At 33.4% G+C, this 72,089-nt stretch overlaps 2 protein-coding genes across 2 annotated transcripts in view; one reads left to right on the top strand and one right to left on the bottom strand.

Moving 5' to 3' along the window:
- The window catches only part of LOC127857449 (sushi, von Willebrand factor type A, EGF and pentraxin domain-containing protein 1-like), a 25,249-nt gene extending 15,952 nt beyond the window's left edge, over positions 1 to 9,297 (top strand). Inside the window, exons 12-26 of the mRNA XM_052393844.1 lie at positions 132 to 305; positions 658 to 813; positions 905 to 909; positions 1,050 to 1,282; positions 1,545 to 1,714; positions 1,975 to 2,145; positions 2,399 to 2,629; positions 3,058 to 3,228; positions 3,868 to 4,071; positions 4,513 to 4,770; positions 5,029 to 5,211; positions 5,767 to 5,922; positions 6,242 to 6,274; positions 6,419 to 6,488; positions 7,377 to 9,297. Of these exons, the coding sequence (XP_052249804.1) occupies positions 132 to 305; positions 658 to 813; positions 905 to 909; positions 1,050 to 1,282; positions 1,545 to 1,714; positions 1,975 to 2,145; positions 2,399 to 2,629; positions 3,058 to 3,228; positions 3,868 to 4,071; positions 4,513 to 4,770; positions 5,029 to 5,211; positions 5,767 to 5,922; positions 6,242 to 6,274; positions 6,419 to 6,488; positions 7,377 to 7,605 (2,444 nt within the window). The 3' untranslated portion in view covers positions 7,606 to 9,297. The remainder of the gene's footprint in view (positions 1 to 131; positions 306 to 657; positions 814 to 904; positions 910 to 1,049; positions 1,283 to 1,544; positions 1,715 to 1,974; positions 2,146 to 2,398; positions 2,630 to 3,057; positions 3,229 to 3,867; positions 4,072 to 4,512; positions 4,771 to 5,028; positions 5,212 to 5,766; positions 5,923 to 6,241; positions 6,275 to 6,418; positions 6,489 to 7,376) is intronic.
- Positions 9,298 to 48,139: 38,842 nt separating this feature from the next.
- Positions 48,140 to 51,150, bottom strand: LOC127857448 (uncharacterized). The gene is made up of 4 exons (XM_052393843.1): positions 51,025 to 51,150; positions 50,738 to 50,977; positions 50,466 to 50,545; positions 48,140 to 49,020 (listed from the first exon to the last, which is right to left on the bottom strand). Exons 1-4 carry the CDS (start codon positions 51,148 to 51,150, stop codon positions 48,645 to 48,647), a joined length of 822 nt encoding a protein of 273 aa, XP_052249803.1. The 3' UTR covers positions 48,140 to 48,644.
- Between the last annotated feature and the right edge of the window lie 20,939 nt (positions 51,151 to 72,089).

Below are 72,089 nucleotides of genomic sequence, written 5' to 3'. Positions count from 1 at the left end.
TACGCTTACGCATATGTTGCTTAAAAGCGCTTAGCTTTTTTGAAAACCATATACTGTATACTACTTATTATGCGCATTTACACCATTCTTGTATCAGTAATACGGAATTGTAACTATGTCGTATTTTGCAGTCAGTTGCCCTTCGGGAACATATTATGACAGTGGCACGCTGAACCGTAAACCGGATTGTGTTCTGTGTGGAAAAAGTTTCTTTCAAGATGAAACCGGCCAATCCACGTGCAAACGATGTCCTGAAGGAACAACAACTGTATATTTAGGGGCTGAATACCTATTTGAATGTGAAGGTAATATTTTAAAATCATTTTAAAATACACATTCAAAAGTCCTGCTAAAATATGCAACAATATGACAATGAGTTTTTATAATTAATTGAGTTTTCCTTATGAGAATGATCTATAAATAGTTTGATTTATAACTTGATTCTATACTGATCATAATGTATGAAAATGGAATTAACATTTGACGTTACATTTATTGCTTCATACTTCAATACCATAAGGATTATATGAGTTACCATCAATTAGTGTTTCTCCTCTTAAATCGTCTTATAATTATGTGATTGTAACTTGTGTCTTAATTGCCGTTCGTTTTCCTAGTGTTTTGCTTGTACAATATTAACAAACGTTTACCTACCAGTTGCATGTGGACCGGGTTTGTATTCCTTTAACGGCATCCCTCCCTGCTCGCCCTGTGAGGTGGGATTTTATCAACCATCATTTGGACAGACGTTTTGTATGCGATGTCCGCATGCAAAAACAACGCACACGTTTGGGCAGACAAGTGTTTCAACTTGCCAAGATATGATGAAATAATATTAACCGAATTCAAAATATTCCTTTTTATTAATATTTTGCAATGCTGGTCGTAACAATTTATCGCATAGCGTGGGTATAGATAGTTATATGATTGTAGATTATATTGCATGATAATGCATGTCTTTATCAACACAAACTGTTTTAGTAAACCAGAAATTCATTTTGAGTATATGTTTATTATTTTACTCAGGAAATAAGTCTCCAGAAAGTTAGTGTATAACATGCGATGTGTTATTGTTGTATGATTCAGAATTTGATATAAGATTCACAGAAGGCAATGAAACAAGCATCGTTCTGACATTGAATGAAAACACAATCGTAGAAGACTTGACATTAAGCTTTTGGCTGACAAGTTCTTGTACAGAAAATGATTTATTAACGATACAACTTGCAAATGAAGATGATATTGAACACTTTTCCCTCAATATGTGTGGCGAGTTTAACAGGTAAATAAACGGTTAGGAAAACAACTTCCGGACTACACTAATACTGTTTTTGAAAAATGTAGTGCAACAAGTTTTACATATTATAAGACTGTTTGATTTCTTTCCAACCAGCTTGTGTTTTTTTTCTAACTTATTGTTTACCGGTATGTGTGCATAACTACATAACACAATATTTTTATTTGTATTTGTGTCTTGAAAAAAAAATATTGCAACCCACATTTTATTTTAGTTTAAATCATTTTTGACTTCTGATTTGTTACAGTACAACGAATTGTAACGACGAACTTTTCCTTGACGAAAAATGGCACTTCGTCGTGTTTCAAGTAGAGAACTGTTCAGCTGTTACATTCGTGGACGGTATAAACATAACGACAACAATTAATTCCGGACCATGCCGACAATGGAACATAACACATATGCGTGTTTCCAAACGTATGCACTTAGAATACCAATTTCTCGTCACATTAAAAAGCGCTTTAAAAAGTTGCGACGGATGTTATATCATTATTATTTTGAGATATCTGAGTACAATGTTTAGATAAATCTTGATACTTGATTCGCAAATAAACGGTTTTCTTATCGATTTCGTTTTCTTCTAATAGCGTTGTCCCTGTCTTTACTTTGTAATAATTTATACATAAAAAGGATACAAACTATTAAAGCATTAACATTTAATTGACACGTATTTAAAGAATGTCGTGGCGAAATATCGTTGTCTCAATTACACGTTTGGAGAGGAATCAAAGATAAATCACAGAGTCGCCGTTGCTTCGGCTCGGAACAAGGAGATCTCGTAGGATGGCAAGAGTTCGATGATTCTGTACTTAATAGAGCATTCCTTGAAATCCCAAGCCAATGTGATGGTATGTAATAACAACAATCCCTCGTCAAGCTTTATCCTACTTTTTATGACCCCGCCTCATATATGTTCTTTTGAGCATCGATACAATAGGCAAATGTTGTTCATGTTTCGATAAACTAAACAATTGGATTTTAAGATTACTCTAAACAAAACGATACATGTAACATCACAATAGGAAAGACTGTCAGTATTTGCATTTAATATTAAAAGCTCAACAGGATCTCAAATTATTATAATCGTTATATATTTTATAGATTATGATGAATGTTTGTCAAGGCCATGTTTGCACGGCCGCTGCAATGATAAACTCGACGGCTTTTCGTGTACATGTGATAAAGGCTTCAAAGGTCAGCAATGTGATGTCAACATTGACGACTGTATGAAACATGTTTGCGTAAATGGTGCAACTTGTGTAGATGGTATTGGTGATTATACCTGCACGTGTGTTAATAATTTCACTGGTCGATTATGCGAAATACAAATGGGTAGGTAAACAGCTAATATGTTCTGACTATTTCAACTGATATATATTTAACGTTCCTTTGTGGTAACATATACTATGATGCTGATTTATGTTTCAAATCCTCCATTTGTTTCGCACATTCACTGCTACAAAAACGAATCTGGCCATTACGACTGTTTGTTTGCAAAACCCTGTAATATAACATATTTAAGAATCTCGCTGAAAATATAACACTTATCCACCTTATAATGTGTTCATTACGTACGCTCTTAAATGGAATCATTGAACTACATGTTTACACACTATTATCAACGTTTAAGTACGACATTAAAGCAACAAGCAAAATATTATGTTATTTATAGCATTATTCTAGCACACAGCCTCACACATTTTAAGGGAAATACAGGATAACAAAATCATAATACGGTTCATATTTATTTAACTAAACAGTTAATGGCAAATGGACCGAATGGGGTAATTGGTCGGAATGCTCTACAAGTTGCGGAGAAGGCCAGGTGATAAGAACACGCCTCTGTAATAATCCAACCCCTGATAACGGAGGAAAATATTGCATTGGATCGGACATTGATACACGACCTTGCCATTTAAGCGTCTGCGCAGGTACTTTTAAATGAACAATTTAAATTAAAAACTTTTTATGTTTTATTAGAAACACGGAGAGTTGATTGCAATATACTTCTTGTGTGTTGATATAATTACTTATTTACAAAATTATGTTATTGTTAATATGTATATACGAATGCAAAACATAACGCGCATTGAGGTTATTGTTGGCTCGGGTACTACTTACATGTACACCGGGTACTCTTAAGTAAACTTACATGTACCCTGGGTACTGTAAATATACTTATTCGTACCCGGTCGATATAAGACTGTACCCCAGTTGTATTCCCGCCAAAAATCGTATGTCGTAAAACTCCAATAATATAGAGGCCATTTTACAGAAAATTATAGGTGAATATAATTAATTAAAAAAATAGCCGACAACGACCGATTTAGCGTTGAATTTCCCGGGTACGTTTTAGTATATTAACCGTACACGGGGTACATGTAAGTATACTTAAGAGTACCCGGGGTACATGTAAGTAGTACCCGAGCCGACAATGACTAATCGAGCGTTATTGGCGTATAACGGATTCGGCGTGTTTATGGACTTGTGATCAACAGGCTTACCCGTTATAGCAAAAGAAATGCAACTATACAATGTATGTGTTGTACGTAATACTTGTGTTATAATAGTGTGTCCCAAGTTTGTTGCTCCAACGAACGCGTCTGCTGACTGCATTAATAAGTCTGACGAAATCAACTGCACTATCTTCTGTGACAAAGGATTCGAGTTTGATATTGAGTCGTTGCCAGAATACTTTTGTGGACCTGACACAGGTCATGTGTGGAACTTTGAGACTGACGCTAATCCAAACAGAAGGCTGCCAAAATGCAAAGGTATTTGTGAAATATGCGGTTTCGTTGATGATGTATCGGAATAGTGGAACTCGAGCAACACTATCACGAACAACGCCTTGTTAGAACTCTTGTTTTTTATGTATGGAAAGTGGTTAATCGACCAATGAAAGGAAGCAAATATAACAAGGGCATTACAACAAAAATGAGTTAAGCTTGGCGTCTCGGGAGGGTCATTCAAAGCATTGAATAATGATCTTGGTGTAAAGGTTCATTTATTATGTTCACTGTACAAATTAAAATGGAACACTCATCGTAGTAATATAAGCTTTGAATATAAAGAGTCTAAAAGTTAAGTTCATGATCGTACAAACAATTCATGAAAAACAATATGCTTGCGAGTTTCGTTACAAAACCATGAACTGTTGATACACATTTGCATTTCTAACTTCTTGTATAAAGAATTATATCAATTTGTTACAGAAATTTTGCCACCAAAGGAAATACAAATATCCTATTCGGCAAACTACGTAGATTTAACATGTTCATCTGACTTGTATGTATCTGTCTTGCGCAAAATAATCCTTGACCGAATTGCGTCGGTTCTTGAACGCATTCCATGCATGTCGACTCTTGTCTGTACTGCGTTTGATAGCAGTACCACGTCTTGCCCAAACAGAAGCACGCGTTCAATAGACAATGTAGGTATTCAGATGACATTTGGAAGCATTATTAAAAACGGTAAGTTATGTTGAGTACATATACATTTCCATATTCAATACGATGTTAATGATGTAAAGTTAATGACGTTCGGTCCTAAAATATTAATTGTGGCAACATGACTAGTAGAGATAAAATATGTATCTTAAGTTTATACACTATAAATATTTCATTTTATTATTAACGCTTTATTTGTTGTTGTTTGTTATATGTAATACACGGTTTACTTAAACAATGATTCTATCAAACTTATGATACTCGTGATGTTATGTCTTTTAGTCAGCCTGCAACGCACTGTTTTGGACATTGATGAAGGTTATGAACTAATAAAGAAATCATTGGAATCAGGGGAGTTTACAATCAATATGCACAAACACTCGTACGTGATTGACTTGAATACAACCAGTCTCAGCGGTGTGATTGTTTGTCCAGTTGGACACACGCGTGTTGGGTTGAATTGTGGTAAATTGTACTATATAGTATTATAACTTTGCGGTAAATGATAATTTTATAATTTCAAACGTTATAGAAATAGCATCTCCGTTATGTTTCGTATATTTTTTTTAAATTGACCACATTTAAATGCTGTGTTGACGTAATAACCAGAAAACAACATCACGATTTACATCGCAGTAGGCATTTATTCATTGTAATTGCGCCGATGACAATGTCAAATCCATATAATGGTCACTCGAACAGTTAAGATCCTTTATAATCGACCGTTTCCACATCACGTTTAACATGTTGATTCTGGAATATGACAAACGTGATAACGACCACCATCTAGTAAATGATTTTGAATGTGTAAAAAGCATGTATTTCTGAAATATTTCACATTATATTAGGAACAAAAATAACTGCCATCCTGCCTGCGTCGAACGCAAAAGTGCGTTCAATGGTCCAAAACATTTATGAATCTGACTATTTGAGTGTAAATAGCGTGTTCTTTGAAATAGTCTAAATATGTTCATGTAGATTGTGTGCACAATTGCCTGTTTTGATGCTCTATGTTTTAAGTCCCTTGTGGAAGTGGCTCTTATCTGAATGTCGATTACTGCGAGCGATGTCCTGTCGGGCAGTACCAGGACCAGGATGGTCAGTTGACATGCGTCCAGTGTCCGGATAGGACATCGACGTTAGGTGAAGGGTCAGATACCCCATCGGACTGCTCTGGTAAACGTTTATTTTGATAGAGTACCAATATGTTGGGTTCATTTTCTGTGTTAAATTATTTGCACAAGCGTATGATTGCATTTTTTAATGGATGTTACAACGCCATCTATTCATTTTATTTGTGCAGACATATATGAAAATCGATTCACCCTTTGATTAATATTTCGTAATCAACGAACTTTTGCTAATATTGTTAATGACTCACTTTTGACGACACATCTAAGCTATTCATATTTAAATTAGTTTTTAATGTAAATTTATATGTTATGTTGTAATGCAAAATATTTTATCATCTTGTCCGTTTTTATCTTTATTCCAGTCCTCTTGCTGAAACCAGCTTCAAACGTCACTGGTATGTGCACGTATCCACGTGCCTGTTGTAGTCTGACATAAATAAAAAGTTGATACGGACTGATATTGACTACTATCTGATACTTACTTTTTAATTTAAATATAGCTGTCAGTGTATTGTTATGTGCGCGTTTTGATATTTCAGCTGCAGGACTTGCAGTTGGCATAGGAGCTTCTGTCGTGTTTGTTTTTGTGTTTCTATTCGTGCGATACAGGTAAGTTATAGTAATGCAATATACGGCATACTGTAACCCAAAAACAATGTGTTAACGTTCTATAAATACCATACATTAAAAAGTAGTGATTATTATATTTGATGGCAAGTCAGCCCCCTGGAAATATATATTATTTAACACAAGTATTGGATCATGAAACAGAACTCACATGCAATAAAAAAATAAATATATACAACTCTCGAAGCATCAGCAGGATAGAAAAGCTTTTAACCACCCCGTCTTAAGCCGCAAAGCACTTACCGTAAATACTCTAAGTTTTCGGACACTTAACAATATTTTTTTTCGTGTCCGAAAATTTAAATACGAAAAATATGCAAAATTTACGAGTGTCCGAAAATTTAGAGACACACATGTTATGGTTGTTTGTCAATTATTATAATGTAATAAAACCAATTATAAATTTGCGATAATTTTATTGTGTTGTACTCTCCTTTCCCAGCGTTAAATAAAGTGCAATGCAATCTCTAACCTGAAATGGTATATAAAAACGTCATAAAAAACAACCATATTGCTTCCTGAATACGATATCATTTCAAATGCTTTTGGGTTAAACCATTGTTTATTTTACAGGTATACATGGAAATCTACCCAATAACGCAATTGTAATGGCCAGGTTTTATTACGTTAATCCGGTTGTCAAACTTCATGATCGAAGGGTCCCAGTTGAGCGAAAACAGGGCAGAAATCTAGTAAACTAGCGCTGTAAAATATACTGTCCGAAAATTTGAAGTCATTAATTATGGACGAAAATCCGTATGTCCGAAAATATAGAGTCACGAAAAATAATTATTTTGGCAAAAAAGAGGGTGTCCGAAAACTTAGAGTATTTACGGTTGTGCGAAGTAAAGCTGTTGTCTGTTTTTGCAGGAATAGGCGTCAACACACCCGGTTCAATCCATGGAAAGGCAAAGCTAGATCGGAGATCGTAATGAACGAAGTAGCCGGATCTTCTGGGTATTCGGCGGAGATCAGCAGTTGCCACGTGGCAACAGGAGGTTCCCTTAGGACGTTCAAGGGAATTGTTGCTCTACCCGGGACTTGTAGTGTTACGCCGTGCGATGGTTCATTGGAAGTGTTCAAAATCACTTATCAGTGAAGAACTGTTTTTACTATGTTTGTCTTTTTGGTATTTCTTGTAGATTATTTTTATTAAAAGTTTGTAACTGTATTTAATCTAAACGCTTATTAGTAATGATTGTTTAAAACTGTGTTGTATTCATAATTTGTTTTTCGTATACACATACTCATACGAATTTAGGTTATTGTGGCATATATGTATGCATTTCTAATTCGGGAATTGTATGTTCTCCATTTGTAGATAATTTGTCATAAATTAATTTGTAAAATAAATATTACCACCGAAATGCGAAAACCGCTATTGAGATGCGTGTTGCAGCTGCAATTCCCAGCGGGGGTACGCTTTTCTGTTATATGTTTTCCAATTTCTTTTTTTAGTTGTTATTCTTCAGACTTTATGTTCGCAATAAGGTTTAATATGTATTATTTCGATTGAGTTAACATTTTTAGCAATGAATGTATCCGAAAGGAAAATATATACACAGCCTGAGGGATACGCGAATGAATGTAATTGAGCTTAATACATATTTGCGTGTTACCTTTCGAAACTGAATACACAGTGATTATATTTTAAGGTTATTATAGTTGTCATAAATGCAAAGTTTGAATATGTTTATTGCTGATTTTTAAATAAGTTTGGTCAACATAGTCCTCCTTGTTATAAAGTGTGATACGTGCACTTGGTTTGACTGACCTAAAGTTAATGGCGACGACCTCAAGTATGTATGTGTGTACATCTCTTACGTTCCCATGGCAGTTTTTAAAGTTATTTCTATGTTTATTTTTTCTTGTGAAAACGTGTAACATAAACAAACACAAGTTAGAGTAGTTTGTGTTGAATAACCTTGATGCGCTTCATTAAAGGAATCTTTTCACGCTTTGGTAAATTAACAAAATTTTAAAAAGTTGTTTCAGATTCGCAAATTTTCGTTTTAGTTATGATATTTGTGAGGAAACAGTAATACTGAACATTTACCATGGTCTAATATAGCCATTATATGCATCTTTTGACGATTTTAAAACCTAAAAATTATAAAGCGTTGCAACGCGAAACGATTGAATAATTTGGAGCGTTCTGTTTTTGTCGTTAAATTTTGTGAAACTACGAAGATTGCTTATATAAGGTATAAAATACGTTCAGTACGTGAACACGGCGGAATAGCTCAGTAGGATAAAGCGTTTTTACTTCAGGACTCTGGCAGGACTCCAGGGGTCACTGGTTCGAAACCTGGTCCGGGCAATGTTCTTTTCCTTTTTTTAATTTCATTCTTGATTTTTTACTGGAGCTTTTACGATCCAATGTTTACATTTATCGATATAAATCATTTAATGAATAAGTTAAAAATGCCAAAATCTGTGAAAAGGCCCCTTTAAGATATATTACCAAGCATGGAAGCTAAAAACACAAATTGCATTCAGCCTTAGTTATAATAATAATGTTCACAGTTTTACCAAGACAGGCCACTACATCGAATACCGGGACATAAAATACGAACATCTTAAATGCTTTATAGTAAATGTATACTTGAAATCTAAATTCATATAATTGTGATATTTATTTTTCGTTTTTGACGAAAAGAAAGATAATAAAGTATGTATTGCTTTTCAACCAATAAATGATCAAGTCATAGTACTGTCGTTTTCCCATTTGTTTATATGTGATATTATAATAATTATGAATATCAAAAGCTCTAATAAATCGTTCGTTATTCCCATGTTTTCTCATGTTCTTAGATATTCCATTCCAAAAAGCAATACGACGTTTCGAATGCTTAAAAATTGGATAAAATTACACGATGAATTTTAATGAGGAAAACTCTGAATAACAAATACTTTGTATCTACAGGCTTCACTGATTAATCATATACATTAATACATTGAGTCGTGTTCTAAGAAAACTGGGCATAATGCATGTGCGTAAAGTGTCGACCCAGATTAGACTGTGCAGTCCGCACGGGCTAATCAGGGACGACACTTTCCACTTTTATGACATTTTTCGGTAAATTTGTAGTCTCTTCTTAGCAAAAATCCAATTAGGGCGGAAAGTGTCGTCCCTGATTAGCCTGTGCGGACTGCACAGGCTAATCTGGGGCGAACTTTACGCACATGCATTATGCCCAGTTTTCTCAGAACGCGACTTAATTAAAGTGTTTATGTAGCGCTTTGTTGATTTTTATGAGATCGATGCTTTCATTTTACAAATAGGCGCGACAAGAAAAACAGGTTAATAGCGTACAAAGAAAAAAAACCAGTGCATTTTCTTGAGATATATGTCACTTTGAATGTTCACTGATATATAAAATCATACTTGATCACAACAGTCTATTTAGTTTTACATTGTTTAATACGCTTGGGATATTTTTTTTTATTTGAGCCGGAGTCAAAAACTATAAAGTTTATCAATGAGAAAACAATAACACACTTTAACATAATTTGTTAAAAAATAAATCGGTCTTAAAATAGCATCGTAAGGCTTCATGGGTAATCTATACGCAATGCAGAAGGGAGTTTCAGGGTTTGATCACAACTCGGCGAACGTTTCCAGAATTTTCCAAACACACCCAGTACTGGTTCTTCCCTTGAACTCGACTCGCGATTGTCTCTTTATAAACCTAAGACATTCCATGTACTCGCACAAAGTAAATAAGTTTTTAACTTAGAAAACACATGTATTACATTGATACCCGTGGTACTCTTACAGTGGCAATCGTCTGTAAATTCAATAGTATGTAGATAATAATACTCTCAGGAGATCGTTACACTAGACATCACACATACACAAGTTGCTCTTTTCACGACTCAAAGTACATTCTCAAAGTCTCCGTACCCGCGTACGATGTTCAATGAGGAACTATCAATATGATCATAACCAATAACCAATATTTCATAACCAAGAGATATATTACCCAAAGTTTAATATGGCTTTGTTAAAAACTCAGAAAATCTCAGACAATTTTTTAATATCTCGAACTAATAACATTTGAAATTTATGTGACGAAATGATAAAGTACGTTAGCATTGATTTTTATCTTGATAACTACATTCACCCAAAACAAGATGTTCAAACATGTACAAAATATGTTAAAGCATCGGCATACGGTTTCTAACGGCATAATAAAAATATTTAACATGTTATAAAATCGATGAGTATTCAAGTATATACTTACTACAAATCTAAAACCGTCAAGCACAATGCTCATCCTCCCATGTTTATTAGTAACCAAATTAACGTGAAGTTGCGAATCGACCATGTTTTCTGATCAGGTTTTTTAAAGTAAGTTAGGCTGGTTTGTTACGGCAATCGAGTGTGGGTTATAAACTATCAGCTGTTAACTAATTTATAACGCATTGATGTAGATTAACGAATGTGTGTGATGTTTGAACGTTAAGATTAAATTTAATTATATAAAATGAATTTCTTTCTTAAGATTTTTTAATCAATATTTTATTTGTGCGACAAACAAATGGATGGAGCTTAATTATTGACAAAAACAAAACTGATAATTATCGCTTTATACTTTGATCGTATTAAATAAAAATAGTTCCGAGTAAAGATATGTTTGATACATGAATTATGTTTATAACGCATGCGAGTTTGTCCAATACTAGTGAAGAGTGATTCGTGAACCGACCTATAACTGTACCCTTCTTTCCTTCACACCTACATGAATGATATTGGATTTCTGAACAAGATTTCTGGGACAAGAGGGACGACACCTTGTTTATATACAGTATCAAGAAGAAATTCTAAACAGCGTCACGTGCGTCCAACAACGAAGTCACAGGCTAAAGTCTTAGAGAAACCTTGTAATATGTATTAATAAATTTAATGCTATTTTCAAATGAAGAAGAGTAACTATTTCTAATTCAATGCTTTAAAATCAAGTAAGATCTGTGTCCCTTGTTTTCTTGTGTTCCTTTCGTTTAGTATCATGTAAGACCCGGTATGTGGTTGTTGCATTTTTGTCATGGTAAAGTTTTGGAAAGTATTGTAAATTTCTTGCAATATTTTCAGTTTAGAAATCAGGTACGGGTTTGTTTTACACTAAGTGTTATTGTTAATTTATTGATTTTACTAGTATGTTACTTTCAGCACGTGTTATGTCACCGGTAAGGTAACGTATAGAAGTCTGTCCATCTGTCCATCTGTACGTCCGGCATTCCGCTTAAGGAAGTTTTTTACGCAACGCTTTCAGATATTGAGCTGATTGTTGGTAAGTGAGTGAATCTACATGACTTACAGATAAAGTGTCAATTTCGTCTCGGTCCAACGATTTTTGGCAAAAATATGGACACATAATTTTTAGTTTAACCGTTTTCCGGAGGTTTTTACGCAATGCTTTCAGATATTGAGCTGATTTTTGGTATGTGAGTCTACCTACATGACATATGAAGCGTGAGTATGTTCCGGTCCATTGATTTTGGATCGGATATACAGTCAGTCGGGACAATACCACTTTTGCTAAAACTATAAAAATGCTTTAAACTGTATAACTTGAGTTTTAAGGAATTCTCTTCAAAACAATTAAGTCTTGGCGAAAAGGGTCGGCCCTGATTAGCCAGTGCGGATTGCACAGGATATTGTGATACAATACATGCTTTTTTATTTACATATCTTGTACAGTCGTTATTACATTCAATTGAAAAGTAAACGTATTGACGACCCCTATTTGAATTTCATCCTTTATTAGCTTATATTAGGCTGTTATACGCATGAACATTATCCATGTCTTTGGTAAGACGTTTGTTCGTCAGAATTGAGGGTTTAATAAACGGACAGAGTGTCTCTTTCTCGTTAATCTATGAGTTTTGACGTTAACTGCTACAAAGACAAACATTTGTCAGAATTAATCCATTTTAAGCACAGAAGCACACATCGTCTCCATGCCGTGATTTAAACATTTCCGGAGTTATTTCGGTCATTTAATTATTTCATATAGCAGAACTTGTCTGTGCGAATTCTCCATAATTCTCTAACCGACTTTGGAAGACCAAGCAATGGCAAGTGCCATATAAAGAAGTTAAACTCCAGCTGCTGGAGCAGTATTGCATTCTCATTATATACAATAAGTTGGTCCTTTATTTAAGGCAAGTGACCATTTGCCAAAACAGTACGAAACAGCACTATACGAAAAAACATACACATATAAAAGAATAAAGCTGGAGTCACCGCCTTGCAACGGTCAATTTAAAGCATTGGGGGTTTTAACTCGTTTTAGAGCGCTCACCCTCAAACTTGGCCCAGCAATATTCATGATACAAATAAGTGTTAATAACATTTAACCTCAAAGCATTGCAACTCAAATTAAAAAATACGTAAAAGGAAATAAAACGCATTCAATTGAATTGCCATTTAATAACTTCATGGTAGGAAGGAGATTAAGTCAACAGAGTTACAACTATTTGAGGAACGATTAAATAAAACTACGAACAGGTGAAACTACATCCCTTGTTTTTAGAAAACGAGTTAAGAATATAGCATCGTTTAGTTAATAGTTCAGATCATCATCGTGCGAATACAGGAAGGAGCAACAATAATGGGTGAAAAAGATCCATAATACACAGCTTGGCTGTTATGTGACTGCTAAAAAAATAAATAAAACAAGAAATGCCCATCAGAGAGAAAATCTTGTGCATATCCATGTTATCAGCGGCATGGTCGAACATAAAGGCACATGGGACTTTTTCTTATAAAACAAAAAAATTATATTTAATACGCTATCAGTTATACGTATGGCTTTGCAGAGCGTTTGTCTCAATGACCGCTTGGCGGAGTTGGCGACTGTTTTGTTTGTGGGGAAAAAAACTATGTCATTTGAATATAGTTGACATTTTCTGCGTTTTCTTGTATTTGATTGAACGGGGGTTTTGCGTAGATCGGCTTAACGGGTATCGTGCGGTGGAACTCAGCATTGACTGTACATAGTAGACGTCATAGAAGAGATTTCCTGTTAAGGTATTTACGGTGTGAGAAAATGTTTCGAAAGTGGTTTAGTAACACTCATTGCGCAAACCAAGTTGGAATGTTTTTGAACGTGATTGAATTCTCTGGTTGCCCTGTGTCCTCAAAAACGTTTGCGAATGGCGACTGTTGCGTATTTCGCAAGACGATGTTTAGTTTACACACGTTTCGCATAGGAATATTGTGTTTGAGACGCAATATCACAATCTATATTTGATGTCAGTGACTCTTTCAGAATTGGGTATCACACTTGGAAGAAGTACTCCACAATTAGTTTGGTTACTCAAAGGACTGTTTAGGAAAGCACTTGTGCATTTTCGGGTTCATGCCCTGACATACCCTCATTGCATTTTAGCCAAAGCTGTTTTGTGGCATCACTTTTTTGAGATTGCATCTTAGGATGCTGAAGCAATCCTACGTGCGCTGTTTGTCGGATCATCGAATGTGTCTGTATGACACGGCATGATGCGCATAAGTCGCTGTTGAGACCGTATGTTGTTTGAGTGAGTACATGTGCGTGTTCATTCTGTAAGCGGACAGTCCTTGTAAATACTGACAGGCTTCTATCTTTAGTGTTTTAATATTTGAGCAATATTGCACGCTCATGAGGTATTTTCTGAGCAGCTCAGTTGTTATCTATACTGAACTCTATATTGTTTACACGGTACCTATATAAAACCGTATTTTTTATCCAATCGTATATAGTGTCAGTGTTATTTTCCAACAGTTGGCTATTGTCCGGGATGTGCGCTTGTCGTATAGGGGAGCCTAACCGTTCAACATCTCGATACTCTGTTGAGGTTAACAGTGAACCTGTGCTATTATAATTCGTTCATGGTATGGCTGTATACTGTTATATATGTTAGAAATGACCTAATATATACAATGAGCAGACAGTAGTTTTTTGTGAAATGTTTTCTTCCTGTTGCACCATATCATGTTAGTTACATTCAACTCAGATTGTACCAATATGTACATAAGAATTTTACTTATATTGGTCTACATGTAATATACTTTACCCTTGTTATGCGTTTACTTATATCGCTATCGGTGTATGATAACAATGGGTAAATTAATTAACCTTTAAACAGTACTACAAATGTTCATCAGACCGCACCGCTCTAGCGCATGTTCTGACATAGAAAACTTGGCGATCAGTCCCACTTTGTTGCCTAATGTCATTCCGTTCTCAATATAGAATGCTAAGGCTTCTTTATTATGTTTTGAATTCGATACAGCTACGAAACTAAACGGAATAACACGTTTATAAAATGTAATGATATCAGTTTATAGAATGTAATATATTAAAATACATTAAATCATATTTTACATATTGTATAATAATATATAACATTATATATTATATTTAATTCAATATTATGCAATATTATATTACATTTATATGATATTACAATAGCTTATATCATGATATAATGTATTTTATAATATTGTGTAATATGATGTAATATAATATACTATTATAGTATATTATATACAATTATATAAATTATATAGATCTACAATTATGTTATTAACAATTAAATCATATAACATTATATCATTTTTTATTATATCATATTATTGTATATCATATTATAAAACTTTTTCTTGTAGGAGGAAACTAGATATATGTGAAAAATATATAACTGTGTATTATTTATTGCATTACCTTACGACTATATTGCATTATATGTTGTACATTAAGCGCGGTTATATTCCATTAAACATCATTTAGCAACGTCTATTGAACATATTAAGAACTAAGGTATGTAAGCTTTTCCGAAAAATAAAGCACGTACTTTTAACCCAATTCAACGAAGTTCCCATATCTGTTTTTTCCGACCATTTGTCGTTGTAGCTTGATACTATCCTATTGACTATGAGACACAGAAAGAACTTATTTGTTTAACAAATGAAAGAGAAGCCCGATCCATGTTTTATACGTTACCAATTGTTTATTCAGTTACTTTACTGTGTCTGAGTTTGACTGTATATGTATAGTTAACAAGATAAGTATTGATGCAAAGCATCAAAGGGCGTCGGGAATTTCAGTGTAAAAGGCACTCAATGAAGTTACATGGCTACTGTTAATATAAATATATTGGCTGATTGTTTTAAACAAAATAGAAAAAGATACTGGTATAACCATTATCTATAATTTTGTGTTATAACCCCCAAATAACCATTATCTATGATGTTGTGTTATAACCCCCAAATAACCATTATTTATGACGTTGTGTTATAAACCCCAAATAACCATTATCTATGATGTTGTGTTGTAAACCCCAAATATTTCATAGTTCATTTTATTTGCATTGGTTTCCTTTTTTTACTGGCATCCGTGTGCAGTTTTCATTAATGGAACAGAACTGTGTAGGTTTTAAAAAACCTGCTTCATCTTGTAAGCGTAATTTCATATTTTTCTCAACTTCAAGGGGAGATGATTCTGAACTTATTCTTACGTTGCTCTTACGTTACGATAGGGGTTGAGTACTCATTGATATGAAAACACTGTAAAAGTTTGAAAAAAATGAATGAAAACTGTAAATTGCATAAAGAAGCTGCATTTCACAATACTTTGATATTCAGTAAACGATCATAACAGATTTATTGCTCCGATATTCATCATTTTCAATAGGGTTCGAGTAATACTGATATAAAAACACTTATTTTATAACAAGTTTGGAAAGAATCAGACGAAGGTTGTGAAATCGTTTAAACGAGTGGAAATTGTTTATTTTTTCAAATTTAATAGAAAAAAATTCTGTACTTATTGTCCCGATGTTTCTCATTTTAAATGAGGTAAAAATGCTCATTGATATGAAGACACTGTAAGTTTGGACAGAATCTGATGAAAAAAGTTGACATAATCACCTAATCAAGCAGTTTTTCACTTTTATTTTTTAATTCAAAGAGACATAATTCTGGACTTATGGTCCGATATTGCTCATATAGAGTTTAGGCTGGGTCCTCATTAATACAAAAAACCTGTGCAAATTTGGGAACAATCGGATGAAAATTTTGGACTTCGAACAACGATTTCCAAATTTCTCAAATTCTAAGGAAGATAGCTATGGACGTAATGGTCGGATAATTCTAAAGGGCCCATACCACCTGGATAGTAATACGTGTCGCGCTTTGCGCTCTATATGTGGTTCTTAAAAAAAAACTCCTAGGAGTGCTTGACTCTTGGGAAACGAGTTGCTGGGGCACAGCTCCTCCTTGATGAGCAGCTGCTTCCTTTATCGCAACTCATTGTTACAATCAATAATACGTGTCGCGCTTTACGCTCTATATGTGGTAGGGATAGTACTTAGGGCCTATGACAGACAACCATAAAAATACATGGATAATAGACGTTTTGTTTGCATTTATTTGTCAATATAAAACAAGTGTATTTTTTATAAGATATTTAAGTGATGTAAGAAATTTTATTTAACGTTGTCACCACGCGGCATCCATTAATTTTAATAAAAATGTCCAATTGTAGTAAAATGGATTTTAAAATGTCTACATAAAATAAAGCTTTATTATATTTATTAACCTAATTGAAAAAAATGTCAGCCGCCGAACTGTTCCGTTCGTGCCGGAACCCGGGATTGAACCGGGGGCCTTTAGATGATTGTTGCGTAAACAACTTCAGTCTAACGCTCTCGCAACTAAGCTATTCCGGCTGACATTCACTTATGTACTGCTATTTGGTGAAGTTGTGTATAGCGATCGTTATTATATGTCTATTAATAAACTTATACATTGTACGTTTTCGTAACACTACGCCTTCCAATAAACTTTCTTGCGCGATAGGTCGTCAAATATCGTACTACATTGATTCTCCACTAAATAAGCAAATTTGAAAAAACACAAAATATATATATTTTGATTATGTTTTGTTTTTATACATAACCAGAAAGATTCGCGTATTTTCACGCTTAATTATTCGATTCACAATTATAAAGGAAATGTAATGTTTATTTACACATATGTTGACATTTAATGTAATATTAAAATATTGGTTTTATTGTTTTAATACTTAATAACAAACGTTTGAACTTGATAGCTTTGATATTTTATTTAACACTATATCCGGGTTTGATTTAACACGTTAATGTTCACAGAACAGTTAAAACAATTAAAAATATTGTCATTAACCAATGCCGGCGGAAGATAAAACGGAACTCCACACCTTTGGAAAGCCCCGTCGTATCATTAATTACCGTCAATGATAACCTCTTGAATGTGCCAATAGAAGTTTTATTTAAATAATAATTGATACGGTTTGTTACATTGATTTTGAAAGTTTTTTTTTTAAATCGGTCAACTTCTTTTCTACTCCCGCATAATTATTTTTCCTAAACACAATATATCTTGATACTGTTGTTATGCATCTCTTGATCGTTAGTATGTTGTATCCGTACATGTTCCCGTCCTAGGCAGCGTGTAAGACTTTCACATTTTTTAACGTTTTTTTCCTCGTGGCTTTAGCGTTTATTGTTATCGGAATCGCAATAGAACGACACCGGAGAAATTACTCCTTCCAAGATTAAACGCATGTGGCTTCAGGTCTTGGATGCATTGTTGCTTTACCCGCCATATTTGTTTTCGGAGACGCATCGGTTGACACAGGTGTTCGTGGAATGAATGGAACTGAGTGCTTTATTGACGCAAAAATGAAAGATTCTACATTTCCACAAGGTTATTCATGTTCCAATTAGATCTTAGTGTAATCTCAATGGTAATTATGGGAATATTCTACGTCCGGATAGCGATAGCCTTACGAAAGCATTATAAGTTTGTACGTGAACATTCATTCAGAATTCGCAACCATCCCGGACGAGAACTACACACAAATACGATTACATGCATGATGTTTCTTGTAATATTTGTGTTCGTGTTAAGCTTCTCCCCACATCTGGTTCTTATGGTAACGATATCCAAAAAGTCCGACTTTTTAAAAGAGATGACTCCGGCTGGTGTGGCGGTGAACAACATCTTTCTCCGATCCTTTGTGATCAACAACATGGTCAATCCAATCATCTACGCATTCTGTAACCAAAAAAAATCCGGACAGAATGCGCAACTGTGGCATGCAACGTCGTTTCCAGTGGAAGGAAAAATTAAACGCTGTATAAATTAACCGCGGCGGGCGATCATGGGTAACATGCTATATTTGCGCAGTCTGGTCAAGAGCTACCCTGTACACTAATGAGACCACACCATGCTTGACTTTACAGTGGACAGCGTAGCTCTTGACTAGACTTATTGCACAAGCACTAGGAATCATTTTACATGACACGGGCCATTTGGTATTTAATTTTCTCCAAATATAAATATAAGAAAAATAAAATTAAGTTCCATCGGTAGAGGAAATTTCATCTTGTGTGTTCAATGTCATTTTTAAAATAAAAATCGGCAATAATCTATAAAATGGTGGTAATACTTACAAGATGTAGTTTACATAAATATGTTACATATGTTGTAAGTAAATCAATTTGATTCTATGGCGTCGTTCTCTATTTTACGGCCCAAACGGCCATTTAAATACGTACGACATTCTAAACATATAAGAATAATGAATAAGTGAGGGTGAACGCCATTGTGTTTGCAAAAAATAAACATAAATACTTAAATATCAGCATGTATGATTCGGTTTGAAATAGACAATTATGTTTTATTTTCAATTTTAAATCAAAGTGGGATTCGATTATTTCGAGTCTGAATATCATATAAAAAATGTTTGGCAAAGTATTGGTGCACGATTTAGTTGAAGAGGTATGTACACTTTAGTTTGTTATTGAAATGATTCTTAATGTAAACATAGTTTTCATAAGTTATTTAAATCTTACACAATTGAATAATTGCGTAAACCTTTTATTTCTAAGTTAAAATTGATACTCTTATAAACATGTCTGAGAATCCATCACAAATAATTTAATCGCACAAAAAATTAAGTTCATCATTAAACCAATTATTATTGCAGTTTCCCACGTTGTGGATCCAGGCTTCTTGAAAATTCAATGAAATTCCAGGAAAGGTAGACAATAACTGCTTCGAATCTTGGTCTTTGTTTCATTTCTGCGTTAAATAAGACCGGGTTTGTGAACATCGCTGCAAAATTGATGAAGTAATGGCTGTTCAAAGCGATGCACCCTGTTTTAGGGTGATTTCGAGTTGAATGCCTTGTTAAATATATATTTGATAGTGAAAATATTTTTTTTCAGAAAAGTTGATTTTTCGTTAAAATATGATTATTTGTTATTCAAAACGATGTTTTGACTAATTAATATCATAGCCACACGCTAATCACCTGTGCTTCCATGTCAAATTTGAATAAGCGGCTGGAGGAGGATACATGCTCTTCTTGGATTTTACTATCTATCTGACACAACTCATCGATTTATTAAAACATTTAAATCAATGCCCGATTAAAATTGCATTTGTTTGCAGTGTATGAATGATTCACACAAGTTGATTGAATGTTTAACAATATATTGAATAATATAAACAATACTTGTAAACGTGTAATACTAGTCAAATGCAATTACACCGCGTCCATTTATATAGTCAACAATTATGTATAGGGTTTTGTTATGGCATCGAACCAAATTATAAATGCCTATTCGATACCTCATTAATGTACACACTGTTGAATCGGAATATCACGTCTTTCTTACTTTCTCCATGTATAAAGATCTACGAACAAAATATTATATTCGATCTAACTGGCCAAACTTAGTCAAATTTAAAAATATACACTCTTGTCAAAATACTACAGAAATAAACAATGCTGTCAGATTCATTACTGGGGCAATGAAACTCCGTGATGCAAAAAATTAGAAGTATTTGCTGCTTATTAAATTAATATTGTATGAAATCGTTAATATATTGTTTATTTACTACTTGTTTCTTCTTACATAATTGTCCATACATTTACTTTTGTAAATGATGTTTCAACTCTTCGCATTTACATACATACAGTTATTTATGTGTATAATTATGTATGTTTTTATATTGTACTGATGTACTTCGACAATAATTTGTTAACTTGAATATGTAAATGGCCAAAGGCATTTGTCGATGTTCCAATAAAAACTTGAAAGTTGAATTAAAAATAGCCCTACATGTTCTCTTAATTCTATGAATACCAGCTTAAAAATGTAGTAATGCCCTTGGCGTGTGTCGTGAAACATATAATGAAATATATATTAATTATGACATGTATCATTGTCATGACAAAACAAACTTCACATAACAATCAATATAAAACACAGTTTGTATTATTTATTTGAAATTGAGTTTTGATTTGTAATGTTCTGAGATAATTTGAAATCACTATTCTTTGTATACTGAGCTACGTGTATGTACGTCAGTTTTTAGCCTGTTTTGCAAGTGTATAATAGCTTGAAACAAACAGCCAATTTACGTATTATCACATATTAACCATACTAAAACATTTAGCACTTTTATAAAACATGAAAAGACAAAGACTGTGTAGCACATTTAACCTTTAAGCAGCCTATTAAGACTATTTATGTTGTAAATCAGATTAATTAAAAAAGATTATATGTAAAACTCTCATAAAGGATATACAGTAGCCTATCTAACTTATTTATATATTTTTAAAGTTTATACAATAGGATGACATATACAGCCTAATTAGCGAAAAAATACTATTAAGCAGGGTTGTGTACTTCCGTGACAAGGACGTTGCTACCAGTGAAATTGGTAGGCATCTTTAATGGTCACTTCTGACAAACACGGATTCCCTTACCTTAGGTTACGACCTAATGCACTATGTTTTAATTTGTGTTGGAGTCATGAGGATATATGTTTCTATAAATCTCCCAATCAACAACGCCAGAAGATTGAAAAGAAACACTTCCTAAAAATTTCTTGGAATAGTTCCAGTCATTTGTGAGATATGTTTTATATCAGTCATATTTATAATAAATACATATTCTTGTGGGTGAGAATTACTTAATTTTTGGCCTATATTGGCATTCAGATATAAGGAGCGGCGGTGGGGTGCTTTACTCCAATAACGTTGCTGAAGCTGCACAATACAATAAATGTTCTGATTGTTTTTAGCATCAATAATGCATTCCCCGGAATGGTTAAATACACTGTGAAGCCTTTTTCCGGAACTGATTGGAGTACTACGAAAGTTTTGTTAGTTTTAAACATTACATCTTAATACATCTTATATTGTAACGATTGAAACGCAATATAACTGTATTTGTTTTTAAATACATTTCAAAGCTGATTTTATTCATCGATTTAGCTCAACAGCAACATTGCATAAAACTTTTTCACATTTGATATATTTCACTTTTGGATTGCAAAGCATTAAGAATTCCAAACTCAACAATACATTTGTTCAGTAAAATCATTTAAACTTCATAATGTTAAGTTGTATCAATGTTTCTTTCTGTTCTTTTTGCGATTTTCATATTTTTGTTTCGTTTGAAATGGCTTATGATTGTGTTTTAAAGGATTTTGCTCAGTTTATATGCCAGTTTAAGATGCCACGCTTTTCCTGAAGATTGATGTTGACAACTCCAGGCATAATTCCCAACGTTTTTACTATCTAGACCCACGTGAGATATGCTATCTCGGACACGTTCAGAGCTATATTGTGATACATTCCTGGTTACAGTGGCAGTGGAGATGGCAGATAACCGATTCGGAGCTGGCAGCCTTCGTTTCCTTGCCTGTAACCGTTTTGTTTCTTAACATTAATGACAATACAGTTATATGCTCCAGAATTACGTTCATGTCGGAAAAGTTAACGTCATATATTCACACACGCACATACACATTCCCAAGACATTACTGTTATATGCGAAACAGGAGAACGTTTTTCAGCTTATTGATAAACTTTTGAGATAAACATACTCATTTATTAATTTGAAGAATGTCACATTATGACTACTACTTGTAGCGTTCAGATTACATAGACCATACCCGGGACAGCTGCAAATAAAATATGACGATATCAATTCGTTCAGACATTTTATTGACTGGCTAAGGAAAAGATTTGATTAGAGATTATAAGAAGGAAAAAACCTTTAAATGCTTTCATTAAATAGAAATGCACACCACGCATTAAAATTGTTTTGATAAAGCAACTAGTGAAGATTTCTGGACGCAAATTTATAAGGAAAATATCTTGTAAGATTATAAGGTTCATTACCCTCATACATGAAAAATGTTTGTTGATTAAATTTGTCTAACTTCTTTCTATAGACTTATGGCCGTATTAACCAGTGTGCATATTCATTTACGAGTGACCGAACTCGTTTGCATTTTTTGCTGACATCAAGAAAAAGGACAGCAACTGAAGCGTTTTGTTTTACTGACATGCAATTGATCGTCTTAAATTTCAACTGGACTCGTTCCCGGTTTCAACATTCGAAATGTTTAATGCTAAGTTATAAATCATGCTTATCTACAGTTTTTTAAATAATTTTTGAAATCTCTAACGATGAGTTAATGCAATATATTCAAATAACATTTAACTACCGCAAATGAAGACCAAAGCAAGTAAAAGTCCACTACATGACATGAATACAAAATGTATGATGTTAGGAATACTAATGTTATTTAAGCGCAATAACTAGACATTCATATGAAATATATAGTCATTTAAATGCAATTAATAGTAATTTAAATTCTAAAACATTCCTAATAGGCGCATAATGTGTGTTTGAGCTCCAAATTTAGCTCACTGACGTTTACTTCGTTACCACATGCAAGCATACAATAAATACCTACTATATTTAAACCGTGTTAATTTATGCTGATGATCTTGTTAAACAAATGATTCTCAAAAATCAACATTTTGTTCTTCCCATTCCATGTCTCAGCATGTATGTTCATGTAAGTCGATAACAAGAGTATTATCAGGCAAATGAACGTAACATTTCAATTTTATTCCGAGTCTTTCCGCTCAGATTCGCGCACATAGGCGCCTTTCCTACCCTCACGAAAGCCTCATGTCGTATTCTAACGCCACGTGAATTAATCAACAGTTTATCTGGCATCTTTGTTATGGCATATATGTTAATGGTTTATCATTTTCATTTATCGTACATTATAAAGATGATTGAGAGAATCTTCCAAGAAATGCCAGTATTTAACAATTACTCAACTATTTTTTCAAGGTAAGACCGAAATATGTATAGAGGGCCAGAAAAGTCATATGTTGAGATATACATGGCTTTTTTATTTGTTGGAAGACTGCATTTGAGCACGTGTGCGTATGTGTGTACCAAATAACAAGGCCTTTTTACAGTAGACACCCGGTTTTGAAAGCATTAAGTTTTCAAAACAAGCGGCCAGAAACATAAGTTACTACCAGTTTTCTCCCTTGATAATTTCCTGTTCATGAGGGTCATATTGGCCGTGTAACCCTTACAGTTTTAACTCTTGATAAACTGAAACATGCTGATGGCAAATTGATGTAGATAATGTTTCTTAATTCGAATACGATCGTTTAGATTCCGATGAACCGTTTGCAATAACGCTATGTAATCTAATATATGCAAAGAAGTAAAACCAACCATAAATAATATGACAAATGTGTTCTTACATTGTATTTACTTATCTTGGAGTAATCATAATTATCACGAATATGTATGTTTTGTAGGACCAACATTATTTCTAATTACAGATTTTTTATAATATCCGTATTGGTATCATTATATTTCCCGTGTTCAAATAATTATTATCAGGAATAACATACGTTGTAATTGCATTCTTTTTTCCCCTCGTGGGATTGTGCAAACATAACCCATTCCTCAAGTCAGAAGCGGCATGTCTACTTTTAGAGCTGAAATACCTTGATAAAGGTCGGTCTACTTCGCAAAACAACAGCTTAAACGCTTAATATATATCACCACCGATTATCAGTACTTTCTTAAAATGTTTTGGAAAATCAAATTGGACATCGCCAGGCTTTTATCAATTACTCCTGGCTTTCATCCAGGTAGGTAAAGGTGGGAACCTCAATGAAGCACTAAGACCAGTAGACATAAGTCTGATGTTAAGTTCAATACGAAATCTCATTTGATCGGCGCTCAAGCTTGTTGAAAATCCAAATAAACGTCTTAAAAAAGATTTTCAAAAAAATATTTATTCCCAATCACACTGTACGTATTTTCAACATCTGTTACTTGTTTACATAAAAAAAACTTAAAAACTCTGATTTAACCGATGAGGCTTCTAGCTAAAATATATATACAAGTACTGACATACATCAAAATCAACTGCTTCCATTTGTACAGTAACCTATCCTTGCGTTGAGTACAACTGCAATTTCTATTACGTCTATTTAAACCTCCTCTAACTGCAGCACACACTTGTTTAAATCTATAACGATGAGTTAAATCATTATAAGCAAATTAAAGTCAACTACATGATTTCCATATAAAAGGTATGTAAATCGAATTAAAAATGCAATCCATTCGCAATAATTAGACATTAATACGCAATACATAGTCGTTATCATGAATTTTATAATAACTTTTATTATCTACTTTACTTTTGATATTTTGCTTTTCGTTTAATTTCCTTTAGAATGCGGTACCAATAAAGGCAGAACTTTTGTTTGAGAGCAATGCATAACAAGCTTTATAACTACTTACATTTATTTCATTAATACATAAAAGCAAACGAAAACTCCTTATTGCATAATTTTCTTATTAACAATTGCGCTCGCTCACAGTGTTGTAATTTTGATTATGATAAATAAAAATGTCGATAATCCCTACGCTCAATTATCCATCATTTGTTTATATTTATATGCTGTACGCGATTATTATCAGATAATTGAACTCAACAGTACACTTTTATTCCGATTTGTCCGAGAGGTCCATCGATCCGTTAAAAAAGCGATATACCTATTTTTTTATCCACAGGAATTAATCAACAGTTTGAATGGCTTATTTCTAATGGCGTCTGTTTTGAAAATATATTTTAATCATTAATTGTACATAACTGAGATTTGACATTTTTCTTGGTACAGCGAGTCTTTAGCAATTTCTCATAGCTTCCTGTCAGGTAACGGCTTAATAAGTCTGCAGAGCCAGAACATTCGTATTTTGTCAGATATAATTCTGAATGCATTACTTGTTGAAATAAGGAGTTCAAATAAGTTTGGGTGTCTTTGTGCACTGGTTCTATTTTAAATTAAACGCTAAATTTTTCAATAAGTAATTATTAAAAACTAGCATATGGACACACGATTTTTCTCTCCTGATAATATAATAATATGTCTATAGTTTCATTTTTCCTATATTTGTCGCATTACCTTAAGCATAGTTTTCACTCTTGATAAACTCAAACATCTTGTTGGCCACATTATGCGGATGCAGCTTCAAAACCAGAATATGATTGTTAGATTAATATGAAACATTTAAATTACTACTTTTTGACTGATGTGTACCGAACAATTAACCCGACCATACATGAAAATACTTTTTTAAATAACGGTTTAGGAGTAATGCTTATTCTTGTGAATCTCTATTGTGATTAAAACACTTAAGCTTGATAAAAAACGCATTTACATCATAATCCCCGTGTTGTTATCATCAGGTAAATCGTGTTCACAAGTACTATTCAGTACTTACCTAAATCTTAATGCAATTCTGAGAATTCCCCGCCAGGATATGTGCACACAGAAAAAGACTCAAGGGACATGCCTATTACATTCGCTGCATGATCAATCTGATGCACTAGCATGAACGCTGATAATATATCACCTAAATCATTATGCGATTTCGAAGTTTCTCCGCCAGGATCTGTGGGCACAGAAACCCACTCAAGAGAATGCTTTTTTCTTACGCTGAAGGAACCATCAGATGCAACAGCGTACATGATGATAATATATTGCCATCTTTCATCGGTAATTCATAAACATGTTTTGGAAAATCAATCTGGGTTTTATCAATTCCTCAAAGATTTCACTCACGTAGGTAAAGGTTTAAACAAGCGTTGTAGTGAATCTTCATAATTAAGCCTGATGGTTGCTCGGAGAAGCTGAACAGATATCAATATATAATTACAATAGAGTTCAACACTCTTAAATAGCCAATCACACTCTACTCGGATATTTTGTGTTATGAATTTTGCATTTTAATTTCACAGTTACCGAAATAGAAATACTTGGAGACAATCAAGAGTTTCTTGAGCAGTCAAACTTCATTAGTATACGGTTCTAAAAGAAGAAACGCTCTATATTGTTTGAAATACACGTTTCTCGACCGTCTTTAATTTATATTTCATATGATTTATGGTTAAAATGTCAAACGTAAGTTCACTGATTGCTATGGTATCAACACTTGTTTGTAGATTTTTATCATTTAATCCGTGTACTTTGATCGGCCTTAAAGATGCTCACAACTTTCACACTTGTTTTATTAACAAGCAAATGTTCATCAAGAGTTGGAATATATCCCTCAGGACAATTTCGTAAACGATTAACACATTAATATGATAAAGAAACTAGTTAAGGTTTCTGGGCGCAAATTTATAAGGAACATGTCTTGTATGATTATAAAGAATATCATGTAAGATTATAATGCTCATAACCAGCATACATAGAAAAAATTGTTGATTAATGTTGTCTTAATTCTTACTACAGACTTATTGCCGTATCAACCATTGTGCATATTCATTTACGCGTGACCGTTCTCGTTTCCATATAATGCTGGCATCTAGATAACGGACAGCAACCGAAGCGTTCCATTGTACTAACATGCAATTGATCGTCTAGATTTTCAACTGGGCTCGTTCCCGATTCCAACATTCGTAATGTTTAATGATTAGTTAGACATGCTGATCGACAATTTGTTCCAAGACGTTTTGAAATCTATAACGATGAAGTAATGAAATATAAGCAATAACATTTAAATACATCAAATGAAGACCGAAGGAAATAAAATGCAACTATATGACATGAATACAAAATGTATGTTATGATCAAAACTAATCTTATATAACGGCAATAACTATAGTGTTATTCGAATTATTTAGTCATTTACAAGAATTTAATAATAATTTAAATTCCCTACCATTCTTTTGAGCCCGGTATCGTTACCATTAGTTTCATATTATGTAGAATTTGCAACCAATGAAGGTATCATTTTTGTTAAAGCATATTAATATTCAAATTAAGGTTACTGACAATTACTTGATTATCACATGAAAGCATACAATAGCTTCCTACTTTATTAAAATCTTACTAATTATGCTCATGATCTTGTTGTACTTACGATTCTCATAAATCCATATTTTGTTTGGCCCATTCCATGAATCGACATGTATGTTCATGTAAGTCTATGCAAAGAGTACTATCAGGAAATTGAAGTTAACATTTTAATTTAATTCCGAATATTCCCGCTTTTTCGAGCACATATGCGCCTTTCCGTCCCTAACAAACGACGCATGTCCGATTCTTACTCCGCCACATGAATTAATCAACAGTTTATCTGGTGTCTTTGTTATGGCTTATATGGTTATGGTGTATCATTTTCATTTAAGGTACATCACTAAGATGTTTGAAAGAATCTTTCTAGAAAATCCAATATTGAACCAATACTCATATATTTTTTCAGGTAAAGACCGAAATATGTCTGAAGGGCCAGAATAGTAATATGTTGAGATATATTATTCTGGCTACTTCATTTGTTCGAATACTGCATTTAAGCAATTGTGCGTTTTGTGCTCCAAAAAACAATATATAAAGAAGTGAAACTCCAGCTGCTGGAGCAGTATTGAATTCTCATTATACACAATTAGTTGGTCCTTTATTTAAGCTCTTTTACATTAGACACCCGATTTCGAAAGCAGAAAGTTTTCAAAACTAGCGGCCAGTAACATTCGTTTCTAGCAGTTTTCTCCCTTTATAATTTTCATGTTCATGAGTTTTAAATTCTAATAGTGGCCGTTTAAACTTAACAAATTTAACTCATGATAAAATAAAACATGCTGGTGGCAATTTGATGTAGATAATTCATCTAAATTCGAATACGCTCATTTAGATTCCGATGAACCGTTAGCAAAAATACTATGCTTAGTGATATATGCAGTGAAGTTAAACCCACCATAAATAATATGACACATTTTATATTCTTATCTTAGAGTAATCATAACTCTGAAGAATCGTTTTTTTTTTCTTAGTCCACTGTCATGCTTGATAACATAAAAACATTTTTATTACAATGTCAACGTTGGTATTATTATATTTATCCCGTTCAAATAATTATTATCAGGATTAGCATACCTTATTATGGCATTTAAATGTTTCCCCTCGTGTGATTGTGCATGCATAACGTTTTCATCCCAAGTCAGAAGCAGCATGCCTATTGCTAGAGCTGCAATACGGGTCGGTCTACGTCGCTATAGCAGCAGCTTTCACGCTGACTGTATATCACCACAAATAATCACTTCTTTCTTAAAATGTTTTTGAAAATCAAATTGAACATTATTGATATCAATTACTCATAGCTTTCATCCAGGTAGGTAAAAGTTTGAACCTAAAACCTGAAACACGAAGACCAGCAGGTATCAGTCTGATGTTAAGTTCAATAGGCTTAAACGAAATCTCAATAGATCGGCGCTCAAACTTTTTGAATATCCAGATAAACGTTTATCTGAGTGTTATTTATATTGGTTTTGTGTGTTATCTACGCAGAAACAGAAGTAGCAATATATACAGACAATTAAAATGTTATTGAGCTGTGAAACGGCATTAGTATAAGGTGCTAAACAGAAAAAACGCTAATGCATGTGTTTAATTCTACATGCACACTGCTTGGCTGCAGTATAATCAAATGTCATGTAATGTATCAATCAAATGCAAAACATATTATAATTCATCGCAATGGTATCGACAATGTGCACATTTAATCCGTTTACATTATAGGGGCTTGAGGATGCACTATATTTTATGCAAGTTTGAAAATCATATATTACACGTTATTCATGGAAAACGATAATCACGCAGACGTCTATTAAGAGTTTACATAATCTTGCTCGATAAACTTTCTTAAACGATCTTCACACAAATATGTATTTCCAAACACACTGTTCATATATGTTCTTTTACTTGTTTACATTAACACAAATCATTAAAAACTGCGATATTACCGTTTAGGCTTCTAACTAAAATATATGCACAAGTTCTGATATACATCAATATCTACTGCTTCAATTTGTACAATAACATATCCTTGCTTTGAGTACACCTGAAATTACTATTACGACTATTTATACCTCATAGAATTTAACTACAGTACTCACTTGTTTGAATCTATAGCGATGAGTTAACGCATTATAAGCAAATTAAAGTGTACTACATGACTTGGATACAAACTGTATGTAAATACGATTACAAATCAATGCGCAATAATTAGACATTTATACGCAAAAATAGTCGTTAACGTCAATTAAATAATTACTTTTATTATCTACCTTACATTTGATCTTTTACAACTTTATAACTACTAACATTTATTTCATTGATACATGAACGCAAACGAAAAGTCCGTATTGCATAATAGTCTTATAAATAATTGCTCGCTCATCGCATTGTAATTATGATTCTCATAAATAAAAATTCTGATTAGCCCGCCCAATTATCCATCATTTGTTTAAATGCAAATCTTGTACGCGATTATTATTAGGTAAGTGCACTCAATAGTACAATGCTATTCCGATTAGTTGCAGCCCAGCTTAGAGCACAAAGAGGTCCACCCATCCGTTAAGAAAGCGATATGCCTTTTTTTATCTACGTGAATTAATCAGCAGTCTGAATGGCTTGTTTGTAAAGGCTTCTGTTTTGAAAATATATTGTTATCATTAATTTTACATCACTGTTTCTTGGAACAGCAAGTCTTTAGCAATTTCTCATAGCTTTCTGTCAGGTAACAACTTAATATGTCTGCAGAGCCAAAACATTCGCATAGTGTCAAATATAATTCTGACTGTATTACTTATTGTAATAAGTAGTTCAAATAAGTTTGGGTGTCTTTGTGCATTAAGGCTATTTTACCTTACTCGCTAGATTTTAAAATAAGTAATTATTAAAAACTAGCATATGGAAACACGATTTTTCTCTCAGCTTAAAACAGCACAACACAAAACAACAATATTAGGCAATATTAACATCAATACTATTGATCAATATTTTTCTGATTAGTCAAGTCAAGTCAAGTAATATTTCTTTATAAAGTCGGGTATATAAACATATAAACACAAGCTCTGAAGAGCTTTTAAAACCGACTTATAAACTCAACATTTACATGATAACACAATAGCACATATAGTATACAACTACCTAACGTACGACATATTATTAAAAAAAGTTAAAACTGTTTAACATGACAAAATGAGCAATACATGGCAGCACAACATTGGGTAACGAAATCGATTATTTATCAAACCAGTCAGTCAATTAATTATTTAGATAATTAGACAAACAAAACAATCAACCGAGAAAACTGCTAAAATTAAACCTACTCAAGCACAGATGTCTGTAGATACAGATTTTGAAACAGCATAGTTATTTTATAGCATTAAAATATAATAAAATAATCTGACTAGAATCATTAATCATGAATATTTACATAGGTTTAGTACACTAAGGTTAAAATAACGAATTTCAGTGTGTATTCTATATCATGAATATATAGCATTTGGACACGTAGTATTTTATCATCATCTGGAGAAGGTGGAGGCTAAAGTATATCAAGTTACATACATGCATATCACATTATAGCATAAGTTTGAAAGAACTTGCTAAGAAATAAATTAAAATAAATAAAACAGAATGTAGAACTAAACTTAAAACTTGTGGGTTATCTGCTGATCTTGACCATGAAAGCCTAAAAGGTGGTTAGATAAGACGCTGAGGATTAAAACAACCACACAGTGTGGTCAGTAAAGAGATTTTAAAACATTTATCACCCCATTATGTACCATGATGAAGCCTATTGAGTAATGCAAATTTTTAACTGTGCAGACCCAGTATGGACGCATAAGTATCTTTCTTGATGTAATTTATGTTGCGCCTATCGTTTTCGACGTAAACTATTAAAATTAATGTTTGGTTGCTTATATAGAGCCATATTAGCTGTACTTGATGCGTTCTGAAATTACTTAATATAATGTGTGTTAATACTTTTTTTTATTGATTGAAGCTTTGATAAAAAAGTGGATTGATGTTTAGATCTAAATAAAGTTTAAAAAAACGTTGTTCGACAATATAAATACATTCTCTGGCTCGAAATGTGCGTTTTTAAATACATATGTTGTCCGTTAATCAATTTGATTCTATGGCGTTGTACTTTATCTTACGGCAAAAACCATTGTATAGCTCTCAAAACAGCATGTGTACAACAGTTAAATTCTTGCGTGGTAAGACCTTCGACATTTTGGAATCTGGCAAACTTTAAATTTTTTGTTAGTTTGTTATTGACATGATCCTTAATGTAAACATCATTTGAAAACCTTGTTAAATCAAACATAAGTAAACAATTTCGTGAACTGTTTATTTGTTAGTTAAATTTGATGCTCTGATAAACATACATAAACAATCCGCCCTGTTTAAGAATCCATTTCAAATAAATTGTTCGCAAAAAATATGCTTGGTAAAGTTTCGAAATAATTTAGTGCATCCTTTTCCCAGTTATAATTGCAGTTTCTCACGGCCTTCTTGACTATTGAATATACGTGTTTCTGGTAAAGTTAGACAATAATTTCTTGAAATACGCGATTCGTTGCACATTGCGCCTCTGAATTAGACATATTAAATCGTATATATAAACAATGAGAATACAGAGATTCAGCCGTAGAGATAACATGAAGTAAACATTCCTTTCACCGTTCAACAATCTAATATTTCGAGCAAACGACCAAAAACCTTATACAACAAATAACAGTACAATCAACATATAAATAAATTACAAGATAAATAAAACGAAAGACGCCGTGTTGTAATTCGTGTATATAGTACAGTGTTAAGTATCCGTGTATCGAGATTTATAACGAATCGTGTAGATCCTTATCAAAGCATTTGTTTTATTACTTCATTGGCTCCATATTTAAAATTCGTGCATCTATGTTTACAACTCACTAGAAACGTTTACACAATAATATAGCCATGACAACTTCGGCTTACAGTAGTCTCTTGAAATGAGCTGGATTTGAGTATCTGCTTCTATTCACTCATCCGCTCTCATTTAGAAGATGTTTAAAGTATATCAATTATATTTACACTCTATAAGTTACAACATATTTCAATACATGATATGATTACATTGACACATCCATTAACAACCACAGTAAGATTCATTTCCTCGACTTAATACATGCATCTAATTCACGGAACAATGCAGGACAACAACTCCCATGCACATTCGTGCACCCGTCAAATTTTAAAAAGCGGCTGGTGTGTGATAAAAGCTCTTCTTTGATTTTACTATCTGTCTGAAAAACTCATCGATTTATTACACAATTAAAATCAAAACCCGATGAAAGTAACATTGTTTGCAGTGTATGAATGATACAGACACATTAATTGAATGTTTTACAATATATTGTTTACTTTTAAACAAGCAGTTGTCGATAAAGTCCCAAAGCAATGATCACTGACATGTTTAAATACACACTGCTCTATGTAAACAATCACTGAATCGTACATGTATAGCTTCGCACGTGCACGAAACCAATAATATGTTTTTAGGCATAAGTCATTGATGTGCATCGTTGAAATAAATTATAACGGTTTTAGATGTACTGTGGGCAAATGAAACCACGAATGTGTCACTCGACATGTTTCGTTTTGGTTAACGTAAATCAACACACATATCAGCGCATGTTATATCAATAAAACATGGAAGCAATATATAATCCAAACATTCGTTGTCTTTTTGTTAGTTGGTCAACAATCTTTTTGTCAATTTATATGACGAATTAACAAGAATGGTGTTCCAATGTTCGAGTCTTATGTGTAAAACAATACTTGTACACGTTATAATAGTCAAACGCAATTGCAAGACGTTCTTTTATATATAGTCAACAATTCTGTATAGGGTCTTGTTATGGCATCGAACCAAATTATAACTGCCGAAGGGATATCACATGACAATTTACCCTACAAGTTCCCTTAATTCAATTTAAACCAGCTTTAAAACTTCATTAAACGCAAGTTGGCGTGTGTCATATATTCGGCCTCATGAAATATATAATAATTAGTGCATGTATCATGGTCATGACAAAACAAATTTCACATAACAATCACTATAAAACACGATTTGTATGATATAGTTGAAATTGATTTTTGATTAGTAATGCAATGTTATGAGATAGTTTGTAAGCACTATTCTTTGAATATTCAGTAGCCTACCTTTCATATATATATATTTATCAAGTTTATAAAATAAGATGACATATACAGCATAATAAGCGAAGAAAGTATTTAAGCAGCACATTCAAAATTCCATATCTGACAATCACGGGGTGTCCCCCCCCCCCCCCCCCCCCCGGTATCGACCTGGTATCGACCTGGGCATGCAAACAGGCCGTCGACTGCCAGTCAGGGTGGTCTACTTTCGTGCCAAGGTTTTAATTAGGGTTGCGTACTTCCGTGCCGAGGACGTTATTTCCCGTGGATATATAACTATTTTTAAAGGCCATTTCTGACCAACAGGGCATCCCTTCCGTTCACGAGCTTATGCAGACGATTTTAATAAGGATTGGAGTCATGAGGATATATGTTTCTATAAATATCACAATCAACAACGCCAGAAGATTCCACAAAAACACTTCCTAAATAATATCTTGGAATATCTCCAATCATTTGTGAGAGGTACTTTATATCATTCATAATTAGAATAAATACATATTCTAGTGGATGAGATTGAGCTTATGTTTGAGCGATCTTTGCATTCATGTATAGGGCGCGGCGGTAGGGTGCGTTACTCGAATAAATTTGCTGAAACTTCACCAAGCAATGGGTATTCTGATTGTTTCGCACATTAATGATGAATTCCCAGGAATGGTTAAAACTAACTGTGAAGTTTTGTTCCGGAACTGATTGGAGTGCTACGAAAGTTTTGTTATTGTTAAAGCCTGAAATATATTTGCATTTAAAAATGATCAGTGTTCAAGTGTGACAATAAGACGTTAATAAGGAATTTTCGAGATGAACTCGTATACAGTAGTATGAAACACGCCAGTTAACTCTGATAAAAGCTATATGTTGATTTGTTTAATTTAGTTTGCATGTCTCAATGACGTTAGTTTATATGATATTGAAGGTAATTTAAGACACCTGGATAAATATTTCGAAATAATTTGGCACACACACAGCTGTATGAGAAGATGTGCCGCGAACATGAACCATGCTGCTACCCTCAATGCCAAAATAAGACTTTGAGGTCAATTATCAAAATTTAGCGATTGATTGTAAACATGGGATTTGTTATGACTAAGTTCTGTATGCATTGTCATTCGGGGGATTGTGCACAATAATAATGTTGCTCGGTCTTATATACAAGTGCATATAAGCATTGCATCCAATATTCTGTTATTGATAATTGAATTGTATTTGTTTAATAGGTTATTGTTTTAGAACGATGTTTAGAGTTTAATAGCATTTTTATTTTAACGTGTTTAATTATATGAGCCGCGTCGTGCGAAAATAGGGTCTATGACATAGCTCCAGACTGGACACCACAAAAGGGCTGTCTTGTAAGCGTCGCTACTCTGTCTACTTATGAGACCATGATACGTTATAAGGAATGCACAGGCTGGACTCGAGCTACGCATGCCGCATGTTTCATAAGACCCATTTTCGTACCTCGCGGCAAGCATTATGATACCTCTAATGGTGAGGCCTACATAAACGGATTGCTATTTAACATCATTTCACCTGGAACTGGGTGAAACCATAAGAGGAGCTTTTGAGGAAAAGTCATATGAAAATATTTAAAAGTTAAGGCGTATTTAACCAGTTTTGTAATATAGTATAGCTACTCCTAAATTACGTTCATGCCAGAAAAGCTAACTTCATGTGTTCACACATGCACACACATATTTCTACGGTAGAAATATGCAGAGCATCATGAATACTAATGTAATATATGGTAAGGTTTAACGTTTCATATTGACCTTAACAAAATGAACTGGACTAAACTAAAGTACGTTGATAAAATAGTAAAAATAAAAGCCTTATTACAAAATTGGTCTAGTCAGATTTTAACCCCGATTGATAGAATTCAAGTTATTAAAACTTTAGCATTACCTGTGTTAAATCATCTTTTTACCTTCTTGCCAAATCCACAGGTGGAAGTAACGTACCCAGGATAGTATTTTTCATATATATTTTTAGGAGCCCAATATATTGAAATAAATATATAAAATCATGTTTAATGAGAAAAAAATTGACAAAGAGCCATGAAAAAAAAATCCCCATCCTCTGATATTGGAATCATAACAAGGTCATTAACTAGAATTTATCATAGACCTATCTTCGCGGGCCGCAAAAATGTCAAAAGTAGCTTTAATCAAAAGCATCCATTGATCCTCCTATGGGCTATTGGACAACCTTTCAAAAAAAGTTCACTTTAAAAAAATCTGTCCAGCCGTTAACTCACAGTCGGTCGAAAACCGAGCAATATTTCGAGTCCGTTTGTCAACCCGAATAAATCTTCTACAGACTTTCAAACAATATTTTTGCGTTTTTGCCCCTTAATCGATAGCTCGCGTCCTATTCCTTTGAAACAACGAAACGTGTCAAATAATGCATGCATATGCAAACACTTACCCATAAAAACTAATTCCAAAAGTTTATATTTTCTTTGCAACAACTGTTTTAAGTCTAAATTTGATTTACTTGAAAACGAAAGTAGCCATCGCTCTTGAACCCGGCTTAGCAGTGAATTACACTGACAGAGCCAGGCACATAAATATCCAATCAACAACAACAACGATGTTTTAATAAATGTAAATAAATAAAAAAATACTTATCATTCTGATTGTATTGGAATAAGTTTTGAGGGGTAAGTGGTTGCATATGCATGCATTATTTGACACGCCTCGTTGTTTTAAAGGAATAGGACGCAAGCTATCGATTAAGGGGCCAAAAACTCAAAAATATTGTTTGAAAGTCTGTAGAAGATTTATTCGGGTTGACAAACGGACTCGAAATATTGCTCGGTTTTCGACCGACTGTGAGTTAACGGCTGGACAGATTTTTTTAAAGTGAACTTTTTTTGAAAGGTTGTCCAATAGCCCATAGGAGGATCAATGGATGCTTTTGATTAAAGCTACTTTTGACATTTTTGCGGCCCGCGAAGATAGGTCTATGATAAATTCTAGTTAATGACCTTGTTATGATTTCAATATCAGAGGGTGGGGATTTTTTTCATGGCTCTTTGTCAATTTTTTTCTCATTAAACATGATTTTATATATTTATTTGAATATATTGGGCTCCTAAAAATATATATATGAAAAACACTATCCTGGGTACGTTACTTCCACCTGTGGCCAAATCCACCACATACTATGTTAACAGATATCAATTAACTATGCTTTAATTCTGTGTGGAATGGCAAACCACGCATTAGCAAAACTATTTTTTTTTAAAGAGTATGCAGAAGGAGGTTCAAAGATGACTGATCTGTTTTCTTTTGTAAATGCTCTAAATTGCTCATGGATACGTAGAATTGCTCATGGGAATGGAAAATGGATACATATTGTGAATACAATGATTGATGTTAAACAATTATACAATTGTGGAAGTCACTATCCTGAAAGATTAATAAACACGATAAACAATGACTTTTGGAAAGATAAATTCAAATCATGTGTTGAACTCTGTATAAAAGATCCATTTACAAATCAGTTTTTGCTTCAAAATTCATTATTCTATAACCAAGACATAACAATTGGTAACAAAAGTGTATTCTTTAAATCATGGTTTGAAAAAGGCGCTCATTTTGTCGGTGACTTGATACACAACGCTGAAGATTTAACTTTGTACAAATATGACGATTTTTTGTAAAGTATTTAAATTCAATCCGACCTACTTACCGTTCTTAAGAATTATTAATGCAGTTAAAAGGTACATTAAACTCAAAACCTCTAATGGAACTTGCTTTGCAAAACCCTTTATTCCCAATAGCCTTAGGTCTATCTTAGTCAACACAAAATGTACGAAATAATATCAAAGATGAGTCTTCACCAATATGCATAGCTAAATGGTCTTATATTTTTAATTGTATTGAAACAAAAGAATTCAATTGCAACATATGTTTGAAATGCCTGTTCATATTACACAGGATACGAGTTTACAGTTGTTTCAATATAGAATTATACATAAAATCATAGGTACACACTCTTTTTTATTCATAATTTGATATGTAACTTTTGCAAACTGCACTTTTTGTCAAACTGAATGTAAAACTATACATCATTTATTTTGGGTATGTAAGAACATCAATAAATTAATAGTGGAATTATTTTCTAGATGTAATCATTTTTCGAAATTTGTTATTATGCCCTCCTTTATACTAGAACATGCAAATAAATTGGACCCTTAAACCTAATATTTCTTTTGCTCAAAATGTATATTTTTAATCTTAAAATGAACAAAACTACACCCACTCTTAAAGCAGCTAAATCATACCTGTCCTCACATTTCAATGTACTGAAGTAAATTAACTATATTTATGATATGCGTCAAAGTAATGAATGGGAACTTGTTATACCCCTTTTTGCGTACTGGTGTCAAGAGAAGCCATGTTATTATCAAATTTCTCTTTGCCAAATATAGTTTAATAGTATGTAAAATTTAATACTGTTACAATGCACAATTTTGCGTTGTATTATGCATTTATTATTCGTTAACTCTGTACGGTGTGGATTGGGCCCTCGACCCACACACACCTATTTACGAGCAGAATAAAATATATTGAACGGAAAAAACGTAATATGTACGCAATAACTAGACATTTATACGAAATATAAAGTCATGAACATGCATCTCATACATTCTTAAATTCCCTTTCATCAATTTGAGCCGGCATCGTTGATAATTAATTTCATGTACTTCACAATTCGCAACCAGTAGAGGTATAATTTTTAATTAAGAATATAAATAGCCAAATAAAGGTCACTGACATTTATTTATGTATCACATGAAATCATACACTAACTTCCTACTTTATTAAAGTCTTATTAATTAATGCTCATGATCTTGTTGAACTCATGATTCTCATAAATCAACATTGTGTTTGGCCCATTACATGAGTCAGCATGTATGTTCATGTAAGTCGATAACAAGAGTATTATCAGGCACTTGAAGTTAACATTTCAATTTTCTCCCGAGTATTCCCTCTCAGTTTCGCGCACATAAATACCGTTCCATCCCTCACGAACGACGCATGTCTGATTCAGACGCCGCCACGTGAAATAATCAACAGTTAATCTGGCGTCTTTGATATGGCTTATATATTTATGGTTTATCAATTTCATTTATTATACATCATTAAGATGTCTGAGAGAGTCTTCCTATAAATGCCAATAATTAACTTATACCGATATACTTCTTCAGGGAAAGACCGAAATTTGTTTTGAGGGCAAGAAAAGTCATATGTTGAGATATATCATTCTGGCTTCGTTATTTGGTGGAATAGTACATTGAGCAAGTGTGCGTCTTTCTTTACCAAATACCAAAGCTATTTTACATTAGACAACCGATTTTGAAAGCAGTTAGTTTTCAAAACTAGCGTCCAGTAACATTAGTATTACTAGCAGTTTTTTCCTTGAAAATTGTCCTGTTCATGAGTCTTATATTCTTATAATGGCCGTGCAATCTTATCAGTTTTAACTCTTGATAAACTGAAACATGCTGTTGGCAACTTGATGTAGATGATGCTTCGTAATTTGAATATGATCGTTGTGATTCATATGAACCCTTTGAAACACTTCTATGTTTACATAGCTATACCGACAGTAAAAATCACCATAAATAGCATGAACAATTTGTTATTATAATCTGGTCTAAAACTAACTCTCACGAATCTTTATTCTGATAAGTCCATAAACATGCCTGATAAAACACGCAATGACATTATAATATTCGTATTGGTATCATTATACTCCTCCTCTTCAAACAATTATCAGGAATAACATACGTTGTTATGACATTCTTATGTTTCCCATTGTTGGATTGTACATACATACTGTCTTCATCCCAAGTCAGAAGCGGCATGCCTATTTCTAGAGCTGCAATACCTTGACAAGGGTCTGTCTACGTCGCTATAGCAACAGCTTACACGCTGACTGTATATCACCACCAATTATCAGTGCTTTCATAAATTATTTTGGAAAATCAAATAGGACATGACCAGGCTTTTATCAATTACTAATAGCTTTCATCCACGTAGGTAAAGGTTTGAACCTGTGTTTCAATGAAACTCTAAGACCAGCAGCCATCAGTCTGATGTTAAGTTCAATAAGCTTAAACGAAATTTAAATTGATCGGCGCTCAAACTTTTTGAATATCCAAAAATACGTTAAAATAATAGTTATTATTATTGGTAATGTATTTTATTTACACATAAACAGAAATAGCAATATATAGAGACAATCAAAATAGTACTTAAGCTGTGAAACGCATAAGGTGCTAAACAGAAAAAAACGCTAATGCATGTGTTTAATGGTACATGCACCCTGATTGGCTGAATTTCAACTAATTTAAGGTAATGTATCGATCAAATGCGAAAGATATAATAATTAATTGCAATGGTATCGACAATGTGCAGATTAAATCCGTTTACATTATAGTGGCTTGCGTATGCTCTATATCTTTTATGCAAGTTTGAAAATCATATATTAAACATTATTATTGGAAAACGATGAACACGCAGATTTCTGTCAAAAGTTTACATAATCCTGCTCGATAAACTTTCTTCAATGATCTTCACACTAATATTTATTCCCAAACACACTCTACATATTTTACACATCTTTTACTTGTTTTAATTAACAAAAAATCATTATAAACTCGTTATCGTGGAGGCTACTACCTCAAATATATACATATATACACAAGTACTGATTTACATCAACATCAACTGCTTCCATTTGTACAGTTACCTATCATTGCTTTGAGTACACAATCAACTACAATTACGTCTATTAGTACCTCTAATAAACTGCAGCACAAACTTGTTTAAATCTATAACGATGAGTTAACGCATTATAAGCAAATTTAGCTCAACTACATGAATTGAATACAAAATGAATGTAAATATGATTACAAAGTCAATCTATGCGCAATAATTAGACATTTATACGCAATTAATAGTCGTTAACGTGAATTTAATAATTACTTGTAGTATCTACCTTACTTTTTATCTTTAACTATCCATTTCTGTTTCTTTAGAATGCAGAACCAATAGAGGCATAGCTTTTGTTTGAAAGCAATGCATAACGATCTTTATCACTACTACATTTTATTTCATAAATACATGAAAGCAAACGAAAACTCCCTATTGCATAACAGTCTTATTAATAATTGCTCGCTAATCGTGTTGTTATTATGATTCTCATAAATCAAAATTTCGATTAGCCTTCCCACGCCCAATTACCCATCATTTTTTTAATTTCAAATCTTGTAAGCGATTATTATCAGGTAATTGAACTCAACAGTACAATGTTATTCCAATTTGTTGCAGCCCAGCTGAGCGCAAAAAGAGATCCGCCCATCCGTTAAGAAAACGATATGCATATGTTATATCCACAGGAATTAATCAACATTCTGAATGGCTTGTTTGTTATGGCTCCTGTTTAAAAATTATATTGTTATCATTAATTGTACATCACTGAGATGTTTTGGATTTGAGATTGTTCTTGGAACAGCAAGTCTTTAGCCTTTAATCATAGCTTTCTGTCATGTAACGGCTTAATATGTCTGCAGAGCCAGGACATTCGATTTTTGAAAAAATATCATTCTGACTGCATTACTTATTGTAATAAGCAGTTCAAATAAGTTTGGGTGTCGTTGTGCACTAACGCTCTTTTACCTTACACGCTAGATTTTTTAATAAGTAATTATTAAAAACTAGCATATGGACACACGATTTTTATCTCCTGATTATATTGCTATATGTTCCTTTTTCCTATATTTGTCGCGAAACCTTTAGCATAGTTTTTACTCTTGATAAAGTGAAACATTTTGTTGGCCACATTATGCGGATGCAGCTTCAGAACCAGCATATGATTGTTAGATTAATATGAAACATTACAATTACTACTAATTTATTGATATGTACCGAACAGTTAACCCGACCAAAGATAAAAGGACTTGTTTAAATAACGGTTTATGAGTAGTCATAACGGTTTATGAGTATTTATAATTCTTGTGAATCTGTATTGTGATTAGAACACTTAAGCTTGATAAAAAAAACGCATTTAAATCATAATCCCCGTGTTGTTATCATCAGGTAAATCGTGTTCACAAGTACTTTTCAGGACTTACTTAAATCTTAATGCAATTCTGAGAATTCCCCGCCAGGATCTGTGCACACAGAAAAAAGACTCAAAGGACATGCCTATTACATGCGTTGCAGGATCAATCTGATGCACTAGCATGCACGCTGATAATATATCACCTAAATCATTATGCAATTTCCAAGTTTCCCTGCCAGAATCTGTGCACACAGAAACCCACTCAAGGGAATGTTTTTTTTTTGCGCTGCAGGAACCATCTGAGCAGCGTGCTTGCTGATAATATATTGCCATCTTTCATCGGTAATTCATAAACATGTTTAGGAAAATAAATTTGGCTTTTATCAATTCCTCCTACATTTCACCCAGGTAGGTATAGGTTTAAACCTGCGTTGGAGTGCATCAGCATAACTCAGCCTGATGTTTGCTCTAAGAAGTTGAACAGATAGCAATATATAATTACAATAGTGTTAAACAATCTAAAAATAGCCAATCACACGCTTCTCGGATAATTGGTATATGAATTTTGCATTTTAATTTCACATTTACCGAAATAGGAATACATGAAGACAATCATGAGTTTCTTGAGCAATTCAAACTTCATAAGTATACGGTTTGAAAGGAAGAAACGCGCTATGCATTTGTTTTGTACCACATACACGTTTCTCGACCGTAATGTATTTGTATTTCATATGATTTATGGTTGAAATGTTTAACATATGTTCACTGATTGATATGGTATCAACACTTGTTTGTAGATTTACCCTAATCGGACTTTAAAATGCTCAGAAGTTTCACACTTGTTTCATGGCAAAAACTGAACAAGCAGGTGCTTATCAAGAGTTGCAGTATATCTCTCAGGACAATTTCGTAAACGATTAACACATAAATATGTATTCCCTGACGCATTGCGTCTATATATTCTCTTGCGTTTTTTTTACGTTAAGCATAACAACTAAAAACTCCGATGCTACTACCTTGACTATTCAAACGTCTATTTACATACATTAACATCAACCGTTACTACTTTTTTCAGTAATGTACTCCTGACAACTATAACTACTATTTCAATTGTTGTGTACTTTTTATTATTCTACCCTTATATAGAGAATACTTTGTTGGTGTTGTTTTGTACTAAAATCATGCGATGAGTTGAAAAAAATGTTTACATGACGAGGCTTGCCGAGCCAAATAAGCATTTCTGAGACTAGTCGGATACATTCCAGTACACAATGGCACTAACACTGTATTCTTTTTATCCTACGATGTTAAAAACACATTTTTAATCAAGATATCTGTGTATAAGGTGTGAGGTAGGCAGGGGTATGGCATAACAAGTCCATCGCTGTGTTTAATCCATTTTATTCGCGTTGACCAATATAGCCTTGACGCATAAGACCTAAACAACACAATGGCAATATGCTTACTTACAGCACAAAACATAAAATGCTATGAAATATGAATAAAATGAATATTACAATTAACACACTTATTCCCACACGTTTTATAATACACTAATAAGAACAGTTTTGAAGCTCACCAGAGCAGAACAAAGCACGATAATGAACGTACGTCCACTTGACGGTCTTGTCAAATGCTAGCGTGGTCAGTAAATTTACAATGAAATAAAACAAGCTAGATCGAATGACCAATGAGCAATCTTGCATCCGACTAATTCATGATTATGATTGGACATAACAAGGGCAGGTATTGCATCAGCTGTCTTGAGTAAACGCACACTATAAAGAGAGTATAGAATTCACACACAAAGTAAAGGTGTATTATATAAAAAGGGAGATAACAAATTGGCATGCACTACAACAACATTAAATTGCTATAAGCAATTGCCAAAAAAGCTTACATTAACTTATTCGAACCTTGCGCAGTAATATAACAATTCTTTGTGATCTTCAATTACGCATTGCGAAATAGTCCTCAACAATATGATGAAAGTGCAGAGTATCAACAAAAAATTTAACTCGATTCGAATTTTATCAGCATTCACAATTTAAAAATATCGAGTGAACACAGAAGGTTTTGTTCTTTAATTCTTGTTTCACCGTAGCAAAAGACCAAAACACATTTCTGCCATTTTTAACTTACAAATGTGTACCCCTACGTCCAGCATGACGCAGCATATGCTATATAGTTCGTTGTTTTCGTCTTTTGCCATACTTTTTCTTTCTGATATTTTCAAGTCGAGCCTTTACATGCTTATTCTTTACTCACTAAAGCTTGGGTATTGATAGAAATATCAATGTTTATTTGGTTTTGTTTGCTTCCATGATAACTTGAAAATGTATACGCCATACGCAATACTTGTGTTCAACGTAATCTCCCTTTGGTGATTTAAAACAGTCGATGAAAGCAGTCAATACATTGCGGATAGACTTTCTTTGATCAACTTACGAAGGAAAACCACTTTCACCACAGAAAGTACCCTTTGATTGTACGTCAATATCTGTCAAAAAGTAACAAAATACACCGGAATGATACGATTGAATAATCTCGTTAGTCACTGATACCGTTTTCAGTCTGTACATTGTTCACCAAAAACACTTGATGTTTCATATCGCGATTGTTTCGGGTACATTCTTTATCATTAGACAAAACATTCAAAAACAGCGGAAAGTGTCGTTCGTGATAAGTGTGTTCGTCATTTGCCAGTACGCGGCTCATATCTTCTTCAATTAATCATAATACTAACATACGAAGATCCATCAAGTACACGATGCTTGATTATCTAATTTGATCGTCATGATAGAAAACATTCATGAAAACAGATGATACAAAATTCCGCATCCGCCAGACACAGTGTGTTTAGTTGCTATTAATAATTATAAATGATAAACGCGAAATAAAGAAACGCTAACAATGAATTTGAAGATATTAGACAAACTACCCGAATAGACCATGCAGAATTGCATATGGTCATACATTTCTACCACATTTATCGTTTTATCTCAATGCTACGTTAAAGCTGTACAATACGGTGATATGAAATTGATGACATAAATATTTAATTTTCTTATCTTTGTTTGGTCGATTCAAAACGCCACATCGCACATAATAGCGTACTAGTAAGTTATGCTATACCATAAGTGTCTGTTCTTTGTTAAGTTTGTGTTTTTATAAAGCTAATAGAGCAAATAGTGCAGTTCTTTATATGATATGTGTATTACAACTTTGTGTTTTTATACTGGTACACAGTCCGTATATCCACGTCAAGAGGAAAGCACTGCCAAAAATAATTTGTAAATATCACTTCCTTATATGTTTGATTCAATGTAACACGGCGGTAAATGGGTTATGTTTTGTACTGATGTTGGATTAAATGAATTGAATTAAATACACACTTATTAATTATAGGTACGTTTTGCTGTGACATAATGTTAGTAACTCAACTTTATCTGATGTTGTAATATATAATTAATGGTCATTGCATTTTTATCAGATGCAAATTCTTGCACACGGATAATGGAAGTCGTATTCAGAAATCAAGATATAATTAATACTTTAAGTACGGTGAACATAATGTTTCCATAAAAGACAAACTGGTACATCCGTGTGTTGTAGTAGTAGTAGTGCATTTAGTCAAAATATACATTTCGTATACATCATTTTACCATAACCTAACCTCACACATGAACTCCTTTTGTTTATACAATACAAGTCAGTAAATAGAACAAATTATGTAAGTATTTTTAAGTTTGCAATTCGCTCCTGTATACAACGGTTTGAATATTCTTTAATGGAAAAATATATAAAATATGAAATATTGTTTGGATGCACTATTGGATTGAGTGCCCTTGCGATCCTGCCGACCTGCGGGCTCGTTAGATACAACATCTTTTACCCAACTCGCGCGATTCAACCCACGAGTAACATCATTCATTTAATATTACCCAATGTTACAAACGGAATGTTAAACCGCCGTTTTAGTTGCCTAGCCCCTTCAGGTCATTCGACAACCTGCAACGTTGTTTTCACGTTGTATTGCTGATTTGTTTGCATTGAAACCAATGTTAGGTATTTCTCCGAGTAGAATGGCTTTCGCATATCTACAGTAAAATTAAATACACATGGAAGCCATATACAAGGTCCCCTTATAATTATTTATGCAGTAGTTAAGCTCGTCAAAATATATCAACTGAATATATTTAAATACCAATTCAATTTCACACTAGAATCCAATAAGCTAGTTAAATATGTATCACAGTACAATCACATTATAATACAGTAACGGTATCTTTTAATAGTGAAAAAAGATGTGTATCCAAGTATTCTTATAGTACGGTAACGGCATAAGGTAATAGGAAAATAGGTAAAACTGTAACTCCGTATAATAACATAACAGTAAATGTATATGGTAATAGAGAAACTAAATAACTGTTTACCGCAGTATAATAACAGTACAGTTAAGGTACATGTAACTCGTAAAACACGTCCAAGAAGAAAACCTGAATATTCATATAGAAAACAATAAAAATGAGTAATATATACTAAAAGAGTTCACGTTTATTTGGTCAAGGTTTGCCATCCCACTCAATACTAAGTAGTCGAGGAAGAATTGGTAATTTCAGCTCACCAGAAGTTGCACTTTAAGCTGACAGGAATCGGCACTTTAAGCTCATTGGAATCGGAATTGTTTACCCATTGGAATTGACACTTTGAGCTCACATGAATCGGCACAATAACCTCACAGGAATCGGCACAATAAGCTCACAGGAATCGGCACCTAACGCCCACAGGTATCGGCACATAAAGCCCACATGTATCGGCACCTAAAGCCCAAATGTATCGGCACTTTAAGTCCACAGGTATCGGCACTTAAAGCTCATAGTTATCGGCACTTGAAGCCCATATTAATCGGCACTTTACGCTCACAGGAACTGGCACTTTAAGCTCACATGAATAGGCTTAATAAGCTAACAGAAATCGGCTATTGATGCTCACCTGATTGCAACACTTAAGGCTCCTCACAATTATCAGCACTTAAAGCTTACAGTGATCGTCACTTTATGCTCACAGAAACCGACACTTGGAACACACCGGATTTGGCACGTTAAGCTCAGAGAAATCGGTACTAATAGATCAAATAAACCGGCACAATAAGCTCACAGAAAGCGGCACTTTAAGCTCACTTTCGGTGGAAATACATAACGAAAGAATAATTTGTAATAACCTATTGTTTGCGTTTGCTTAGTTTAATATGCATAGAAGCTACCTTAACCGTTGATCAACAAGAATAATGCTTTGTTACAGAAGAATAAATCAAATACTCTTCGTAATATTAATTATGTATGATAATCTAACTCTTGAATGATATTGATGAAAATAGCTAGTTTTAATCTTTTTCAAAACATTTTATTAACGAAAATCTTTGAATTATACGTTATATGACAAAAAGTGAACCTTTGAGATTAGCATTCCATGAACAAATGTCTAATGTAATGTATTTTGACCAGTTAATTAAGATCGACAGACTAGATTTGCAATAAATTCTATCTACTACGAACACAAATGTAACAGCGAAAAGGAAGTATTCCGAATGCTTATATAACAAATAAAGTCTTTAATGCGTTTCTTTTAGTATGAATATGTCGCCGTTTTTAACAGTATTCAACCATATCACAGACATCTGATAACCATTTCGCATTTTTATTGGGTTAGATGAGTAACCCAAACTTACTGCACATACTGAGGCAAGTAAATAACAGCTGTCATACTTGAGCCAAGTGAGGAGAAAATTGCAGGCATGATTTCATGAAAAATGTTGCCTTCAGTTATGTGACTATGCGACTATCCGAAAGCCGCGGATCCTCAGGAATGCAGCCCAGCGTCTAACATGTGATTGGAACACATATACTAATTGTTTATCTTACAAATCCGATTAACAGACCGTCGAATTAAAACTTTACCAAATAATACTTAGTAATAACAATAAACGCATACATAACGCCAAAACTAAACACATGCCTTCAACCCAAATATGACAAACATTGCATACATGTATACAAAACTTTAGCAATGAAAATGTCCGACTGAATACTAAATGTATTCTGAATTGTCCGACCAAGCTCAACATTATTCGTCCTCATTTCAATTATAAAGCCCAAAAGAATCAGCATGCGCGTTCAATTACAATAATGCACACCCTTTATCTCTTTATTAATACTCATACATATGCAAACCCTGTTTAATACAGAAGCACTGAGTGCAAACAAATTCCCTATACACCTAATATTCCATTCGTTATTCCCTATCGCGACATACATGGTTTTGATATTTCTATACAGCAACAAACGTTACATAATGTACACAAACCAACATAACCAGTTCTTGCCAGTAATTGTTATTGTTCCTTATGCACCGAATATCCATGTTTCACTTCATTGATTATTTCGTTTCGAACTGCCATTATATTCACATCTTCCATTTGTATGATGTAATCCCACATTAACATTATATATTTTGTCTAGACTTATCATGATATAATGATAGATTGTTCATGATGTCTTTTGCATTTTTAAATCATTCATGAACAACTCAATTTAATGATAATTATGCAGTACATGCTTTACTTTCTACCCCCAAAGGTAAGAACGTTGCAGGCTACACTAGCACATTCTCCTCTGAACTTTTTGTCACAAAATCCGTAGATGATTGGATCGGCCATGTTGTTGATTACAAAGGATCGGAGAAATATATTATACACTGCAACACCAGCTGAAGACACTACCTTGAGAAAATCGGGTTTTATGGAAATCGTCACCATGGGAACTAAGTGAGGGATAAAGCTTACCACAAACACACCAGTTATAATCAACAACATTAAGGTCACTTGCTTCGTCCGCAGACTTGGTCCCTTGATGCTAGTTGAAATCCGACTAGATTCCAGTTTGTCAACAGTAAAGGGAGATTTTGTGTCCGCAGTTAGGCCTTGGACGCTCGTACTAAGTGATTTTGATCGATCTTTTGTTCTGACACCCCTAGTACGTCTGTTTTCGCATTTTTGTTTTCAGTTCCGGTGACCAACGACGTACCATTTGGTGTAGTTTCGCGGGTATCGCGCGATTTGACGTCACGACTTGAGATATCGTCCCTTGATTCTTGTTCATCCTGTTCATGAATAGAGTCTCCCAGTTTTGCTGTAATACAAATAGCAATAAAACCATCATTAATTCGTTTACACGTAGAGTTCATTGAAACTTCTTTTACGTTATTTTCATGGTATTTTGTACGTGTCTGCGCTTGTGTTATAAGCTCATAGTCGTTTGTGTAATAATTTTTTTTTTGTTTGCGGTCGTGCGTGTTGTTTTATGATTTGCGTTTAATTTTCTATGAATATTGCAAATGAAACACTCAACAAATGCGTAGCATTCGGCAAGTCGGACCTGGTATTTGTCAAGACGTGAAATTTCTAGTATATCGGTGTTGAACAATTATATGATAAGAAAGTTAGACTTACGACACTCCTTTTTATACGCCCGTTTAAAAAAAACGGGGCGTATTATAGTTTCACCTTGGCGGCGGGCGGGTGGGTCGGCGGACGGGCGGACGACGTCCACAGCAGTGTCCGCTCTATAATTCAAATAGTTTTCATCCGATCTTCACCAAACTTGGTCAGAAGTTTTATCTAGACAATATCTAGGTCAAGTTCGAATATGGGTCATACGGGTTAAAAACTAGGTCACAGGGTCACTTAGTGCATTTCAAGCATTGAGCATGGTGTCCGCTCTCTTATTGAAATAGTTTTCATCCGATCTTCACCAAACTTGTTCAGAGAATGTATCTGGACAATATCTAGGTCAAGTTCGAATATGGGTCATGCCGGGTCAAAAACTAGGTCACTGGGTCACTTAGTGCATTTTAAGCATTTAGCATGGTGTCCGCTCTCTAATAGAAGTAGTATCCATCCGATAATCATCAAACTTTGTCAGAAGTTGTATCTAGACAATATGTATGTCAAGTTCGAATATGGGTCATGCTGGGTCAAAAACTTGGTCACATGGTTATTTAGTGAATTTCAAGCATTTAGCATGGTGTCCGCTCTCTAATTGAAGTAGTTTTCATCCGATCTTCACTAAATGTGGTAGAAGTTGTGTCTAGACAATATCTAAGTCAAGCTCAAATATGGGTCATGCCGGGTTAAAAACTAGGTCATGAGGTCACTTAGTGCATTTCAAGCATTTCGCATGGTGTCCGCTCTAATCTGATCTTCACCAAATTTGGTCAGAAGTTGTATCTACATGATATGTAGGTCAAGTTCAAATATGGGTCATGGTAAAGTTATCAAGTTGTCCAAAACCTTCAAACGGGCGTATCTTGTGACAATTTGGCACTCTTGTTCCCACTCGTATTGCAATTCATGCCACTGTATGTATTTTCACGAATAAACCTATGGCTGAGCATTATCGTCCTTCCAATCCGGAAGTAGAATACTCCCATAATAACCATACTGATTATGGTGAGCAGTAACTGTAACAAAAAGTAACCTTGTGGCAATTTTGATTCTTTCATCTTTGGGTCAATAAAGCAGTCGGTTCCATTAATTCCGTGAACCTCTGTGTCAACTGATGCGTCACCGTACACAACTATGGCGGGTAAAGCTACTACATATTCTAGAGCTGAAGCTAAAAAGCAAATTATTTTAATCTTTGTCGGAGTTACTGCTGCCGAAAATGGGTAGCAGATTCTTCTGTGTCTTTCTACTGCAATACATATTACAATAAACGCCGAAGCTACGACAAAAAAAACGTGTAAGAATCTTAGAGATTTGCACGCTTCTTCGGACGGGAACATGTACGGATACAACATACTGACGATCAATAAAGGCATCCCAACGGTGCAGGCTATGAAGTCTATCCAACCCAGCCATAAAATGAGCGAGCGGTATGTCGACGGTAAGTACTTGAAGGTATATACATAGACATCCTCATGTTGCCCAAAACTCCGACATCCATCAGGATGGCGATAAATGTGATGGTGGGGATATGTAGCTCAACGAGGGAATTGTTCTTTTCCGTCAATGTCACATTCTTCGGGGAGTCTTCCCGCCACACTTTAGGGATCGCAGAATACATGTCTCAAAAGGGTTTCTAAAAGATAAATTGCGGTCCCTATCATAATATATTTACATCAGTAATCATGTATCATTTATCCATTTAAATCGATTTTAAGTAAATAAACGACAGTTTGTGTTTAATATCAAATTATTATATGTTGAAGAACTTTTGTGAAGATAATGTCGTAAATAATATGGTTCGTTATCACCCACTGAGGACAAATTTAAATCGATGTTAAATATGCATGGATTTTGGATAATGTCATGAATATTTATCATTTAAAATGACTAACTTGTACACAGATTAAAGGTGGGCAGGCAGCGACACGTTATTTAACTTTCGCCAAAATAATGCATGACTAAATGATAACAATCAATAAATTAATTGTCACGCTTGATATGACGAGATGTCCTTATCAATCTCAACTGTACCCCAAAAGAGTAAACCATTATTAAATGTGTGTGAATAGTTCTTAGATTATTCAGACGGTATGCAAGTTAATTGCTAGTTTATTTATGTATTTTCTGAATTATTGTTTTGTTTTAATGATCCACATTACTTAAAAACATTATCTATCCATACACATGGTTTAAATCAAAAGAACAGCCGACTACAGATAGATAATCTCTGTAAATACGCATTTCAATTATCCCCAAACATTACAAACTGATAAACACATATTTGTGAGCGATCTACCGATGCTACCCTGCTGGATATCTTTATGAAATACCCTCTTAATCTTATCATGGAATACTCCGTCGCACCATTTGAAACCAATTAACAGCCTAAGTAGCGCTTCTGCTAAAGCTGAGCTGATAATATATTAATTTCATACTGTTGACTGTACCTTTCTAAAAACATTTTTAGAATCTACTTGAAAATAACTCGCATTCAACAATTACTGACAGCCTTTTCCTGGTAAGTGCCATACGTGTGCCTTAATAAAATGTAAACAAGTAGAATTCTTACACTATAATAAAGATTTTCTTAAAGTAGTTGTACAGCCGATGTTGTCCGTTATTGTTTATATGAAAAGCATTTTCTATTGATAAAATTAATTTATTGTTTGCCATGCACAACCCAAATGCATGTTTGCCATGCACAACCCAACTGCATGAGGATTTTGTTCTTTTTGGTTTTGGAATAATCATGAAAATCGATTGCGATTTTTGTAAGGATAAGTTGTTGTTATCATAAAAAGTATAAATGCCGGTGTATTTTAACACCGAAACTAAAGATTACATAATATATTAACTAGAGGTTATTTTACCAGGAAGTATAGTAGCGTACCAGAGTTTTGTTACATCCGTAATTTTAGAAATGTTCGAAAATTAAGCACAAAGATATGAAATGTCATCTTTACGATTGCCTAACCAGAGTTATAAATTCTCTTTTATCAATCACTAATCTCTAGGGAAACAACTTGATAAATTATTTATTAATACCATACTTTATGTGAGAAGGTTATTGTATTGGTTTATTGTCATTAGCTCTATGGAAATTGTTAGTTCGTTAATGATGCGTATTTTTCCGATAAAGGTTTGATCTTTGACGCCCAGTGGGCTTGCCTAAACGATAACTAACTCCATATAAATGTCCAATCCTATATTGAGTTGCTTTACATTACAAACCAACAAATACCATGTGTAATTGATTAACTAATTTTGCTAAAATCCCTCTGTTCAATTTTGTTTTATATGAGTTATTTTTGTGTCTGTTTCAAGTAAAATTAGTATTGACCTGATCTAAGTCTTTTGTTTGTGTACGCTGATAATCTATATGTTAACTGTTGCATAGAAAGTCTTTCGAAAATAAATCGAATCAAAATAATACATGATAGAGAAACTTTCTTTGGGGTATTCTGTAAAATATTTTTTTATGGAAATAATCAATAGGAAATGTCTGAATCGTAAATTAGTATATATTGGTATACCTATCTTTACTTCTGGAAAAAAAAATCGTATTCGTATAATTGGAAATGGATGATCAATAGCGACTGAATTTGCATTCGTAATGGATAATGGTTTAGTAACATTGGAAAATATGTTTTGAAATATTAAAAGTATATTCTACAACACGCATATCAGATTGAAATGACATAAAATAAAAACTGAAATTTTAACAAAGTCAGACAACGGATGCAGGTAATGTTATATGGAGCAATGCTTTTTCCTTCAAACAATTAATCGTGGCGCTGCTTCTTCATTTAAATTATATAAAAGCATATGCATTTACATCAGCATAATACATATAGAGAAACTTTTGACGGATAGGTAAAACTAAGTATAAGGTTTGATTTGCATATAAACCCGCTTTACTTTTTGTTACAATTCATTAGAGCTTTCACATTTAAAACTTTGCAGGAACTATTCTGATATAAAAGCGATATACAAGCGATAGCCGGCGAAGTGTGCATGAACTAATTCTGATATACAAGAGATAGCCGGCGAAGTTTGCATGAACTAATTCTGATATACAAGCGATAGCCGGCGAAGTTTGCATGAACTAATTCTGATATACAAGCGATAGCCGGCGAAGTTTGCATGAACTAATTCTGATATACAAGAGATAGCCGGCGAAGTTTGCATGAACTAATTCTGATATACAAGCGATAGCCGGCTGATATACAAGCGATAGCCGGCGACGTTTCTAAGTCAATGAGCCGTGCTCTGTGAAAAAAGGGTTTAAACCATGTGCGTAAAGTGTTTTCCCAGATTAGCCTGTGCAGTTTGCACAGGCAAATCAGGAACGACACATTCCGCCTTAACTGGATTTTTGCAAAGAAGATACTTTCTGTAAACAAAAAATACAATAAAATCGGTAAGTTTCGACCCTGATTAGCCTGTGCGTACTGCACAGGCTATTCTGGGACGAGACTTTCCGCACATGTATTAAACCCCATTTTTGTAGGGCTGGAGCGTTAATTGAGTTTTGTGAGTTGCTATTTTTAAATACATGCAGGAGATTATAATTATCAACTTTAATGATTTTTACGATACAACAATTTTAACGGATAATTGAGAACAGGGCTCGCGCTGTACACATAGTGGATATTTAAACACAAAACACACATGTACAAAGTAAATATAACTTTTAAATTTAAATTAGTTACATTGTTATTAAATATCAACGAGTAAGATTTGTGTTATGAGCTTTAAATAAAAGCTTACACACGAGGTCGGCCATCTAATTACTTTGTCGTTTGTGTATTCCTAATATGCAGATCTGTATGCATGTATAAATGGATTTGCTACCTGTGCTATTCATTAGAAAACACAGTTGTTCTTATCTGCTTATCAAAATCCAGACCTTTAGAAACAAAATAAGAAACAAGTTTCGCGTTAGAGTTTACGATTAAGCAAATATTTATATTATCTTAAACAATGTTATTCATGCCGGTTACCCAACCTTATGTTTTGAGGAGAAATGTTATAAACACTCATTTTAGTTTGCTGCTCAGAGTTGCCAGGGGAATAGTTGTAGCCAGGTAAAACGTTCTTGAAATATTGTGATGATGCAGTTGATTTTTGGCGTGGATGTTTAACACAGCTTTCCATTTAAATTACCTTTACATATCGCCAACAGACCCGAATGAATACACTCGAATATTTCAAAAGTTTATTCTAGAGAAATACCCCAGAGCTTAGGCAACATCACTGCTTATGTGAACTTCGTATAGAATGTTGCACTGTTCGGTGTAAGGGATTCACTCTCTTCATACTCATACGACACACATACACACATGTCACATGTGTGTCCAGTCACGATTACGCGTAAAAATCCATATCGCAAAATTTAAGGGTCAGTACTCAATCGTGATACATCTACTATCCCCGGAATCCTCCGCAAGATAGGTTTATGCAATACATCGTCTGCTGATCTAGAGCGGGTCAGAACTCGGTAACTAAATCGTCAGGGGAAGACATTATGGAATATATATAAACGTTGATAACAGAGTATTGTTTTAACGATGAAAAAACAATCACTACCGAAATATAGTGTTATTATAACAGGGAAATCATGTTATTATCTAACCACAAATGTTAGCCGTACTCGGCCAATCGGTCTTGAAATCGTTTCTGAAAGCCTATATAGGCTGTCGACATAAGCCAGTTTGCTATATAGAGAATAACAGGTAATTGTCTGATCTTTGTGTAATATATCAGGCAAGGCTTAGAATAATACAACGGCGAGGCTTGCTGAGCCGTTATTTTATTCGTGCCAAGTCTGATATATTACAAAAAGATCAAGCAGTTACATGTTTTTCTGTTTATCATACCTCTACGTCTCCGATTTTAAAGAAATAATGAAAACATCGCAAAAAGCTGCAGTATAAGAGGGAAAGAATATGACTTTTGTCGTTTGACGTGTTCATAATGACGTCATGAGCACGGGCGCTTAATATTTGTAAAAAGAATGTTGTTTGCTGTTTGTGATGCATTTTTGTGTTTAAGATATAGTACATATATTGGTGCATATTGGTATCAAATTGTTTGTTCTGTTGAATCTAATTCGATTTTACTAAACATGAATACTTTATAGTTGATTCCGAGTAATATGACCATCCTCCACACATGACTGATATAAGAACCTCCTGTTTACCATCGTACAAAAAAATATAATATGATCAGATAATAAAAAGGATATCAATGCAGTGGTATGATAAAAATGAGTTTGACCTTAATTTTCTCTATAAAAGTATTATGCTTAGATGGTACATTTACAAGACGCATTGAAATTTTTAAAGACACGCGACATGTAAATTGGTCTTATGCCCAATGCGGCCATTATTGCTAAAGTCCAGCAGATGATGGTGGTGGTGGTGGTGGTGATGATGATGATGATGATGATGATGATGATGATGATGATGATGATGATGATGATGATGATGATGATGATGATGATGATGATGATGATGATGATTATGATTATGATGATTAAGATGCTTCTTTATAAGTAGGCAAGATGCAGTGCTCTACGAGTTAAATCAAGAAACTAAAACCGTTTTAAAACATGGAATTTATTTTTTGAACAAAAAAGCTTTATCATTTTTTCTAATTCATGTAAGAGGACCCATGTGCTTGCAATGAGTTCTGCAATATCAATTGCATGTTATATTGGGCCGCGTTTGACAATGTGTCGATATGAATATTTATAAAAATTATAAGAATTTTAGTATTTTTCTTTATATATTTATGTAGTAGAATTATAAGTAACAATAGTAAAATTCGATTGTTGGAGGCGTCGGATTCACGTTATTATATATTTATATTGTCATGCATTGACCAGCAATCATATTATTATTTTAATAAATATGTTTAATGATACACGGTCAAGATCTGTTTATCCAAAGCAAACAAAATTGCATACCAACAAGAAACATAATAAAGCAAACCAAATACTTATTAAAGCATTAATCTATACTTACGAGAAGCAGTTGTGAAAAATGATATCCGAATACAAAACAGTAATATAGCTGTTGCAGCAGTTGTTGTTTTCAATACACGAATCATACCCAAAACCTTGTACCACTGTTATTACCATATTGTAATACAGAAGCAAACATAGTTTGTATTCATTTTAATCATAATTGTTTCTTGCGTTACACTGTTCATGTTCATACACCCTTTGAAGTAAGGATATTTAAGTGAATGTTATTAGTTTCATCGGCAGTATTTTCAAGTTGGAAAACAATAAATTTAAGTATGAACGTACTCACAGAAAGAAAAATATGAATTATATCTAAGCATTTATAACTGGTATAAACAATTGATAGAATTAATACATTTAAAAATCAGATATGAAAAATAAACCGATACTGATATAGATATGAACTCTGTTACATTTTAATGAGTAAGTCACTATGTGACGGAAAATCGAGATGGTGTAGTATTGATATGCTCCAATTGAGCAACTTTAAAACTGTTTCTTGCATAACGTTACCACGTCGACATATTTTGTTGTTCATATCGTTTAAATATGTACACTACCAAAGTCTCCATATGTTTTCATTTTTCTTTTATCAAAACCAAATCGGTTTTATGTGTTTAGGAGAGCTAAATGTTATTTTTATTGTCAATAAGGAGATGAACGCTTATGTTTTCTATTATCATGAAATGTGTGTTCGTCATTAAATAAGCACTAGTGAAGTGATGTTTAATCATATAATACTAACTTATGTTTTCTGTTCTATTTAGTAAAGTATATGGCTCAGACAAATAATGACCGAACTGAAACTGAAAAATGATAAAAAAAAAATCAATGGCATTGTTCGTCAATGTATGTTAGTATAAGACCATCCGCAATATATCCAGTCTTCAAATAAAGCGTCAATTCAGTGCAATATAATACCACATGTCCACACTTCTTAAAGATCCATAAATAAACACTCAGTGTTAAAATGCATATAAAACACTACCGTAAATAAAATTAAGAAAAACAATTAAAACAAAACGCTCACGGATAATCCCTTAGGCTAAATACATTATGATCAATGTAGAAGTGTAGAAGTTAATATGTCAAATACTTATGTAAGGTTGGCACGATACTTAAGATTCTGAGCATCTGAAGGGCCATTTTAAGTATGTCTTAATTCATAATTGATGGATATCTACTCTTGTTTAAGACTTGGATATGTATTATGTTCCGGCTAAGTGCGTTAACTTCTGCAATTTCAATTTTCAATGTTATATAATACGTTCGAGAGTGTTCGTATTAAGTACGAAAGTAAAGACATAACCCCTAACGGCTCGCGCAGATTATTGTGATCTTGAGTTTTTGTGATTTTTATCGACGTGAGCTATAACGAAAACAACCCTGATTAATTGTCAAGAAGTCGTTTTGTATTTAATCGCTTATAATTATCTTGTTCACTCTTTGACCTTTCTGCTAAGTTTTAAGAGCAAACAGATGTCAAAGAAATACATACGTAGGATATATGCGGCCCACTAAGAATGCAAATAGTAACGTGTATGTCTGTTTTAGTCCTTTGTTATGGATTCATCCAAATTTCACAATAAAAGATTTAAAAAAATTAGATATTTTACGATCGTCGATGAGGCAATATTATTATATTGAACATTATTCCTTAAACTGAGTAAATAATAAACATTAATGTGTATAAAAAAACGTGTGGTATATTCATACAACATGTGAACCACATACCTATAAACGTTTGCATAGAAAATCATCCAACAAAAATAATAAACAACCTTTAGTTCCACCTCTGGATAGTTTAAATTCAAACCGATCTGCCATATAATACAGTGTGTTATAATTTTATTTTTAAAATTCAAAAACGTGTATAAAATCACCCATAACAGCTTCATACATTAATCAGGAAGAAGATATCTCTTTATGAAACGTGATACATCTCTGTTGTACAACAATTCACAAATAAGCTATCGGATTTCCCCTATCCCTTTTTGTTTTGATCTTTTCAGTCCAATTTCACTGCGATAATCATTTGAAGGTGTGCCGTTAAGAATTACAAAGCATTATTTGTAAACAAATTGTTCACACTGTTAACTCATTCACGTTTATTACCATGTTTACTTTAGTTCTGCCTTTCAAATTATTCAATACATTTATTCGCTCAATTTCAGACGAAATATGATCAAACTGATATATGTACAACACTTGAATATAATCCCTTGCCATTATCACACCTTTAAGTAAATAGCTAAGTTAAAGTACATTAGTCATACATGTGTGTCTTATGTTGTATTATATATTTCGTTTGATACATAATGATCTCACGTACTTGCAATAATAAGTTTGCAATATATTAATTACTCATGTAATCAAAGATTACAAAATCCCCGAAAAAGTACAAATTATCATGGACAAACATTTATCATTTACAATTATCATAATTAATGCTACCATTACCTTTCTTTTTGTTGTTGTGTTTGAAAGAACACGCATTAATACGCATGAAACACGAATAGTAATAATTTTCAAATGTTTACTAATGAATAACGTGGGAATTTTCATGATGTCTAGAAATTAGGGGAAAAATTGTTAGTAGATGATGATGCTAATGATGCTGATGCTGCTGCTGCTGCTGATGATGATGATGATGATTTCTTATATTTGTAAGAGGGCCCTTGTTTGGCGTATGTTTTATACGAGTCTATTTAACCTGATAATTATGTACACATGATGAAGCCTCAAGACGGAAGGCCCATATTTATGTTTCAGCAAAAATATCCCACAAGTTATGAATATAAATCCAGTAAGGACCTTGAAACTGTAAACTACCACTACGTACTTTCCTGATTTGAATATTTTTTGTACCAGGTAGGATAAGCACACGATATTAATATGAGTCAATGAAACATATTCATTTAACGGGGCCTTTTCACAGATTATGGATGTTTTGAAGTTTGTCATTAAATGCTTTATATTGACAAATGTAAACATTGGATACGCAAAGTCCCAGTAAAAAATCAAGAATAAAATTAAAAAAAAGAAAAAAAAGGTAACCCTCATCAGGGCTCGAACCACTGACCCTTGGAGTCCTGGAGTAAAAGGTCTACCACTTAGACCACTCGGCCATTTTTCGAATACAATGCTCGATGTATTTTATACTTTATATAAGCAATCTTCGTAGTTTCACGAATTATAACGACAACAACAGAACTCTCCAAATTATTAATTCGTTTCGCGTTGCAACGCTTTATAATTTTCGGGTTATTAAAACGTCAAAAGATGCATATAATGTCTATTTTAAAGCATGATAAATCTTCAGTATTACTGTTTCCTTACAAATATCATAACTAAAACGAAAATTTGCGAATCTGAAACAACTTTTTTTCAATTTTGTCAATTTACCCAAACGTGAAAATTATACACTCTTTGTAAAAATAATTTAGAATAGTAACGGTCAAAAACCTATGCAATAGTTGTTTACATTCATGTTATAAGCCTTGTAAATTAACACAATTCTTCCGATTATTGATAAACTTCAACAAGGTTTCATCACTTAAATGTTTTCATCATTACCTACTAATTGCGAGTTTTAAAATTTCAAACAAATAGTTCATTTGTTGTCGCAACTTCTTATAATAAAGATTATCATTTCTGAAGGGTAGTTAAGGTACCTATATCTATTTGTCAAAACGTCTGACCCGCGGTGTATGGGAATCAAAGCTCTGAAGGCACAGAAGTTGGAAATGAACACAACCTATTCACATTTATAAAGAGTGTGTCTTAAAGCACAGGTCGAGATGTGCTGTTTTTTTTTCAAATCATTTATAAAAAAGATAATTGAAGCTTTATTTTGAGAAAACAGGGCTTAATGTATATGCATTTAGTTTTATTACAGTACCAGAGACTATCTTTAAACGAAAAACACCATAACATGAAAAAGTGTCGTCCTTAATAAGCTTGTGCGCATTGCCAATATGTACAAATTTCAATGATAAACACTAGACTGGCAAATGTCGTCTTACAACAAGCTGTTAAACACTATTGGTTCAATACACACTGCAGTAGTAGAGCAGACGCTTCTAGCATTCGTCGTCTGCATAATTTTACTGCAGGTAGTGAAGACAGGCAGTGGTTATCGTTCCTAGCTTAGCACCAGCAGACTGACTTGAAGTTAGCGTTCCTAGCGTAGTTAGAAGCAAGCTGGCTTGCAAAACTGCGTCTCTTCAGTAGTGTGAGCTAACGCTCACAACTAAAAACTGACACATAGTATTGACAGACTGGCGTTTTGCAAATCAGTAGACGCACTTTCAGAAAACATTGAATGAAATGTCAGCGAGATGAGGTAGTGAACATGTTAACAATCAAAATAAACTTACATTTAATACAAAGGGAACATTTCAGAACGCATGAGAACGCATGACGTGATGCTCGTGACATGTGCACAGTTGCAAACGAGCGCTCATGCTAGGCGGACGGTCGGTCAGGTAATATTGGTGTTGCACAGCTAAACAGCATTTAATTAGTGGAAAGAAATTACCCGGGTCGTTTGCATGCGATTGTGTCGACATCTCATCGGGCTTGCGATCGACAGCTCGTGCCCCATTTGTAACGACCTAAAATGAGCTGATGTGTAGTATGCTGGGTCAGAAAATGTGTCCGTGTTACTATTTATTGTAATTACATTGTATTTCGGTTGGGATAGTAGTCATTTTATTATTCCAGAAGTATTATAAGTCATAATTTTATACGTCAATTGATTGGTACATCAGGGTCCCGTTAATATATACATTGTCACAAATTGACATTATAACTATAGTTCTATTACAATAAATGTATGCCTCAATTTGTGTTGAATAAAACACGATCCTGTTTATCCGAAGCAAACAAGATCGCATACAAACAGGTATACTAATAAAGAAGCAAACCAAACATTTATTTAAGCAATTATCTATACTTCCGAGAAGAAAGGTATGTAGCAATTGTGCATAATTGATATCGGAACAAATGTAATGTATATTTCGTAGCAGCTGTTCTGTTCTGTTTTAAATAAGTAAACAATTAGTCGGAGCTTGCATAATTGTTATTACCGTGTTCAAATACTGAACAGAACAGGTTTGTATTCACATAAATCACACGTTTTTCTTGATTAACATTTTTCATGTACATACTTAAGTTAACAAGTTAGGATCTTTCGCTAAATGTTCTGCGTTTTGTCAGCAATACATTTAAGTTGGAAGCAGCACAAAATGATGGGAAAATAATATGAAAATAAAATAAAAGTTCTATATATCAATTAATTAACAGTGCAAACAACATTGGATAACAACTTGATGTTAGTAAGGAATACTTATCCTTTACGAAAGTTGATATGCCAGATGTAAAATATTGTTTCCCTACATGGATGCAATAACAGAGTATTTGTCGTCGTGTGAATTGGCTGATTTTGTTTAAATTGACAAACTGTGACGTTCACATTAAAGTAACATTACTACTAAAAATCAACGAAAATTTCGTACAATGATTCGTAAAAAAAAGCTAACCAATTAAAAATCAATGTTCCTTATGGCAATTGCCGAAGTTTCAACACCAGATGTGGTCTGGTAAAATAGATGTTTGTGGATACAAAATGCTCGTTTTTATTATGGTTTAAACATGGTACCATTTTTGTTCGTGTGTCGTATGATGGATATATTCGAGGGAAATTAGCATGAAATTTATTGTGGTCACAAATAAATAAAAACGAGCATTTTGTATCGACAAAAATCTATGTAATCATACCACATCTAGCATTGAAATTGTGGCTATTGCTATAAGGAACACTGATTGTTTAGGTGTAAACTTTATTTTACGAAATACTTTACGAAATTTTCGTTGATTTTGAGCGTTATAGAGACTTTAAGTATCATACAAGTATTCAATACATGTAACACTATTGCTCTATACACAACATGTACACATTTAAAAGAAAATAATCAAGTAATTCTACCGAAAACGTATTCTTCTATAAAAAATTTTTACAACACATCTTCTTTATTTTGTTTTCAGCTCACGTTCGTTGTAAAAATATATATCATCACATTTACTAAATATTAAGATGCAGACCAAAACACAACCGTCAGTTCAACTTTAATCAGCATATAAATAAATTTAGGAAAAACGATCAATGGTAAGCCTTATGAGAATTGTATTGATAATTCATGACAAAAGGATCACATATGTTGTATACATGAGCAAATATATTGAAGACATGAGCAAACATCTTATATAATGGAGAAAATATATTGTAGAAAGGAGCAATTATCTTGTACAAATTATTAATATATCAAAGGAGCGATTATCTTGTAGTCGGACATACCCATTCGTTGGTCATTACTATTTAAATCTGGCACAAACGCAATAGCCTTTTAATACGGACAAATTGTTATAACAAAATAAAAACAAACATTCACTATCCATGCGTTTCGGAATTTGTATATATATGCGCAGTTGTAAATTCAGGATCATTTTACAAATATTCACAGGACTGAAATCGCATTCAAAAGTTTGCATTACTTAGTAAGAAAATTATAACATGTATATTGAAGATATCAATAAAGTACAATACCGATAGCAGGATTGTTGTAGTCTAAGATCAAGTATTACATTACAAACATTTCGCATAAAAATACGATTACAATATTGTATTGCTGTTGCTACAAATATCAAAGATAGAAGAGACACAAAACAGTTTACAAACATGATAAATTGTAGCCCACGAACAATGTTAATTTACATTAAAACGAGCTCACAAGTGTAGCTTTTCTAACGAGCAATGTGTGGATATTAAAGCAAATGTAAATGTGCAGCTCTTTTCACGAGCAATGTATAGATATTAAACCGAATGCATATTTGTAGTATTTATCACGAGAAATGTATAGATTTAAAATGAATACAAATGGGTATGGTTTATCAGGAGAAATGTGTGGAAATTAAAACGAATACAAATGGGTATGGTTTATCACGAGAAATGTGTGGAATTTAAAACGAATTCAAATGTGAAGTATTTCTAACGAGCATTCTTGCAATTTTTTATAATGCAACTTAAGTTAAGACCGGCATAAATATTTCTATGTTTCGCATTTAATTTAAAAACTTACTGAAATACTAGTATATGCATATTGATTTCCATTTAGTAACGTACATCAAGCATCGACTATGTAAATATTTACCTCATATTGCCATATTTAAATTGTAACATGACTCTATCGAACCGGCCCGTGTATTCTAACAAATCACTAACATTTTTATACAATATCATCGGGTGTGGTTATTTTCTCACTACAATTAAGCTTTGAAGGTGATAATGCATCTGGAAAACACCTTCCTATCTTAATCGGTGTCTTGGAAATGGCGTGCAAAGGCGGTGTTTAATTTCTCGTCTGTCTCCAGAGTTTTTTTTACTTCAAACAGGATACAGGTTGAATGTATCACTTGCAGGATAGGTGCACCTATACGATATGGCAGATAAAAAGGCAGACAGATGAAAGAAATCAGATTATACAATAGTACAATTTCTCTAAACATTTGCATTTATTATGTTAACGTGTATTCCACGAGAACATTAAAACAACAGCACCTGACCATTTCACATTCCAAAACGTATATCGATTGATTCCTAAAGAACTTGCAATGTGTTCAGTTCGTTCATGTTATATAAACAGTGCAAAGGATTGATTGAAACGTTGGGAGCCGTGCGTAGTTGTTTTGATTCTTGCTGAAAACGAGGTGCTCTTTTATTTGTTTTGCGAATAAATAATTCATGTCTGTGTCATCACGAATTTCTTCTTACAAATCTGAAGGACGCCATACTAAGCGATGGAATATATGTTCAGAAAATATAACTTTCGATTCCTTTTCAAATTATAATTAGAAAATTCACAATGTTCAATGACAGACTAATTATATCCCCCGTCCCTGCCCAAGCAACCAATGTTTGAAAAAGGCTTTCAAATCTCGAGTTCGAAAAAATCGTGGCGACGATGAAGTTATAGTTTCGGCACCATTGCCTGATATATATACGATCTGTAACAAATTTTTATATAATACCTTATTTTATTAAACGAGTTCAGGAATTTTGTTAGTAAGCGAGCATTTGGCGAGCTTACTTACGAATTTCTTGGACGAGTTTAATAAAATATGGTATGAAATGACAACGAGTGTCAGATCTTTTTTATCACATGCTTTTAAATGAGCAAATTAAATAAATATTTACGCAAACATGATGATAAATCCCAAATGTTGTTTCCAGGAAAGGATTGTTGACGTTTAGCCTGTTAATAATGACGTCATGAGCACTTGCGCTTTATATTTGTAAAGCATGTATTTAGCTTTTTGTGTTGCTGTTTTATATTAAACTGTATCATATCTTTGTATCAAGTTGCTTGTTTTGTTGAAACGGATTTTATTTTCCTAAAAATGATGACTTTATAGTCCTTTCTGAGTAATATTATCTACCTCCGAAGCTCGACTGAAACAACAACTTCCTGTTTAATTGATTATTTTTTTTTATCATGCAACGTTTTATCAGACACATATTAATGTAGCGACATGATATATGTGTGTGCGGTATGGTTTGCCTTGTTATACGGTTATATATTGTATGCTTTTATGTTCTATACACACACAGTGCGTGTTTGTTAAAACATCAGTACACAACACAGATATAACCAATGTACTGTTGATTTGGAAATTAACAACACATTATGAGATTTACAAAGAACACCTTCAAGTGATACTCAAAGTTGTGTACTCCATTCTGGAAATTGATATTGTAACAACTGAACATATAAGTTATTTTTACTTCTGTACACTATTTTAACTATCATATTCCCGACATAACCAGAGACGTAGGGATCTTGTTTTAGATTATAGATATATCCTTATTTTTGTCCAAAAGACCTTTATAAAAACGGGCCCAGTACAACACAAATTCGTGTATGACAAGGAAGAATCAAAGTGTTCTCCTATAGATAGAAATACAATCCAATTCATATTCACATGAAGATAACTTAACACTTTTCACTAGAAAGCGTTCGGTAGAAAAAGATCTTTCATACAAAAATACAAATATCCAAACATGAGTATGTTTAAAATTATGTCATTGATAATGACATGACAAACCGGCCACAGTTCAGTGCATACTATGCGATTTATAATGTCCATTTTTGTCTAACGTTCCCGTGACTTATCATGTTAAATGTGGTTCTAAATAATACAATTTTAACAACAATTAGCATGATATCAACAAATTTACATTATTTTGTCATTTTAAAATTATCTCATAAACAGAGGATACATTCAACGAATTTTAAGTAGAATAAGTTACATACGTGTTTGACTAGAACATGATTGCCTTCATTGTGCATAAAAGTATAGTAAACATTTTCCATAACTTTTACTTCAAATAAACGCACATGCATTACAAATTGTATAACATTGTGTCATCTGCATACACGTGGACTTATATTCAAGGCATGCATTTGAAACGAACGAACATTTATTTATTATAAACGTTGCCTGATCTTATTGAATAATTGTTATTAATTGGACTGCAAGCTTCTTTTTATATTCATGTTATGATTAATGATTTGTGTTCAATTAACTTTCTATGTACGTTGATAAATTTAAACGAATCAATAAGTCTATTACGGTATTAGTACGATACATGTGTTAAATATTAAGGAGATTATATTTCGAAATAACACAATACAGGAGAAATTGTTTTGGAGCACGATGATTATCTTCTACTGATTAAAATCACTCCCATGTATTCAACTTTGTTTCTGAACTTGAACGGCAGACGATGAACACTGGCGAAGTAAAACAGGTGATATAATTTTGTCTCTTTCGTTCGTTTAAATGCAGGATTCTACCGAACTAGGAATGCCATATGATTGATCTGTATGCACATTTCGTGAGTTAAATAATAACTAAATGTCATTCGTGTTTAGCATTGAATATATAGAACATTCGGGTGTTTCTATATTCGATGAAACATAATTTGTCTAAAGGTTAACATGTATTCTAGCAATTCAAGTCCATACAGTCAAATTCATTGGGGTTATCATATCGATATACTTTAGCTTTGATGAGAATAATATATATGGAAAACACTTCATAATTATTAATTTAATTCGGTTCTAGTAATTCGCGTATAGATCTTATGTTTATGCGTGTGTCTGTCTCCAGTCTGATACATACCGAACGCCTATGAAATTTACTTGCACTTTTGGCCCGCAATAGCTCTTTTGAATGATAAAACAACTAACCGTATAAGTGTTTATATCCTTTTTTCAGGCTTGAGACAAATTATTTGATATAAACTGTAACAACAATTCTTGACTATTTGCATTTGCAGCAAGCTAATTAATTCAATACGTTGATGACTTAATACTCTCTGCACTGAATGAATGCAGTGTAAACCAATGACCAGTAAATTTAAAAGGAATAGCAAACGATTACCCAAAAAAATTTAATATGTGCCTTATGTTTTAGAACAGTTTAATTGTTTTGTATTAAGTGTGTGTACAGAAATCAGATTAAATGCATTCCATGGAAGATTATTTGTGATGTTAGTGCAATATTTATTGAATGGAATAACATAATAACATATGCAATTTTAAAGACTACATTATAAGCTGTATTGACATAAACAAATGTTTACTTTGCATTATTCTGGTAATATATATGATGCAAAATCAAACACCAGCATGCGCAAACAGTTGTAACATGTTTGGTAAATTAACCGTTAAGCAATAATAATTCAACTGATATACAATATCGCTTCACTCAAAAGTTACAACTTATCATTTAGATTGTTCAAACAAAAAGAAGAGAAATGAATACAGTATATGTTAATCTAAAACACAGTTTAAATCCCATATGCTTTTCATGAATCGGCTCAAGGCGGTGACCAGTATTGTTTATGATTTGTTGTGTTTGGTGAGTCTTGTCTATGAAATTGGTTGTGTATCTCATTTGGCAAGTAGTTTCTTGCCGTAAATGCCTCATTCCATTGTACAGGTTTGATATTGATGGTTAAGCTGACTTTGCAATGTGTGTAATTTGATGCTTCTGAACAATACTTATATACTCACTTATCAACATTCGTCACAAATAGCACTCGTGTGAATTACTTCAATGCATTTGCCAAAAAGTAAAAACCAGTCAATAATAATATTGCTTAACATATGCTTTTGACATAAACACGTCTCATGTCTTGTTTGCATACTTTGCTACTATCGAGTAATGTGAATTAATCTAACTAATTATGTACATGCATAATAAAGTGTACTCCTGTGATGCTTATACCATATGTATCAGCATTGCCCACTTAACGTGTTTGCGTAAATGTGGTTAGTTTATATACAGAAATTGGCATCAATAATAATCATGTAATAACGGAATCGGGACATTTGCATACAGTTCCAGTGTGTATTGGTCTTTTTTCGCCGAAATAATTCCAAATACTATTATAAGTGTGTATCTTTTAAATATTGGCTGTTCGTGCATTTTAGACGTATAATTCTCGTTATGAAATAAATCAACGTATATGTACGACATATAAGTTTAAGAGTAAAAAACAACTGGATGAAGACGAATAATTATAATGACAGTATGTTTTCAAAAGTGATAACAGGTGTTTATGCATTTTGAAAGAATACTTTTTTTTGCTTTATTTTATCATTCTTACTTATCGTTCTGACTCCTGTGGCGAATGCATACCATGAATGTACATCTCCCCTATAACAAGTTATGAACAAGAGATTAAAATTCAATAGTATAAACTACTTTCCTTAGCAAAGCAGCATAAACGACATTCAACTGTTATCATTTCACAAGTGGCACATTATGACGATATGCATATCAACGTGATTATTATGTGACGGGTGGAAGTTTAACGTGATACATATTTGACGGATGGCACATTCAGGTGATACATAATGTGACATATTAACGTGATGCATTAAATGACGGGTGACACATTAACGTGATACATTATATGACGGAGTGTACATTAATGAACGTGATACATCATATCACAGGTGGCTTATTAACGTGATGAATCATATCACAGGTGGCACATTAACGTGACACATCATATCGCAGGTGGTACTCTAACGTGATACATCATATCAAAGGTGGCACATGACATTGGTACATCATATCACAGGTGACACAGTAACGTGATACATTATATGACGTAGTGTACATTTACGTGATACATCATATCACAGGTGGCACATTAACGTGATACATCATATCACAGGTGGCACATTAACGTGATACATTATATAGCAGGTGGTACATTAACGTGATACATCATATCACCGGTGGTACATTAACGTGATACATCATATTAAAGGTGGCACATTAACGTGATACTCATATCACAGGTGGTACATTAACGTGATACTCATATCACAGGTGGTACATTGACGTGATACATCATATCACAGGTGGTACTCTAACGTGATACATCATATCACAGGTGGTACTCTAACGTGATACATCATATCACAGGTGGCACATTAACGTTATACATCATATCACAGTTGGTACATTAACGTGATGCATCATATCACAGGTGGCACATTAACGTGATACATTATATAGCAGGTGGTACATTAACGTGATACATCATATCACAGGTGGTACATTAACGTGATGCATCATATCACAGGTGGTACTCTAACCTGAAACATCGTATCACAGGTAGCGCATTAACGTGATACATCATATCATAGATGGAACATTAACGTGATGCATCATATCAGAGGTGGTACATTAACGTGACGCATCATATCACAGGTGGCACATTAACTGTATACATCATATCACAGGTGGTACATTAACGTGATGCATCATATCAGAGGTGGAACATTAACGTGATACATCATATCAAAGGTGGTACATTAACGTGACGCATCATATCACAGGTGGCACATTGACGTGATCAATCATATTACAGGTTGCATATTAACGTGAGACATCATATCACAGGTGGTATTCTAACGTGATACATCATATCACAGGTGGCACACTAACGTGATGCATCATATCAGAGGTGGTACATTAACGTGATACATAATGTCACAGGTAGCACATTAACGTGATTCATCATGTCACAGGTTTTACATTAACGTGATAATCATATTACATGTGATATTATAACGTGAAACATCATATAACAGGTGACACATGAACGTGATTTATCATATCACAGGTGGTACATTAACGTGGTGCATCATATCACAGGTGGTACACTAACGTGATAAACATATTACAGGTGGTACAACAAGGTGATAATCATATTACAGGTGGCATATTAACGTGATACATCATATCACAGGTGGTACATTAATACATCATATCACAGGTGGTACATTAACGTGATACATCTTATCACAGGTGGTATATTAACGTGATACATCATATTACAGGTGGCGCATTAACGTGCTACTCATAGCACATGTGGCACATTTAGTTGATACGCTCAATAACCTTTACCACAATTTCCAGAATGTATCAAAATTGTTGAATACATCAAAGAATTCATCCGATTGAGTGAGATCAAGTCTATCGGGTTTGATGATGAGATAAAATGTCCTTGTCTATCGTTCGAATATACATGTTCCAAAAATTAAAGAACATTCTATAACTGGGAAGTTTATGACTCGTGTAATTGTAATTGAAAATGACAACAAGCTTTAAGCGCGGGCTTCCAAATGACAAACTGTTGTATGCACCAGGTATTGCATATACATTGTAGAAATAGACAGTTTGAAATTGCAAATTATATCCTTGTGCATCCAAATATTCGAGATACCGGTCTCGTTTGCATATAATACTAACTGCGAGTTATGGAGATTAACCGGATTTATCGATTGTCTACAATTTGCAATGGACTCATCCCCGGCTCTATATTCTTTATGCTAAATGCTTAGTAAGTCTTGCTTATCGACAATGTGCTCGTCATAACGACTGTTGCATTTTCAAAGATTTGAAATGCAAAACAAAACGATAATTACTGCTAGAATAAATCCGTATTGAACCACAGTTTCTTTTATTCAATATAAATTGTCAATTAAAATTTAAATATATAATGGCTACAGTTGAATCACTACATTAGCATTTTCATTGACATATATAAAATAAATATATATATATATATACTTGCTGGAGTATAAAGTTCAAGTTATGAAATATAATCAAATACAATTTAAGTAAATACAATGATATGTGACTTTAAATACAAATCTAATCTTTAGGCAAAAGTATATTATTTATATGCTATAAATAGTCATTAACATGATTATGATAATTACTCAAATGCCCTTCAATGCCTTTAACCAAAACATATTTGACGATCCAATACATTTCCTTTAAAATGCTGGACCAATAGAGGCAAGAAAAACGTTTGCTTAAGAATAGCGCATAACCAGGTTTATTACCACTGACATTTATTTTATTATAACATGAAAGTAATCATACATTTTTTATTGCATACAAGTCTAATCAATACTTGTTATTCATCGAGTTGTAATTATGATTGTCATAAATCTTGATAAGCATATTAGCTTTCTTCCCTTATCATCATGTATTTAAATTTAAATCTTGTACGCGATTATTCTCAGGTAATTTCACATAACAATGTTATTGCGATTGTTTTTTTTCGGCAGCCAAGTAAGGCGCACACAGGCGCCCTTCCATCCATTACGAAAGCGACATTTCTAATTTTTTAGCAACAAGAATTAATCAACAGTCTTAATGGCTCGTTTGTATTGGCTTTTATCTTGAGAATATATAATTATTATTAATTGTACGTCACTATGATGTTTTAAGCGAATCGTCTTGGAATTGTAAGTTTTGAACTATTAGTCATCGTTTTCTTACAGGTGACGTCTTATATATGCATGTATCGCACGAAAAGTAGAGTTTTGAAATATATCATTTTAGCTCATTATTTGTCGTAAAAAGGAGTTAAAATAAGTGCAGGCTTCGGCGTTAACTGAAGCCTTATACCGTGAAATTGCCCGATGTTTTAAAAAGTAAGTAGTAAAACTGGTTTGTGGTTACAAGATGTTTTAATAAGTAAGTAGTAAAACTGGTTTGTGGTTACAAGATGTTTTAATCAGTAAGTAGTAAAACTGGTTTGTGGTTACAAGATGTTTAATAAGTAAGTAGTAAAACTGGTTTGTGGTTACAAGATGTTTTCCTCCTGATAAGAGATCTGTAGTTTCATTTCAAATATTGGTCGTGTAACCTTAAACATAGTTTCCACTTTTGATTAACTGAAACATCTTATTAACACCTTGATGTAGACGTGGCTTCTAAATCCGAAAATGATCGTATAGATAAGTATAAAACATTTAAATTACTACTCTTTTTTTGAAGATATTCCCCAAAATGTTAAACATTTCATTAATAACATAGCGTATTCGTTATTATCTCGCAATATTTCAGTAATTTTACCTATGATGAAT

Source organism: Dreissena polymorpha, chromosome 14 (genome assembly GCF_020536995.1).
Source record: "Dreissena polymorpha isolate Duluth1 chromosome 14, UMN_Dpol_1.0, whole genome shotgun sequence".
In the NCBI taxonomy this organism is placed as follows: Eukaryota; Metazoa; Mollusca; class Bivalvia; order Myida; family Dreissenidae; genus Dreissena; species Dreissena polymorpha.
The sequence above is the reverse complement of the archived record's forward strand: the minus strand, read 5'-3'. Positions and strand labels throughout refer to the sequence as shown.

Excerpts from the sequence above, each read along its gene's own strand:
- LOC127857448 (XM_052393843.1), bottom strand. The coding sequence starts at position 51,150 with ATGTATTCTGCGATCCCTAAAGTGTGGCGGGAAGACTCCCCGAAGAAT. Across the intron at positions 50,978-51,024 it reads TTATCGCCATCCTGATGGAT|TACTTACCGTCGACATACCG; the intron begins GTCGGAGTTTTG and ends TATACCTTCAAG. Across the intron at positions 49,021-50,465 it reads ACGATAATGCTCAGCCATAG|TACGAGCGTCCAAGGCCTAA; the intron begins GTTTATTCGTGA and ends AAAATCACTTAG.